This window comes from Leiobunum rupestre, chromosome 11 (genome assembly GCF_980474605.1).
Source record: "Leiobunum rupestre chromosome 11, qqLeiRupe1.1.hap1, whole genome shotgun sequence".
In the NCBI taxonomy this organism is placed as follows: Eukaryota; Metazoa; Arthropoda; class Arachnida; order Opiliones; family Sclerosomatidae; genus Leiobunum; species Leiobunum rupestre.
In genome coordinates this window covers 3,457,009-3,529,097 of record NC_143394.1, presented here as the reverse complement: position 1 = coordinate 3,529,097, position 72,089 = coordinate 3,457,009, and the positions used below count along the sequence as shown (strand labels likewise).

Below are 72,089 nucleotides of genomic sequence, written 5' to 3'. Positions count from 1 at the left end.
ATACTCCGGCTTTCTCCTGGGCATGGGCGTAGCTTTCAACTCCTTTCTGTACCAACGCGTGGCCAAGTACCAGTTCAGCACCGCCATGAAACTGTTCGCCGCCGTAGCTTGCATTGCCATCTCTAAGGCTTCCGAAAGAATCGACTTACCAAAATCGAACACTGCCGTCTTTTACGGCTTGGCGTTTATCGAAAACGCTGTCCTTCCGTACCTCTTCATTTGCGTAGTGCCCTACTTAACAGCCAAGATCTGGTCAGCTCGCGACTACACGGAAAAGAAAGTTAATTGAAGACTTTACACGGGTAAAGACTTTCGGAACTATTAAAACGTCCCAACCCCGACTCAGATTGCGGGGACTCGTATAGCTGCGATCGCTTTTCACAGGGTTGCCATATACCGGGCTGGCTAATATAGCCAAGACAGTCACTGAACCTCGCCAGGGTAACACCCGAGCCGCCAATTTTATATATTTATGTATATATTGTAAAAACAAATAGTCAACGCTAGTCTCAATTATTTATTAATATTCTGAAGCATAATGTTGTATAAAGTTTATTGCCATATTGACTAAATAAATACTATTATTTCGTCAAATATATCTGTCTTTCAAAGTTGATTTATTTAAGCCTATACATTCGAATTTGGAAATAATTTCAATGGCTTAGTAGAAATGGAGAATCAGGAAATTACAAAACTTGAAATATCTAATGAAGACCGGGATGGCAGTGATGATTCCCAGAGAAACGGGTGGAGCTTATAACCAAGATTTTAGCCTTGGCTGGAATAAGAGTTCCCATATTTCAATATGAGCGTCTTCCATTTTTTCACGTCACTTCTGGAATTTGATAATACATGGTGTTCCTGGTTGAATCAACTAAGGCCTCCTGTTTCAATTTCATTTCAGTTGGCGTTTATGTCAAGGTCACAGAAAGATCAATACAATTTACAATTCGCGACCGAAAACTATCGCTACGCCCCATTTGGTTCGCCATTGAAACATAGATAGGTAGCGGCTAAAACAGACGATATTAGTTTCTCCTCATCGTTATTGCTAAATTTTACTTTATAAATAATTATACTTGGAATTTAATATAATTTTTGCATCGTTTGCTTATATTTTTATAAGTTTATTTAAGAAAAAAGTTTCTTATGACTTTTTAATTTCTCTGTAGCAGACGCTGGATCTAAGGCGCTACCATAGATACAGGGTGTTACGGATAAGAGTACCGAAACTTTTATAATGTGTTCTATGGGTCAATACGAGTTGAAAATGTCTCATGAACCATGGTCCTAAAATGTACTGTTTCGGAGATACAAGCTTTCAAAATTTTACCTAAAAAACACCGAAATTCACGCAAATGTGAAATCCTTATTATGCCTTGATCACAATTGTTGTCTTAAAATGATCGGTTGTTTTTTAGAGATAAAGTGATAAAAGGATCGCCGAATATCAAAAGATCAGTACAAAATCGTCCGGAAGTATGCACCTCCAGATTGTGAATTTACGAAGAAGCTTTAAAAACAAGACTTGTAATAATTTTCAACGTTTAACTGTAACCTAGTCGTGTTTCATAGTACAAAAACCAGCAGCACATAATTAATGGTATGTTTTTATTTATCAAAACAGAACTATTATTGACATCGTTACACGCACCGTTCACATTATTTACAAGAGTTGTTCGAAATGCCCACCTTGAACTCTAATGCACAAACGACAACGTCGTACAAATGATTGACGAACGTTTTCCCAGATGTCTGGTGTGTTTCGAATTGTCTCACATGCATCGATAATACGCTGGCGCAAGTCGTCGACATCTCGGACCTCTGTTTTATAATCTACGTCTTTCAGATGTCCCCAAAGATAGAAGTCACAATTAGCGTTCAAATCGGGAGATCGTGCTGGCCATGGAATAGTTCCTCCTCGTCCTATCCACCTTAAAGGAAATGTCGCATCGAGGTGGTCTCTCACGGCACGGCTGAAATGTGGTGGCGCCCCATCGTGCAAGAACCACATCCGCTGTCTAGTCGCTAACGGAACATCTTCCAGAAGCTCTGGTAGGGCTCGTTGCAGAAATTCCAGGTACCACTCTCCATTCAATCTTGGCGGAAGGAAATAGGGTCCTACTAAGTTGTCTCCAACAATGCCACACCAGACGTTTAGGCTGAATTTTTCTTGGTGAGCTGCGACCACAGTTCCGTGAGGGTTGTTTTGGCTCCACTGATGGGTATTGTGTAAGTTGAGAATACCATCTCGCGAGAAATTGGCCTCATCGCATGCTAAGATGACACTTGGGAACTGCGGATCTTCTTGCACTCTGTCCACAATCCACTGACAGAAGTTGCGGCGGTGTGGATAGTTGGCTTCGCTTAAGGCTTGAACTTTCTGTAGGTGGTAAGGGTGATAACGATGAGCATGCAGAATTCTCCAGACCATCACGTGATTTACACCCAGCTGTCGTCCAACTTGACGGGTACTTGTGCTGGGGTCATCATCGAAAATTGTCAGTACCTGAAACATTCCAGATGGTTTTTTCAATGAAAACACTATGTTATAAACTACATCGCGCAAACAGAGATTTCAAATAATTACCTGTTCTTCTACGTCGAGTGGAACGTTTCGTACTCCTTCTCGAGAGGGTTGAAGTTGACCAGTGTCTCGTAAACGCCGGTCCACACTTTCGAAAGTTCGTCTATTCGGTAGTCTTCTGTTAGGGAAATTTCTTGGTACAATCGTCGGGCTTCATCTCCTCTTCCTTCGGCTCGACCGTACATCAAGTGCATGTCGGCGTATTCCGCGTTGGTAAAATGCGCCATCATTATAGAAAGTCCGGTGTCGAAGTAAGTACATTTCCAAATTAACACGTCGTTTTATACCGAAAATTGCAAGAGCAAAAAATTCGCAGTACCTGAAGCCAGAAATAACTCGGAAGGGTTATCAGTGGGATGGAAGGGGCGGTGGTGGAAAATTCGTACAGTCAAAGCTACGCCAAGAAAGAGGGTTTTGTGAATACATCTACAAATTATTTTTTAATCAACACGTTCAATCGTAAATGATGCTCTAGTGATGATGCAATTTTCGGTATAAAACGACGTGTTAATTTGGAAATGTACTTACTTCGACACCGGACTTTCGATAAAGATGGCGCATTTTACCAACTTCTGTCAGTGGATTGTGGACAGAGTGCAAGAAGATCCGCAGTTCCCAAGTGTCATCTTAGCATGCGATGAGGCCAATTTCTCGCGAGATGGTATTCTCAACTTACGCAATACCCATCAGTGGAGTCAAAACAACCCTCACGGAACTGTGGTCGCAGCTCACCAAGAAAAATTCAGCCTAAACGTCTGGTGTGGCATTGTTGGAGACAACTTAGTAGGACCCTATTTCCTTCCGCCAAGATTGAATGGAGAGTCGTACCTGGAATTTCTGCAACGAGCCCTACCAGAGCTTCTGGAAGATGTTCCGTTAGCGACTAGACAGCGGATGTGGTTCTTGCACGATGCGGCGCCACCACATTTCAGCCGTGCCGTGAGAGACCACCTCGATGCGACATTTCCTTTAAGGTGGATAGGACGAGGAGGAACTATTCCATGGCCAGCACGATCTCCCGATTTGAACGCTTGTGACTTCTATCTTTGGGGACATCTGAAAGACGTAGTTTATAAAACAGAGGTCCGAGATATCGACGACTTGCGCCAGCGTATTATCGATGCATGTGAGAAAATTCGAAACACACCAGACATCTGGGAAAACGTTCGTCAATTATTTTTACGACGTTGTCGTTTGTGCATTAGAGTTCAAGGTGGGCATTTCGAACAACTCTTGTAAATAATGTGAACGGTGCGTGTAACGATGTCAATAATTGTTCTGTTTTGATAAATAAAAACATACCATTAATTATGTGCTGCTGGTTTTTGTACTATCAAACACGACTAGGTTACAGTTAAACGTCGAAAATTATTACAAATCTTGTTTTTAAAGCTTCTTCGTAAATTCACAATCTGGAGATACATACTTCCGGACGATATTGTACTGATATCTTGATATTCGGCGATCCTTTTATCACTTTATCTCTAAAAAACCACCGATCATTTTAAGACCACAATTGTGATCAAGGCATAATGAGGATTTCACATTTTCGTGAATTTCGGTGTTTTTTAGATCAAATTTTGAAAGCTTTTATCTCCTAAACGGTACACTTTAGGACCATGGTTCATTAGACATTTTCAACTCGTATTGACCCATAGAACACATTATAAAAGTTTCGGTACTCTTATCCGTAACACCCTGTATAATAAATGTATATAAAGGTCTAGATAAATTTCGGGGCGTCTAAGCCTAACATAAAATACGGAATTGACACCTAGCACTAGCAGACACCGAGAAAGGCACGTGACCAAGAGCGCGAGCTCTATTAGAATTTTAGTACTAAGTGCTTGACCTTTCCGCAGGCCGTAGTCTTTAGACACCATCTGCTGGTGACTTTTAGTATCATTTTTAAGCAGGAGACAATTATGGCTCTCGCGACGATAGCACGAGCTTTCTTACCGATAGCAAGGCTCCTATAACATATAGGATCCTTGTGCCACCTCCGTATTCACTCCCTTTGAAATATTTTATCTAAACCTTTATATACGTTTCCTATATCTATGGGCGCTACCTCGGAGAAGCTAGTTTCGGTCGCGAATAGAACATAGACATTTAAAGAAATAGACACAAGATTCTACGGGTGGTTAATACGGAAGCGACGGCGAGCAGACAACCGGCAGTGGTTCCGAATTCCTGGGGTACTTCGTTTAAGCGACGCCAGTCGAGTAGGTGATAAAATAAAAAATCATCACTAGTTCGTGTTTGTATTCTTTTAGGTACTCTGACGTGATTCGCGAATATTTTGGCTGTGAGAATTGAAAACAAAGTTAATTTTAATTCTAAGTTGTAAATAAGTCAATTCATTCTTTCTAAACCCATATAAAAAGCAGCAGATAATCTTTTAATTAAAAATAAAAAAATTATAATTGGGAGAAATGGTATATTGTCAAAGGCTTAAATAACTCGTGGACTATACAATTGTTGTGGACTTGTGGTTATAGCTTGTTAAGGGAATATTCTGAGATTCTAAATTGTAAACAAAATTAAATAGAATATTGATGAAATGGATGTTTCTGCAAAAGGTATGAAGGTATTGTCCTTGAAATAAAATGAACTTTGACAATTTATGTCTGATGGCTTGACCCTTCATTTCTAGATTTTTATCCTTAGCTAATTTGTTAAATATAAATTAATGACTTTCTTAATCAAACTGATGCTATGGCTGATATACACACTCAACTGCAAAACTCCGCCCAACCATCTAACCTCGATCTGTACATCCGCGAAGCTGTTATGTCCTTACACAAAAACTTTGATACGCAAATAATGAAAAAGTACAGGACTCGGTTTCCGCTGTCTCCAAAGATAGAGGCAATGATCAAGATAGGCTTTTTAACGCTATGCTTTTCAACCTCAAAGATGACAATGACAGAGTGCACGACACCACTGCTCTCCAAGAACTACTCCATGCGATTGGTTTTGATGACGACCTGATGAACCAAGTCAAACATACACGCTTACGTTCCTATCAACCTCAACAGGCAGATACTGGCTACTGTCGTGCCATTAAACTTGTCTTTCCTTCTCTTGACTCCAAACATAAGTTCCTGAAAGGGAATAAAGATCTTAAATTCCACGATACCACATTAAAAATCTCCTGCTCAATAGACCGCTCTCCCACCCAACGCTTGGCACACAGAATTGCTAAGACCGAACTATTACGTCGCCTTAAAGGAGGCGAGAGGGACTTATGCATTCGTAATGGAAAGGTGATCCCCCGGGCTGAACTTGCCAAACCCACAACCACCGACTCCTCTACTCCAAAAAACTAGTTTCTCACCAGGGTAATCTCTATCCTGGTCTTCATGTACGTAGTGATATCACTTCTGTAAACAGCTCTATAAACAATGTAAATAGTTATATAACCTCGGCAAACAATGTAAATAGTGATGTCACTTGTGATGAAACTTCTCGTTGTACCCGTTTCTATGGCTACCAGCTATCTATATCCCCAATTAATGAACCCTATCGACATTCCACCTCCAATACTTCCTATCTCCCGTAACGATGTCGCCTTTCACACCAGTGCATTGAACCCTCTGGCCATTCCGTTCACGGGCAACCCATCAGTCTCCACCATGCACAGGAATACGAAATCACATGCACTCAACGTCCTTTACACCAATGCCTGTACGTTGACGGCATACAAGTTGGCAGAGTTCTCATCGATCATAACCACTAACAAGACGAATATCGTGGCGTTAACAGAAACTGGTTTCACATCTGAAATCCTCAACAATGAATTGCAGCTCCCCAACTTTAACATATGGATCGGAGTGGACCTCATAAAGGCGGTGGCGTAGCTCTCCTTTTTCCCTCAAACATTAACGTCCACCAAGTGGACATACTTCCGCCAGCTACGCTCTTCATGTTTTCTGAATTATCTGGACTGGATATATTGACAACTCGCTGCCACCTGCCCTCTATGGTTTTGATCTTTTGCCTTATATACCGCTCTCCTTCGTTCAATAATAACGCAGAACTATTACAAGTCATAACAGCAGTAATCAACTACTGTGCACCGCTGGACTTTGTGCCCCTTTTCCTGGGAGACTTTAACTACCGCAAAATCTCATGGCCCCTAGCCCGACCTTTCCCATCGGCCAATCAAGCCACTAAGTCCTTCATTGACGCAGTTCATTAGCATCGCCTCATCTTCGAATCTTCTGATGGCTACCAATGACTGGACTCGATGGCTTGATTCTGGATCCCCAGTAGATGTCATCTACTTGGACCTCAGCAAGGCTTTTGACACTATCGCCCACTCAGGCCTAATTGCGTCACTCGAAGAAGATGGTGTGCAGGGCAATGCCTTCAAATGTCTGTGCGGTTTCATCTCAGGTCACCAACATGCTGTTGTCCTTAAGGGCTGTACTTCCGCACCGCTTACACCGACAAGTGGTGTCCCACAAGGATGTGTACTTGGACCCATTCTCTTTTCCATTTTCATAAACTCATTGTCCACAGTCGTATCTCTTTGCTGACGATACCAAACTCGCCCACCCTGTATCTACGTCACAAGACCAACTATCCCTCCAAGAGGATCTTGACGCTGTGAGTGCATGGGCAAGGGACCACGGTATGACCTACAATGTCAATGAAAAGCGGAGTAAACCACCTAGGTAGCAAAAATCTGCGCTTCAACTATACCATGAATGGCATGTCCCTTTCCAAACTCGATTCACCCATCCGCGACCTTGGAGTATGGGTCGATTCATCTCTCACCTTCTCCCATCACACGACAAAGGTTGTCAAGAAAATAAATTCTTTGACGGGCCTAACCAGGCGCTCCTTCTATTTTCGGTCCCCGCGCCTGATACGTACCCTATAACATTCACTAGTGCTTCCTCAAATAAATTTTGCCTCGGAGGTTTGGAGCCCGCAGGTGGCTGGAAATAGAGACCAACTGACCAAAGCCCACAACCGATTCACCAAGCTAACAAAAGGGCTCGAAACTGATACGCCTGAGATGCGGAACTCCAAACTTGCCATTGACGCGCCACTATTGCGACATACTATCAACGACCATCTCCAACTCTGGAATATCTGGACTGGTAGCTCTGCCTTAAAGGCAGATACTTTCTTCGACTTCGCCACTCTTCGAAAAACGAGAGGTCATAATGCCAAGATAGTCAAACCACATGTCCGTACTACCACCCATCAATGGCACTTCTCCGTCCGTACAATTACCTTGTGGAATAAATTACCCAGCGATGTACTCCACTGCACCTCACGCCCGATGGCCCGACGCAACATTAGAAACCATCTCATAGACTCTCAGTAACCCCGCCTTGTTCCCATTTATCCCCTGTTTGTACTATTGCCTTCACATTTTTTACCTCTCCGAGGGGACTTTGTACCCTGGAGGGGTATTACAATCACCGTGTCTGTCTGTGGGTCTGTCTGTCCTGCGAACGCGTTCGCATTTTCCGTGCAAAGGTTAATCATTGCGTACGCAGTTTCTCGAAATCTCTGCGTTCGCAGTTTCTCGAAGGGTTGGCAAAACCACCGTGTGACGGTGAGCGTTAACGGATTCATTGCGGTTTGGTTTGGATGGTGTTTTTCCGCTCACCGTCGTGACGGTTTGGTGTATTACGTTTTTGTAATGTTTATGCGTAGGTTGTGAATGTTGAGTTCGTGTTATGACGGTTGTGAGTGTTGAGTTTGCGTTTTGATGGTTGTGCATGTTGAGTATGTTGTGTTTGTACGGGCGTTTTCTCTCCAGCTTCTACTTAATGACTTTGGGACGGACCGAGTGCTGAGTGTTATGCAACCTCTCAACGTCCAATGGCAGGGTTTCCACAAATTGTTCACGGTATTCGTCTTAGTATCAATTTACGATTTATTGGCGCCGGCCGGGAATCGAACCCGGGTCTGCCTCGTGCAAGAGATTTAAGCTTGTTAAGTTACGGTGTTTTTCTAAAAAACAGCTTTGGCGAATGTCATTTACAAAGTTATAACGTTAGGTACTATAATTTATTCTACATCATTTTATATTAATCTTATATTTAATGAAATATTTATAAATTATATTAATCTTTTATTTAATTAAATATTTATAAATTATATTAATCTTATATTTAATTAAATATTAATAAATTATATTAATCTTACATTTAATTAAATATTTATAAATTATATTAATATTATATTTAATTAAATATCTGAGTATTTTAATTTATTTGATCGTGTTCAAGAATTGAACTCGTGTCGCATCGTTACAATGCAGATAGTTTACCGCCGAGCCATTAACTTCCTTTAGGAAAATAAAAAGTAAAGAAACCATTATGATAAGGCGGGTTTTTTACCTTTTAATAACGCTTAGAAATAGGATAATTATTCAAAACTCCCGCGGAAACTATATAAAGGTAATAATATAGCGCCACCGTGTGGAGAACTATCAATCAAACCGGGTAAAAAATATAATCTCTTAAATTTTTCGAACTTTAGTCAAATCTTGACGGGTCTAAAAAACACGAAATAAACGTATATAAAGCCGTTGCCGTCAATATGGAAGATTTAGTCTTTCTTAGTTCTTGGCTGTCAGACGAACTACTACAGGACGGGGTCCTGGTGTCGGTCAAAAGTTATGAGGTAACTTTGCGGTTTTAATTAGTATGTTCGGTCTTCGGTCAAGGAAAGAGTTAAATTGTGTTTCGCGTTTGGAACGTGAGTGAATGGACTTAAGTGTACGAACAGTGCGTGTTTAAGACTGAAAGTGTTAAAGTAATTGTGAACTAACTCAAGTCAGCTGTAAGATAAAATTGATTGTTTTAATTTTTTGAATTGGAATAACCTAATTATACCCTTGAAATTATCAACTCAACCTGTGAGGCTAATTAAGTAGATTGGAAGTAATTAGTAGCGAACAGCTCTCGGCTGTTAATTAAGACAAGATTTTATAGTAAGGTAGTTTGAATTTAGTTAAAATTACTCAGTATAATTTATGATATTTACTTAAGTGTAAGTGTAAGTGTGTTTTGGTTTTTTTTTCAATCATGATGAACTAAGACAAATCTAGTCTTGGACACTGTTGCGAAAGCGTATTACAAATAAAGCGCTTTCCTTTAAAATCTATTTAAACTTAATTATAAATTTAAGCTTCTTGTAATTTTCATTTGGGCCTTAAATAATGTATAGCTTAACTCTAAAAATATAACTACCTGTTTTCGCGCCAAAAATAACCAGTGTACTTTCTATTTCATTGCATTATTGTATTCCAAGCTTTTAAAGGTATTTTCTCTCAACTTTCCTCGTGAAATAAAATGTCAAACTTTGGGAGCCGTTACCGATGATCCATTGCCAATAAAGTGTAGGGCAGGGGGAACGGTCGAATTTCCAAGAAACTCGCCAATTTGCGAAAAGGGATAGTTTCTCTGATTGTCCGCCGTACCATCGCCGCCATCCCCGAGAGTCATAAAAAGCACTTCTCAAGCAATTTGACTTCTTTGGGATGCCGCGTGCCAAAGGATGGCTGTAAGGGGGATCTACCTGGGGGTTTAAGAAGGGGGAGAACAAAGCTTTCGACGGTTCCCAGGGTCCTACACTGAGCAGATCTCTTAAGCCCGCTAACCAGAGAAGGTCTCCTTCCAAAATTTAAACTTTGATTTTTTCGTGTAAATAAATGCAGTTTTATATTTTCTAATTCCAACTCATTATTTAACCTACTGACACGTTACCAATCAGCAATTACCATCACCTAACTTCAAGACCGTTTCCTCAACTTCACGACCGTTTCCTTCACTTCAAGACCGCAACACCTACCTATATATACCCACTGTTTCAGTCCGGTGGATATATATATATTTTCTCAAAGACAATTAGCTCTCCCAAACCTCCACATGGTGCCGAAACCCGGGACACAGAGATCGAGATGAATGACCCAACCTTTGAAGGAAATCAAGACCACCAAGTCCACCAACCTCCTGAAGTTATTCAGAACGACCAACCCACTACTAACCAAACCAAGACCAAACGAACGACGCAAACAGCGCTGAAGGCAGCTCAATCAGATTCAAACATGACCAACCCATCCGGAACGGTGGAGCCGGCGAAAGAACTGAAACTCGCACGCGCCAACCAAAAGAGTGCTCGGAAGGCGGCCACCAGGAAGAAAAACGTTATCGAGAGTCTTCTAAATGAAACTGTCTTAAGAATAGAAGATATAGAGGACGCACTCGCTATTCTTATTCAGAAGGAGGACGATCTCGTGACAGCAGACGCTAATGTCCAAAAATTCATTACGGATGAAAACGAGATGGAAAAGGAGACAGATGAAGCCATCACCTTTCGGGAAGAAATCTCCGAGCTGAAACTCAAGACGGAAAGAGCCATCCGAAAAGCCCAACAACTCAACGGAAACTCCAGCTGCGGGGGATCGACGCGAGTCGTCAACGGCGCCAATGGCCAACAAATTGCCGTACCAGTGAACGCGCCCAGAACACATCCGAAGCTTCCCGAAATCAGCATTCCGTCGTTCTCGGGAGAACACACCAAGTGGAACAGTTTCTGGGCACGATTCCACGCGGTAATAGAAAAACAGAACTTTTCAAAGGTAGAGAAATTTATATATCTTGTCGGGTACTTAAAAGGTGACGCCCTTAAGGCCGTATCGGGCTACGACGAGGTAGACGATTCGTATGATCAAGTAGTGGCGGTACTTAAAAAACGGTATGAAAAAAATGATTTTGCAGTGCACATACACTATCGCAAACTGCAAGAAATTCAGCCGGTAGCCTATTCAAGCAATATAAAGGCCCTAAGAGATCTTTTAGACACCTGCGAAAGCAGTATAAGAACGCTAAAGGGTTTGGGGGTAGATACGAGGGTAAAAGCCGAAGGATTTTGTCCAAAAATTTTTGAATGTTTACCTAGGGATATTCGAACCGCATACTGCGCCCAAAGAAAGCCAACTACTAATGGCATTGTTTGGGATCCAGATGAATTGATAGAATTCCTAAGGGGACAAGTCAAAAGTAGAGAGATGGCGGAGTTATTGGTAGGCGGCCAAAGTAAATCAGAAATTTCATCTTATCAAGATAGGCCTAAAAATTCAAACAGTAGGTACGATAGTAGCAGACATAATTATAGATCGTCAGCTTCGCAACTAGCCTTAGGAGTAACTCAGCCAAACGCTCAATATCCAGATAAAATATTTTGTTTATTTTGCAAAAACAATACCCATAAAACCATTAATTGCCCAAATTATACCCTAGAAGAGAAACGTACTGTAATTATAGATGGCGGGCGATGTCTACTCTGTTTCCGATTAAATCATGACTCAAGAGCGTGTAAATCAAAATTTAAAGGTTGTTTAAAATGCACCAAAAAACACAACTATTCTATATGCGAACAAAACTCTGCGCATAAAAACCCTACCAATCAAGTCCAAACGCAATTAGTAACGCAAGTCCATAAACAAAATAATAATCAAGTCCAAAACCCTACCGAAAATATTACAATGGCGATTGCGCCAATGAAATCCAAACCAACCCAAAAACTCCCTTATTGCAAAATGCTTCTTAGATGGGGGAAGTCAGGGAAGCTTCATAAATGAGAAACTTGCCCTAAGATTGAATTTACCTATTGTAGGGGACCACGAGATTTAGTTTCGGGAATAAAAACCCCCACCAACAAAAGAATAAAATGGTTAGACTCACATTAGAAAATAAAGAAAATCCGGCAGAAACAGTAGAAATAACTGCCATTGTACAAAAATTTATCACCTATGATTTTTCCGAATCTACCGATACCAAACTTCAAGAAATTCTAATTAAAAGAGGAATAAAGTTATCTTGCGAGTCGGCCATTGATAGTGATTTGAAGAACCCAGAAATAGATATCCTAATAGGAGCCGATTATTATTGGGAAATTGTTGACGGGAAACTTGAAAGATTAGGACCCCGCACCGTCGCTATACAGACCAAAATGGGCTGGTGTTTGAGTGGGCCAGAAATGAGTCCAAACTTAATGAACCGAAATAATTCCGTAACATCAATGCTAATTAGCTTGGGAGAAAAACGCGTTAACCAAACTTTAAAATCGTTTTTTGACTTAGAAAGTTTAGGAATTGATAGCGCCGAGATCAAAGAGAATCCCAATGACCAGGCCCTCACTACCTTTTTCGAGGATATTAGATTCGATAAAGACCAGGGATGTTACGTTGTCAAATTTCCATGGAAATTTAGCAAAAATAATTTACCAGGCAACTATTCCGTAGCTTTGAAAAGAGCCCAAAGTCAGGAAAAAAGGTTCGAAAGGGACCCCCTGTATTATAATAGGTACGAAGAAGTTATAGAGGACCAAATCAAAGAGGGAATAGCGGAAGTAGTCCCCACAGACGAGCTAGACGTATCTAAGCCTGGAACCTATTATATGTCTCACCAGGGGGTGGAGAGGGAAAATGTCAAAACCACCAAAACTCGCGTAGTGTTAGACGCCTCTTCGCACGCCTATGGAAAACCCTCCTTGAACGACTGTCTCTTGCCGGGGCCAAATTTAAACCCTAACCTGCTACTGCTGTTACTCAGATTTCGAAACGGTAGAGTGGCAGTAGTGGCAGACATCGAAAAGGCATTTTTGCAAATCGCCATAGATGAATTAGACAGGGACTCTGTTAGGTTTATTTGGTACCGGGAAGAAAATGGGATCATAAAAAAGGGCGAGTACATAGTCCTTCGAATGACGAGAGTACCTTTCGGGGTCACTTCAAGCCCTTTCTTGCTGAGTTGTACCATTAAATTCCATCTCATGCAAACTAAAGATATTCCGGAACAACTAAGGAAGATATTAGATAATGATCTTTATGTAGATGACCTCACCACTTCAGTAGATAATCCAAAACAAGCCTACGAAGTTTCTCTTGGAGCCGGGAAAATAATAAGGGAAGCGGGAATGAGATTTAGAAATGGGGTACAAATTCCTTAGAATTAAAAAACCTATGGTCTAGCCACGAAGAACAAGGCGTATTCGAGCAGGAAACTGATACCGCGAATAACAAAGTACTAGGTGTTAATTGGGATCCCGAATCCGATACCTTCGCTTTGGATCTTTCGAATTTAGTTATAATTAGTAAAAACATTAAAATAACGAAAAGACAAGTTTTAAGTTTTATAGCCCAAATTTACGACCCTTTAGGCCTAATCAGCCCATTCACAATTAGAGCCAAAATTCTATTACAAGTCCTCTGGGAAACTAAAGAAAATTGGGATTCTGAATTACCAAAAGAAACCAAAGAAAATTTCCAAACATGGCTTATCGAACTTCCTGACCTAAGCCATGTAAAATTCCAAAGATACTATTATTTCAAATCAGACGAGGAAGTAACCGATTTAGAATTCCACTGCTTTAGTGATGCGAGTCAAAAGGCTTACGCCACATGCGTTTATGTTAGATACCGAACCGTAGCCAATACAATAGGGGTATACTTAATTACCGCAAAATCACGAGTAGCACCTCTTAAAAACCAAGATATCAAATTACCTAAGCTAGAACTAATGGGATGCTTGATTGGGGCGAGATTGACCAACAATATTAAATCGATACTTAAGGATAGGTTAGTAGGAACCTATTATTGGACCGACTCTATGATAGCCCTGGCGTGGGTGACGGGAAATTCTAGTCATTGGAAACCGTTTGTATCAAATAGAGTATCTGAAATACAGAATTTGTCGCAAAGGGAAGAATGGTTCCACTGCCCCGGGAGGGATAACCCGGCAGACTTGCCAACCCGAGGTATACAAGCGAGGGAGTTGCAAAACAATAGTAAATGGGTGGAGGGCCCCGCTTGGTTAAGGGAATCTAAAACCCAATGGCCAAATACCCATAAGCCGTCCGAAATAGATTTAGAACCTGTAGCCAATGAGAGAAGAAAAATAATCCTAGCCATTACCATGACCGAGAAATTCGGCATCCAAAATATAATTGATCTCTCCAAACATTACCAACTGAATAAGGTATTAAGAATCACAGCCCAGTTGTTTAGGTTCATCAACAATAGTAAGGATTTGGAAAAAATGACCGGTCCAATTAGTGCGGAGGAAATGCAAAGGGCTGAAATTATATGGATAAAATCTGTACAATCCAAAGAGTACGAATCAGAAATTAGACAATTAAAAAATAAGGAAAGTGTTCACCCCAAATCAAACATAGCCTCTTTAAATCCGTTCTTAAATGACCTTGGAATACTGTGCGTTGGTGGGCGTTTGGAAGAATCCTGCCTGTCATACGTAGAAAAACACCCCATAATAATGTCAAAGGGTCAAAGATTGGCCAAATTATTAGTAATTAGGAGCCACGGTCAAGTTCACCACGGGGGTATAAGTGACACTGTAACTCAATTGAGGGAGAGGTATTGGGTCCCTTCAGCGAGACAGTTAGCACGCACAGTCGTCAAAGACTGTATATTATGCAAGAGATTGAAGGCGAAGTTAGGAGAGGTTTCAACCGCACCATTACCTAAAGACAGAGTGGACCAATCCCCGCCATTTTCAATTATTGGTATTGATTTTGCCGGCCCCTTAATTGCCAAAATTAACAACCAAAAGCAAAAAACGTATATATGCCTGGCCACTTGCGCGGTAACTCGTGCCATCCACTTGGAACTTGTCCCCTCTCTAAACACCGACGATTTCCTTTTGGCGTTTAGAAGAATCATATCTAGGAGGGGCGTGCCAGATATTGTTTATACAGACAATGCCAAAACATTCAAGAAGGCTAAAACGGATCTAAAGATCTGAGAGGGGATAAAACTAGATCGATTAAGGGAATATTTCGGAAACCAAGGTATAAATTGGAGGTTCATAATAGAAAGAGCAGCTTGGTACGGGGGGTGGTGGGAACGCTTAGTGAGGTCCACCAAGACGTGTCTTAAAAAATGTATTGGTAGAGCCTTATTGTCCTACACGGAATTAGAAACCACCCTGATAGAAGCGGAAGCTTTAATAAATAGCCGACCAATTACCTACAGTTACAACGACATAAATGAACCGATTCCCCTCACGCCGGCTGAATTTCTGGTGGGGCGCAGAATTAATTCGCTGCCACCCCTAGCGTTCAAAATTAACCAAAGAATACCAATGTCGCGAAAAGAAATGACGAAGAGATTAAAATATCGCGAATCCATACTAAATAAAATTTGGAAAAGGTGGAGAAATGAATATTTAAAGGAACTTCGTTCCGCTCACCAATCTAAACTTGTTAAAAATGAAACCGAATATAAAGTCGGAGATGTTGTACTAATCCACGACGACAATCTACCGCGACACATGTGGAACCTCGGATTGGTACAGCAAGTGAAGATTAGTCGCGATAAAAAGAACAGATGGTGTGTAGTGAAAACCAAGAACAATACTCTCATCCGACGCACCTCGAAATTAACGAAAGCGCGTAATTTGTACCTTGTTAATACTGCGTATTACCGGGGGGAGTGTTGCGAAAGCGTATTACAATAAAGCGCTTTCCTTTAAAATCTATTTAAACTTAATTATAAATTTAAGCTTCTTGTAATTTTCATTTGGCCCTTAAATAATGTATAGCTTAACTCTAAAAAATATAACTACCTGTTTTCGTTCCAAAAATAACCAGTGTACTTTCTATTTCATTGTATTATTGTATTCCAAGCTTTTAAAGGTATTTTCTCTCAACTTTCCTCGTGAAATAAAATGTCAAACTTTGGGAGCCGTTACCGATGATCCATTGCCAATACAGTGTAGGGCAGGGGGAACGGTCGAATTTCCAAGAAACTCGCCAATTTGCGAAAAGGGATAGTTTCTCTGATTGTCCGCCGTACCATCGCCGCCATCCCCGAGAGTCATAAAAAGCACTTCTCAAGCAATTTGACTTCTTCGGGATGCCGCGTGCCAAAGGATGGCTGTAAGGGGGATCTACCTGGGGGCGTAAGAAGGGGGAGAACAAAGCTTTCGACGGTTCCCAGGGTCCTACACTGAGCAGATCTCTTAAGCCCGCTAACCAGAGAAGGTCTCCTTCCAAAATTTAAACTTTGATTTTTTCGTGTAAATAAATGCAGTTTTTATATTTTCTAATTCCAACTCATTATTTAACCTACTGACACGTTACCAATCAGCAATTACCATCACCTAACTTCACGACCGTTTCCTCAACTTCAAGACCATTTCCTTCACTTCAAGACCGCAACACCTACCTATATATATACCCACTGTTTCAGTCCGGTGGATGTATATATATTTTCTCAAAGACAATTAGCTCTCCCAAACCGCAACAGACACTTGAGTACCAGTTCTGTACAATTACGTAGGAGGGATATATATTCTTGGGTTATTGATGAAAGTTAAATCTAGAACGTTACATAGACTGTTCTGAATAAAAATAAACATTTATAATTTTGCATAATTCTGGTTGCCATTTTATTTTCTAATCACTCGCCCACAACATTAAAGTTCTGGCAATCCCGAATCCACTAAATTTTCGATATAACGGCGACGGGAAATTATTATCGTAAATTTATCGCGCGGCCTTAGGAAATATTCTTCGTTTAATTAAAATCGGCCGATTCCGTTAAAATTGTAAACCAAAAAGCGAACGGTCGTTATAATACCCTCTGTAGATATTTCTTTCATTAAAATTTGCTTTGTATTATATTCAACTGACAAACTTGTACTGTAAAAAGGGTTTAATTCAATTGTATATTGTTATAGTACGTCTAACTCACTGTTGTAACTACTTAACTTATGATATTCTGAATAAATTAAAATTGGTCGTTTCGTCTCATATATTTTAATTATAATTAAATTTTATACCGGGTGGGATAGAACTGGGATAACATTTTTAACAAATAATTATAAATTGCGGAGATATATCTTTAAGGGTTATCTCGAGAAATTAATACCACTAGGGACAATTCTTCCGAGGAGAGGTATATTTTGGCTTGCCAACTTGTTCTTTTTTTCTCATGTTTAACGTATTTTTTTATTCTTTTAATTTGTTTTTTTCTTATTCTTCTATATCATAATACCTTTTCTGGTATTTTCTTTCTTGTTGAAAAGTTATTGCAATGCGTAAAAGCACAAATTTTAATCATTTTTACCAAATAAAAATAGATTTTAAGTATAAAACACTTTTACAACTTCTTTTTAAATAAAAAAATCACAAAAACTTGTTTATTTAATTATAAAACATGTTAGCTAACGTAAACGTACTACCCGTTTTTCAAATTCACCGCTAAAGTTTTTGCGTCTGATTTTAAACCCGATAAATATTCTTAAGCGTTAGGTACTAAGGCCGCGTTCACACTAGATACTTTGGAAACGTTTTGAAACGGTTTTGAAAGATCAAATTGAAAATTTCGGCGTCAACTGTATTAAAAGGCATACGATAAATACATTCGACACCAAAATATTACAATTTGATATTTCGAAACCGTTTTAAAACTTTTCCAAAGCGTTTAGTGTGAACGTGGCTTTAGTGTAAGGCCATGCACTCAGTGCTCTTCGTAACGTCTCCGCCTACCTTTCACAAGCCTATGCTTCGTAACGGAGACAATACCTTGTGGAAGGCAGGACGGATACGAAATGAAGAGCCAGTGGGTGCGTAGCCTAAAACGCCACCTAATTTAAGTGGAATTCGGAACAACTGCCGGTTGTCTGCTAGTTATCGCTCCCGTATATATTTGGAAAATCAAACTCCGCGTAAGGTGTCTATTTCTTTATTATGTCTATGGAATAGAATCCCGTTTGGCACGGCCAACTTCGATAGAGCGTACCGAGCTTTAGTGGCCCCGTCAATCGCCTCGTATCTAATATTAATTTGCGTGTGTGACCAAAAACCTACTATCGCCAAAGTCGGCGAATACAAGCGAAATCGCGGAAAAAGGTTTTTTTCTTCAGTTTTGCACTTTCCTTTATAGAAAAAAACCAGGTTTAGTACGTTGAACTATCTTAAAAAAATATTACCTAATAAATATTAAATGAAGAAAAAGAGACGGCGCCATTTTCGAACACAGTTTTGAAGGCTGTAGAGGTGTTTAGAACGTTTTTATGTGAAAATAATATATCTCTTAAACTTTATAAATTTTTATTATTAATATATACGAGCTATTTGTAAGTTTTTAAATTTCTTCAAATTTGTTTTGGGTTTAGCTTTTTTATCCCTTCCATAATGGCCTAATCTACTTATTAGCTAAATTTGTCATCCTTTGCAATGCAGTCCATAGGTGGTTCCTTTTAACTGAATATTACTTTATGTAGAAGCCACCAAAGGGAATAAATGCAGAACTATTTAATAAGTCGTCACCCATTTGCAATATGCTGAATTTCCACCAACCTCTTTTAATTATATTTATCTAAATATCAACTTTTGATAAACGCACCGAAGACCACTGAATAATCGATTAACCCGACAAAAACCTAGAACCTTTGATATACGTGCCAAAAAAACCCCTATTTGTGATGAACGTGCCCAAAACATTTGTATCTGAACATGCTTGCCTAACACTCCCCAAGCTGTGATAAGCTTGCTTAAATGAAATCGCCAGGCTGGTTTTACGGTCGTAGCTTGTGTTAGTGAGATGGGCGCTAGCAATCAGGGTTTGTGGAGATCATTAGGAATTTCAATAAATATAAAAATTTACTGAAAATCCATCAAACACTGATTTGAAAATATTTTTCTTTTCCGACACTCCCCATCTTTTGAAACTAATACGCAATTTGTTTATCGATTCCGTTTTTATGCACGATGAGTGTGTTATAGATAAGAAACCAGTTGTTGGACACTTCCCAAGATTACACCACTCTATTTGGATTGCCACAAATCAAATCGTTCGACTTGCAGCCGAATTATTGTCGCACAGCGTTGCGACCGAGGGGCAGATCACTTTGTTACATGGTGCCCTAATAATCATGATTAAAAAGCTAGTCATGATTTAATCATTTTTAATCTTTGTACAGCCAAAGCTACAAATTTTATTTTAATCTAATCTAATCATGATTTAATCATACGAGGGGTGTCCTAATAATCATTGGAGTGAACTGCCCCTCGGTTGCGACTGCTGTAAAAGAAAGAACAAGCTAGAATTTTGAAAGATATGATTGGTTTCATGAAGTCCACGACTGAAATTGGCAAAAGAAAGTATTCAACAATTCCAAAAAGGTGTCATAGTTACTTCCGAGTCAATGATAGGTCTATATTTTTAACTTAGGGATCACTTCGGCATAAAATATATACTAACTCACTATAGCGTAGCCAGAAATCCTCCAAGGGAGAAGTTCAAACTATGTAAAGTACCTGAGAGGGGTCGAGAAGTGAAATTTTAGTACTGCTAACCATCAAGATGGTTTAGAAAACTTCTTCACTTAAGAAGTCGTGGTGGCTTAGATGACAGAGAGGGGGGTGTCTATCTGGTGATTGAGAATTTCATTCTCAATCACCAAATAGACACAAAGCTGTAGCTTGGCTCCCGCCGTTCACCCGCGCCTATCCCGTTCCTCCCCCACCCGCGCCTCTCTCTCAATCACCAGAATTTCTAATCACCAGAATTTCTAATCACCAGAATTTCTATTCACCAGATTCTCCCGTTCACGGGTTGCTTTCCCCCCAACCCCCATTCACTGGATACTTTATCTCTCGTTCACCAGCTCCTTTCCCCCATTGCTTTCACCCCTTCTAATCACCAGTTGCTTTCCCCCATCTCTAGGCAATAAAAACAACCATAATTGTTATCTCTCATACTATCGATCCCAATCGCTAGAAATTGGCTTTTTCCCCATTCGCTATAAATCGCAGCAGTTTGCCAGAATTAGTTTTATCTCTCCGAAATAATTAATGTACCCAAAATTGGACCGCCAGTTTATTATTCTTTTTAGGGGAATCTCTATGGGAGTTTAACATTACAATAAAGCTAAAAGGTCCAGTTTGGGGTACATTTGGTCCGAAATGGGGTACATAGGGCCGAAAATGGTGACTTTGGTCGTTTTTGGGGTACATTTGGTCCATTTTTGGGTACATCCCTGCTTTCCCCCATCCCCATTCTCCAAAATTAGTTTTCCTCGCGCAGATATCTGGAGATTAGATTTTTACCCGTTTGCTTATCGCTTTCGAACCCCTTAATTTCTAATCTCTAGGCAATAAAAACAAGTTATTTACATTTAATTTTTTATTTTAGAACTTTGTTTTACATGTTAGTAGGTACTATCAGATATTCCATTAGATGGTTATCTTGTACATTACACAATTAAAACAAATTAAAGTAGTTAAGTTTACAGGCATTTAAATGGGGTGAAACGATCTCCTGCAACTTAATTTAATTAAAAGTTCTAACTCACGTATTTGTAGTGTTTAGCAACAGTATCGTCTGACATCCGAGGGACAGTCACAAACGTCTTCTTCTGGTACAGGTGAGAAGCTTTTGTCAGAGACCGTAGTTGCTTTTGGCGTCGGGGGAATGTCCCATTCTAGCGAAAGGTACTTTTTTTCCGATGGTGAATTATCCCTAGCCGGACAGTTTGGAAAGAATCTAGCATGTTCAAGTTCTGGTACGTCTCCTGATTCCCATCCTTCTAATACGCCATGGCACTTGTAACATCGTACTTCATCGCCCCGCTGAATATAGTAGAATCCAGCCTTCGCTAGTTGCTCCTTAGTGACGTGCGGATTTTTCCAGTGACGAAACGTTTCAAGTCGATACACTTCAATATCCATAGCTGATCTAGACCAAATACGTTCTATAGTTTCAAATGATACATTCTCTAAGCCTACATTTACCCATAAGTCTACTAAACCTAATTTTATCAATATGGTTAAATTTCTACGCTAAAATTCTCAATATAAACGCTTTTTTCAATATGCAAATTGTTTTAAATATGTCTAAAAATATAGTCTATTACAAAGAAAAAAATAGTTACTTACTTTATGGGTAGAAATCCTTTGTCGAGCTGTAGAAAAGACAGCGATCCGTCAGCAGGTCTTTACTCGTCAATGCACCGTAGAGAAATGACGCATGGAAGATTAATTTATTCCTATCTTGTTGAGAATAATTCATCACGTGATCTAAACTTCAAATAACCCTCAAATTCTATTGGCTGTCTCTCTCTCTGACAGTTTAAACTGCCTCTAATGATTGACGGCACATATTAACCCACTTGAGTATTTGGAAAAAACCCTTTGCTACTCAAAGGAGAGTTTTGGAAATACCACGTTGACGATATCAAAATCGAGCTCTCACTAGAAAATGTTTTGACGTCACCCAGATGAGATCCTATTGAACGAGATATTTCCGAACTAATAATTATCACGTGATCAAATCTGCAACTAATGATACTCATTGACGTCACATAATTTTACCCACTTGAAAAAAAAAACCATTGTAGATTCCTCTCGGGAGCTTTTGATGGAATCATATCCTAGAAAACAATACAATTAATAGAAATTTACATTAAATTAGTATACTATTAATACCATTTTGCGAACTACAGTGAAAAAAGTTACAATTTTACGGTAGAAACGTTTTCAAAATACCATTCTCATTTTAAACGCTTTTTCAATAACTTAATTGTCTAAAATGTATACTCTACAACAAAAACAAAATAGTAAATAACTTTCTACGCTAATCTTGGCCTAAAAAAAAAAGCAAAATACTAAAATTCATTTTTAACTCTAATTCAGATTCCTACCTGGTAAGCCTAAATTTAATATACTAAGTATAATATGCCTTAAAGTTCAAATACTGTCTAATACAATAAATATTCATGAAAAATTCTTACTTTGTATGTACAATGAACGCTCCAAAAGGCTGAAAATGTAACATGGGACAAGACAGAATTTCTACCCAAACCTTTCCGATTGTATCGTCAAATAAAACAAAGATCTCGCTAAGTCAAAGTTCAGCTATCTTATCAATGGTACGAGCGCACGCGCTCGGAAAAATGAACGAGTCACGTGAGAATCGGTACGTCACGAGCCCCTATGCATAAATGTTAGGGCGTCTTACTACCATTAGATCTAATCGCACTAGCACATTCTCGAAAAATAAACCAGTTCTTGGGAATAAGAGACGGTTTTTTTATCAAAGATAAGCCAATTTATAGTTTATTGTATGAAAATATTAATTAATTCGGAAATATATTCCATGCTTACTGTTTTTTTTTTATAATAATACGCTGAAATACATTTTCCAATACGTAAAAAATTAAAGCTAGACCTAAAAAACCTGTAAAGTGTAAATAGTTAAGACTATTTTTTATCAAAGTAAGCCAAGTTTAAAGCTTATTGTCATTGGTTCCATAACAAAAACCACATTGTAACGTGATAATGGCTGCTCACTAATCCCAATTCCATGTGAAACTCTTTCAGTTTCTTTAAGTTCCTTTTGAGTTACAAAATAGGGTTTTAGAAATAGATTTTTCCTATTTCATTAAATATAAGTATTTAAATTAGAATTGCTTCATTAAATTATGCATTTGTACTGTTGTACTGTACTGTACACAATACCTGCATTTGAAATTGTATAACATAAAAACACAGTTTTTTAAACAGTTTCTTTAAGTTCCTTTTGAGTTACAAAATAGGGTTTTAGAAATAGATTTTTCCTATTTCATTAAATATAAGTATTTAAATTAGAATTGCTTCATTAAATTATGCATTTGTACTGTTGTACTGTACTGTACACAATACCTGCATTTGAAATTGTATAACATAAAAACACAGTTTTTTAAAAAAATATATCAAGGTTTTCAATTCAGTTAAAGGTTCCATAACAAAAACCACATTCGGATCAAAATAAATTTATTTATTTTATTTTTATACAGAATTTTTTTCATTTTTTTTTTGCCTTAATTTCAATTTTGGGAGTCGGTACCCGTTTCACCGAAGATGAAGATGCTTCGTTTTATTCAGCGTAGGGTAAATCGCCGTGTAAAAAAACATCTAGCATTGCATTAACTTTTTCCTCGTCCTCGTCCGAGACCCCTACAATACGTCTCTCGATCTATAAAGTAAAGAAATCAAAATAATAAGCTAAACGATAATCCATACCTTCTATTCACTAGTTCAATTTATCACTGTCTCATATATCCACTATCGTACATACATACATACATACACTAACTTACTAACGCTTTAGTCTCCGCAAGTTTTTATGTTGTATAATCAAAGTTTTGAATCGAATAATAATAATAATAATAATAATAATTAGATCAAAACAAATTTCAAGCTTACGTTAATGTATTCCCTTGAGTGAGGGCCCAATCTTTGAAAAATCTTATCAATGACGACATGGGTAGCTAGATGGACGTCGATGTAACCTTCGTCCTCTTGCAGGTTCAATTCACGTAAATACCAGTTTTTATATTTTCTTAACATTATTTCTAACGTTCTAAACGAAAATTGTTTTTCGTTTGGCATATCAGGCTTAAAAGAAAACCTAAGAACTGCTTTAGTTACACGCATATCCACGTTATTTTCCATAGCTAATATTTAGCCCTTAAACTTGCTCGTAATTACGAAGAATGTAAAAATGTAGAATGCTCGCTCCTATATTTATGCCAAATCAGAAATCACTTGAAATAATAACTTCATTTGGTACTTAAAAACGGTGAGAGGTGGGAGGAGGGGTTTGGTAATTTATAAATTTTTATAATCAAATGTACCATAGCAAAAGTATATAAATAATACAAGAAGTGCACTAATTATTATTTTCGCTCGTCAGGTAATTTCATTTGATTTCCGTTTCGCACGGACGCAGATAACATGGTAACGCGACTACAGCGAACCGATAAAGCTAATTAATAAAATATTGTCAACCATTTGATATTAGAAATGTTAAAATAAAACTTTTACAGATAAATCTAATTTATAAAATATTGCCAATTGAGGGTTTGCAAGTTAGTTTGATTATAGGTTTTGAGTGTTAGAAAAAACTGCGTTTCGCTACATTACACGGTGCGTTTAAGAGGTTAGAGGGAGAGCAAAGACTATTTATACGCTTCGCTTCGCTTCGCTTAGATACGCATATGCTTTGTTGACCTCTACAAGAGTTACAGACCTAGACCAATCAACATTTTCTGTAGACTTTCGGTTTAAAGTTCGGTTAAAGGCTGAAAATAAGATAGAAGACTTAATCAATATGTTTGGTGAAATATATTTTTCTCTGGAAGTTTGTGTAAATATGACTCAATTTTCATGATGACTATCAATTAGTTTCAACTTCCACATTAACAACAACCAAGGCTTCAACTTCTTTATAGATATTACTTAGAAATAACGCTAAATACAGGGTTAAATTCAATTCAAAATAAAAGACCATGACAATAAAAAATAACCTTTAAAATATAAATCGCGAAGAAAATGAAGTAACGCGACTTTTAAAATTAGTATAAAATGTTTAATCCCTCTGAAAACGTGAAAATTCATATAGGACAAATCCCAAATACATGTTTACTGAGCTTAGCACTCTACTTTTTCAATCCTCTATTCTCAATGGTGGCCTCTATTTTTACCATCGTCTGCTTCGTAAACTTTATGGATGCATTGGAAGGGCTCAAATTAAGCTAAGTGGGTACACTTCTTGTTTAATTTATATACTTCTAACCATATTAAAGTATCAATTTTAATAAAAGGAATTCAACTTAAGTGTTGTTTTGCTATCTGAAATTCGAAAACAAAGAAGGTAGTACAGGGGTACTTAAGTTGATTTTAATATTTTTTTAGAAATAACTTAAGTATACAGCGAAATAATCATTAGTGGTATCTAATTTTTTTAAGTGCCCCACATACTTCTCATCTCGTATAAAAGGGGGTCATTTTTGTACTATAAAACCATTCCATTCCTGAAATCCGCTACAGGAAAATCTGCAAAGGGATAAAAAACAAACATATATATATATATAATAATCTATGAAGTATTCTTGTAAACTGATCTTGTTATAGTGAAGATAAGTTGATTAAGCTAAGCAATTTATGAGCGACGTCCTAGCGTACTTGTAATTAAGAAAGTAAGTACTTAGTTTTACGATTTTGCTTAAAACTATGATTTTAAATCGATAAAGTGAAACACGTAAAGTGTCCCTGACCAAAATTGTTTCACAAACATCTGTACCGTTTAATAAAATACGAGTATGATGACGATTTCTAGAGCCCTATGTTCAATAATGATTCATTAGGAAAATTTGAATATAGTTTAAATTTTTAATTACTTATTTTTGGGTTGACTACCAATTTGGAGGACTACTGTTTTGATTTTGATATAACTAAATTTGATTGGTTTTCGAAAAGTTTTCTCTTCTACCCCCGCCCCCAGTTTATAATTATGATGTCAGTTGTAAATTGTTTTTTTCGAGTATAAAAAGGGTAAACAGAAAAATTGAGAGATAGTATTAAGAAAACAGCCAATTCGAATTGTTTCGGAATCGGCTCGAGGGACAAAGTACGTAGATATACGTCAATTGTAAATTCTAAACTTTGTATATATATTATATTCAATCATTCATTCTTACTAATTTTATAGTAATGGATCCTATTTCCATAACTTTGGCCTCGGGAAATGAGTACGTCGGTACGACAACCGAATCTATGATTTGCTTTCACTGCGGCGAATGTACGGAAGAATTGGCTGTAAGAGGTGGAGCACTCTTCTTTTGCTGGGGTCGAGAGTGCGCGCATTATCAAATGGGTGTAATTTTTCGACATGGTAATGTCTATACCAAACACATCCCCGGGCATCTTATAAAGGAGTTCCCTCCCCATCTCCGTTGTACGTACTGTGGAAGAAGAGGGTCGAAGAGAAGCCGTCGACAGGAGGAGTGCTCAGCGTTCGATTTCATGGGATGCTGTCATTACCCTAAGCCTCCCAGAGACCGAACTGTAGTTCGTTTTATAAATAAATAAATTAATAAAATTGCGAATAATTTACAAATAAATGTCTATTGACTTTTCTTCATCCTATAATATAAGTTTATTCCTAAATTTTTAAGCTTATTACAATAAGATTTCTTTAAGAGACTGATGGTGCCCCAGCCGTGTACTTAACAAACGGTGTCAATAGTATCGTTGTCTCAATTCAATCTTGGGATTGTCTTACTGAAAAATGGTCCTATGTCATTGACGCTCTGGGGTCACAAACAGGAATACGAATTACTCTACCAACGCCTACTATTGAGCAGTATTCGGATTGCTGTTACAACCATTACTTTCGCGTAACGTCGACAGGCGGATCCTAGCGTACTTGTAATTAAGAAAGTAAGTACTTAGTTTTTACGATTTTGCTTAAAACTATGATTTTAAATCGATAAAGTGAAACACGTAAAGTGTCCCTGACCAAAATTGTTTCGCAAACATCTGTACCGTTTAATAAGATACGAGTATGATAACGATTTCTAGAGCCCTTTAAATTTTTAATTACTTATTTTTGGGCTGACTACCAATTTGGAGGACTACTGTTTTGATTTTGATATAACTAAATTTGATTGGTTTTCGAAAAGTTTTCTCTTCTACCCCCACCCCCAGTTTATAATTATGATGTCAGTTGTAAATTGTTTTTTTCGAGTATAAAAAGGGTAAACAGAAAAATTGAGAGATAGTATTAAGAAAACAGCCAATTCGTTCGGAATCGGCTCGAGGGACTAAGTACGTAGATATACGTCAATTGTAAATTCTAAACTTTGTATATATATTATATTCAATCATTCATTCTTACTAATTTTATAGTAATGGATCCTATTTCCATAACTTTGGCCTCGGGAAATGAGTACGTCGGTACGACAACCGAATCTATGATTTGCTTTCACTGCGGCGAATGTACGGAAGAATTGGCTGTAAGAGGTGGAGGACTCTTCTTTTGCTGGGGTCGAGAGTGCGTGCATTATCAAATGGGAGTAATTTTTCGACATGGTAATGTCTATACCAAACACATCCCCGGGCATCTTATAAAGGAGTTCCCGCCCCATCTCCGCTGTACGTACTGTGGAAGAAGAGGGTCGAAGAGAAGCCGTCGACAGGAGGAGTGCTCAGCGTTCGATTTCATGGGATGCTGTCATTACCCTAAGCCTCCCAGAGACCGAACTGTAGTTCGTTTTATAAATAAATAAATAAATAAAATTGCGAATAATTTACAAATAAATGTCTATTGACTTTTCTTCATCCTATAATATAAGTTTATTCCTAAATTTTTAAGCTTATTACAATAAGATTTCTTTAAGAGAGAGAGAGAGAAAAGAATTGCTTAAATTATTAAGTTAGGGTTATAAGTCAACATGATAACTTATATCCTGGGTATAATTTACTAAACTTTGACTTGATAAAATAGGTAATATATGATTCCATCTAAGTATACAAAAAAAATGCTTCAATCTTTCAATAACTTTATTTAAATTACATTGATTGTGGAAAGGCTTAATTTAAGTATGCGAAGGATATAATTTACTAAACTTCAATAACTTTTCGAAAACCAATCAAATTTAGTTATATCAAAATCAAAACAGTAGTCCTCCAAATTGGTAGTCAACCCAAAAATAAGTAATTAAAAATTTAAAGGGTTCTAGAAATCGTTATCATACTCGTATCTTATTAAACGGTACAGATGTTTGCGAAACAATTTTGGTCAGGGACACTTTACGTGTTTCACTTTATCGATTTAAAATCATAGTTTTAAGCAAAATCGTAAAAACTAAGTACTTACTTTTTTAATTACAAGTACGCTAGGACGTCGCTCGTAAATTGCTTAGCTTAATCAACTAATCTTCACTATAACAAGATCTGTTTATCTTAAGTAGCGTATCTAAAGAATTTTAAATCGAGTTAAACGCTATAAAAGGAATTTTTTCGTAAAACTTGTCATTTGTGTTTGAAACTTCTTTACTCGTTAGAATATTTTTTTAATATTTGTCTTTAATATTTGTCTTTAATATTTATCCATAATGGAAATTCCTCAGCAAATTCTGAAATTCGTAAGATTAACGAAATATGCATGCGCGCCTACTCGAGAAACACCTGGCTCTGCAGGTCTTGATTTATGTAGTGCATATAACTATGTTGTAGCCCCCATGGCAAGAGAGCTAATAAATACTGATTTAAGTGTAGTTATACCTGATTTCTGCTACGGCCGTATTGGTAATATTATATATATATATATATTTATTTAACGAATACCATGTTTTATTTTTATTTATTTATTTCTAGCCCCTCGTTCGGGTCTTTCCGTAAAACATGGTATTGATGTTTTAGCAGGTGTGATAGATAAAGATTACACTGGTACAATAGGGGTTGTCTTGATTAATCACGGGAAAAACGCATTTAAAATTTTCAGAGGCGATCGAATAGCTCAACTTATCTACGAATGTATTTCGATGCCAGTTCCTATGGAATGCCTTGTGAGTTAAATTGATATGTTCCACCCTCCAAAATTATTATTATTATTTCAATTTTCCTGTTTTGGTTTGTATTAGCAAATTGAAGAAGATACAGAAAGAGGTTCGAGAGGCTTCGGTTCTACAGATATTTGAAATAAATATTTAATGTGTGTTTTTTTTCATCCATATTCCTAATAATAATAAAACATGAAAATGGTTCGTATTTTTGTTTATTGTTTAGAAAATTACAGTATGTCTCCCAACAGTAATTGTAAATGTTTTATATCGTTCAAACAATAATTCATTAGAGAATATATTTCAAAGGGGCAATTCCCACAGAATTTTTCTAAAAAGAGGTTTTCCAAAGGCTTAGAATAGTCGTTTGAGAGACGGAATCCACTGTATAGTTCTAAAAAGCCACAGGGATTCTCTCTCCTCTCCAAAGGTTTGAAAACACTATAGAAAGTTCTGAATTTTTGTTCGAGAACTTCATACATTGTGGTGATGGATGATTGATTTTGCCGAAGTACGGAAAGTTGCTCATCAATTCTGGGTTTACACTGATCGAACGCAATTACCTGGGGTACGCTAAGCGTCAAACTCCCAGTTAAACACATTTCATCTAGCAAATACTTTTGACTAAATGGTTGCAGAATCCAATTAAACTCTCCGCCTGTCGACGTTACGCGAAAGTAATGGTTGTAACAGCAATCCGAATACTGCTCAATAGTAGGCGTTGGTAGAGTAATTCGTATTCCTGTTTGTGACCCCAGAGCGTCAATGACATAGGACCATTTTTCAGTAAGACAATCCCAAGATTGAATTGAGACAACGATACTATTGACACCGTTTGTTAAGTACACGGCTGGGGCACCATCAAAAATTGAAGCTGTAACTCCAAAACCAGAGTGTGACTTCAGAGTAAGACATACTTTTTTAAAAATAAAAAATCATTAAATAATGATACGAAATGTAAGAAATTAAATATAATACACACCTTTCGCGAACTTATAATCCATAAAGAATATATTTATTTATTTATTTATTTGATTTAAGCTATATATATTGTTTTTTATCCCTTTGCAGATTTTCCTGTAGCGGATTTCAGGAATGGAATGGTTTTATAGTACAAAAATGACCCCCTTTTATACGAGATGAGAAGTATGTGGGGCACTTAAAAAAATTAGATACCACTAATGATTATTTCGCTGTATACTTAAGTTATTTCTAAAAAAATATTAAAATCAACTTAAGTACCCCTGTACTACCTTCTTTGTTTTCGAATTTCAGATAGCAAAACAACACTTAAGTTGAATTCCTTTAATTAAAATTGATACTTTAATATGGTTAGAAGTATATAAATTAAACAAGAAGTGTACCCACTTAGCTTAATTTGAGCCCTTCCAATGCATCCATAAAGTTTACGAAGCAGACGATGGTAAAAATAGAGGCCACCATTGAGAATAGAGGATTGAAAAAGTAGAGTGCTAAGCCCAGTAAACATGTATTTGGGTTTTGTCCTATATGAATTTTCACGTTTTCAGAGGGATTAAACATTTTATACTAATTTTAAAAGTCGCGTTACTTCATTTTCTTCGCGATTTATATTTTAAAGGTTATTTTTTATTGTCATGGTCTTTTATTTTGAATTGAATATAACCCTGTATTTAGCGTTATTTCTAAGTAATATCTATAAAGAAGTTGAAGCCTTGGTTGTTGTTAATGCGGAAGTTGAAACTAATTGATAGTCATCATGAAAATTGAGTCATATTTACACAAACTTCCAGAGAAAAATATATTTCACCAAACATATTGATTAAGTCTTCTATCTTATTTTCAGCCTTTAACCGAACTTTAAACCGAAAGTCTACAGAAAATGTTGATTGGTCTAGGTCTGTAACTCTTGTAGAGGTCAACAAAGCATATGCGTATCTAAGCGAAGCGAAGCGAAGCGTATAAATAGTCTTTGCTCTCCCTCTAACCTCTTAAACGCACCGTGTAATGTAGCGAAACGCAGTTTTTTCTAACACTCAAAACCTATAATCAAACTAACTTGCAAACCCTCAATTCTGTATAAAAATAAAATAAATAAATTTATTTTGATCCGAATGTGGTTTTTGTTATGGAACCTTTAACTGAATTGAAAACCTTGATATATTTTTTTAAAAAACTGTGTTTTTATGTTATACAATTTCAAATGCAGGTATTGTGTACAGTACAGTACAACAGTACAAATGCATAATTTAATGAAGCAATTCTAATTTAAATACTTATATTTAATGAAATAGGAAAAATCTATTTCTAAAACCCTATTTTGTAACTCAAAAGGAACTTAAAGAAACTGAAAGAGTTTCACATGGAATTGGGATTAGTGAGCAGCCATTATCACGTTACAATGTGGTTTTTGTTATGGAACCAATGACAATAAGCTTTAAACTTGGCTTACTTTGATAAAAAATAGTCTTAACTATTTACACTTTACAGGTTTTTTAGGTCTAGCTTTAATTTTTTACGTATTGGAAAATGTATTTCAGCGTATTATTATAAAAAAAAAACAGTAAGCATGGAATATATTTCCGAATTAATTAATATTTTCATACAATAAACTATAAATTGGCTTATCTTTGATAAAAAAACCGTCTCTTATTCCCAAGAACTGGTTTATTTTTCGAGAATGTGCTAGTGCGATTAGATCTAATGGTAGTAAGACGCCCTAACATTTATGCATAGGGGCTCGTGACGTACCGATTCTCACGTGACTCGTTCATTTTTCCGAGCGCGTGCGCTCGTACCATTGATAAGATAGCTGAACTTTGACTTAGCGAGATCTTTGTTTTATTTGACGATACAATCGGAAAGGTTTGGGTAGAAATTCTGTCTTGTCCCATGTTACATTTTCAGCCTTTTGGAGCGTTCATTGTACATACAAAGTAAGAATTTTTCATGAATATTTATTGTATTAGACAGTATTTGAACTTTAAGGCATATTATACTTAGTATATTAAATTTAGGCTTACCAGGTAGGAATCTGAATTAGAGTTAAAAATGAATTTTAGTATTTTGCTTTTTTTTTTTAGGCCAAGATTAGCGTAGAAAGTTATTTACTATTTTGTTTTTGTTGTAGAGTATACATTTTAGACAATTAAGTTATTGAAAAAGCGTTTAAAATGAGAATGGTATTTTGAAAACGTTTCTACCGTAAAATTGTAACTTTTTTCACTGTAGTTCGCAAAATGGTATTAATAGTATACTAATTTAATGTAAATTTCTATTAATTGTATTGTTTTCTAGGATATGATTCCATCAAAAGCTCCCGAGAGGAATCTACAATGGTTTTTTTTTCAAGTGGGTAAAATTATGTGACGTCAATGAGTATCATTAGTTGCAGATTTGATCACGTGATAATTATTAGTTCGGAAATATCTCGTTCAATAGGATCTCATCTGGGTGACGTCAAAACATTTTCTAGTGAGAGCTCGATTTTGATATCGTCCACGTGGTATTTCCAAAACTCTCCTTTGAGTAGCAAAGGGTTTTTTCCAAATACTCAAGTGGGTTAATATGTGCCGTCAATCATTAGAGGCAGTTTAAACTGTCAGAGAGAGAGACAGCCAATAGAATTTGAGGGTTCTTTGAAGTTTAGATCACGTGATGAATTATTCTCAACAAGATAGGAATAAATTAATCTTCCATGCGTCATTTCTCTACGGTGCATTGACGAGTAAAGACCTGCTGACGGATCGCTGTCTTTTCTACAGCTCGACAAAGGATTTCTACCCATAAAGTAAGTAACTATTTTTTTCTTTGTAATAGACTATATTTTTAGACATATTTAAAACAATTTGCATATTGAAAAAAGCGTTTATATTGAGAATTTTAGCGTAGAAATTTAACCATATTGATAAAATTAGGTTTAGTAGACTTATGGGTAAATGTAGGCTTAGAGAATGTATCATTTGAAACTATAGAACGTATTTGGTCTAGATCAGCTATGGATATTGAAGTGTATCGACTTGAAACGTTTCGTCACTGGAAAAATCCGCACGTCACTAAGGAGCAACTAGCGAAGGCTGGATTCTACTATATTCAGCGGGGCGATGAAGTACGATGTTACAAGTGCCATGGCGTATTAGAAGGATGGGAATCAGGAGACGTACCAGAACTTGAACATGCTAGATTCTTTCCAAACTGTCCGGCTAGGGATAATTCACCATCGGAAAAAAAGTACCTTTCGCTAGAATGGGACATTCCCCCGACGCCAAAAGCAACTACGGTCTCTGACAAAAGCTTCTCACCTGTACCAGAAGAAGACGTTTGTGACTGTCCCTCGGATGTCAGACGATACTGTTGCTAAACACTACAAATACGTGAGTTAGAACTTTTAATTAAATTAAGTTGCAGGAGATCGTTTCACCCCATTTAAATGCCTGTAAACTTAACTACTTTAATTTGTTTTAATTGTGTAATGTACAAGATAACCATCTAATGGAATATCTGATAGTACCTACTAACATGTAAAACAAAGTTCTAAAATAAAAAATTAAATGTAAATAACTTGTTTTTATTGCCTAGAGATTAGAAATTAAGGGGTTCGAAAGCGATAAGCAAACGGGTAAAAATCTAATCTCCAGATATCTGCGCGAGGAAAACTAATTTTGGAGAATGGGGATGGGGGAAAGCAGGGATGTACCCAAAAATGGACCAAATGTACCCCAAAAACGACCAAAGTCACCATTTTCGGCCCTATGTACCCCATTTCGGACCAAATGTACCCCAAACTGGACCTTTTAGCTTTATTGTAATGTTAAACTCCCATAGAGATTCCCCTAAAAAGAATAATAAACTGGCGGTCCAATTTTGGGTACATTAATTATTTCGGAGAGATAAAACTAATTCTGGCAAACTGCTGCGATTTATAGCGAATGGGGAAAAAGCCAATTTCTAGCGATTGGGATCGATAGTATGAGAGATAACAATTATGGTTGTTTTTATTGCCTAGAGATGGGGGAAAGCAACTGGTGATTAGAAGGGGTGAAAGCAATGGGGGAAAGGAGCTGGTGAACGAGAGAATCTGGTGAATAGAAATTCTGGTGATTAGAAATTCTGGTGATTAGAAATTCTGGTGATTGAGAGAGAGGCGCGGGTGGGGGAGGAACGGGATAGGCGCGGGTGAACGGCGGGAGCCAAGCTACAGCTTTGTGTCTATTTGGTGATTGAGAATGAAATTCTCAATCACCAGATAGACACCCCCCTCTCTGATGACCATCGAACCCCCCTTAACGAGATCTTCAGAATACGGATGATAATACTTGGGAAAAACCCTGGGGTTGTTAAGTCCAATACAAACACAGTATTTCAATCGGATAATGAGTACTTAAAAACAAATGTTTTAAGGCAGGCTGACATTTCCCTAGACGTCGTTGATATTGATCAAATAGATACAGGGTTAGAATTCTTTGCTATTGTTTCTTTAAAAGATCAGACACAATCGCCGGTCACAGGATGGAATGTAGTACCTCACAGGATGGGTAGCGAAAAAGTTCGATGAAAAATGCCCTGAATTGAATTTAAAATCCAATCAAACTAACGGCCGCAATTATACGGTACCATCATGGGTCGAACACCTAAGCTATGGTGGTATCGTAGTTCCTTCCAATTCCTTCTTAAAAGACACAAAATTAATGGAATTAGAATTCCAAAAATTCCATCAAATTAAAACTTCAATAAGATGTTTCTTTAAGCAAAGAAAGAGATATTTGTAAAAAAATCACAAACGCAATAGAAGCTTCAATAAAACATCTTCAAGGAAATTGCCAAGAAGTAATGTTTCCGAGAACCAGGACCTGCAAAAACTGTTTATATAGTGCTTGTTGAAATAATGGCAACTTTTCACTTGTACGGTATACAATAAGTATTTCCTTTTAACCAGGTAGCTTTGTTTGACATATTGAGGGTTAGCAATAACACGACGTTCTGTTTACAGGTGAAAAGTTTAAATTATTTACTGGAAGTCAAAAGTCGAAAAACGCGCAATTGCGCAGTTTTTATTATTCCTTGGACCCAATTGCTTCCTTTCACTAAGCATTTGTTTTCGATAAAAAACAAAACTAGTATCAAAAGTGCGTTATTAAAATGAAAGAATAAAGCTACGTGTAGAAATACGTTTTAACAATAACTAAGTGTTTCTAAGTGACTACGCCTATTAAAAAAAGGGAATGATTGAATTTCATTTTTTTTATTCTTCTAATGCCATACGTAAGTACAAATTTAACACCTTGCGAAGCATTTTGGAACGTATCTAACTCATGTGAGCTTATAGTATAGTACACCGCATGTCGTTGGCTTGTGCAATTAATTGTCTCATTAAATTGTCACCCACAAAAAAAATGTTTTAGTCTACAACACATGTTATAATAGTTTTTTGGACGGGTACGAGGCTCGAATTTGCAATAAACTGAGGGCCCTCAATAATTAAATTCAAATTTCGTATCTTAAACCGGCTATGGTATGGCGTACTTCACGAATGCATAATATACCGATATGCATCTTATGTATGGACTCGGTCAGGGAAAAGCGGTGGAGGGGAGGCACTTGTATCAGGAGCACTTTCCTTAAAGACAGCTTGCAAATCGACAAACGTTAACGGCGGTTGACAGACGCTTAAGAGAAACTGGGAAAATACATCCCAAGGGACCTGCTACTGAAGGAGACGTTCCAGAAGACGTGGAGGAACAAGTACTTACTATCTTCGAGGATGATCCTACGACAAGTACGAGGCAAGTCAATTGCGAGTCGACTTTGTACTAATTGTCTGGCGTATCTGTCGAGGACACCAGTACCACCCATTCCATTTAGAAAAGGTTCACTCTTTAAATGAAGCTGATTATCCAAGACGGGTCGAATTTTGTCAATGGTTTCAGTAGCAGACTAACGACTTCAATTGGTTAAGAACGCTCCTAGTTTCTGACAAGGCTTATTTTTCCCGTGACCGAATCTTCAATTTACATAATAGTCATGAGTGGCAGCAAGAAAACCCGGACCCGACTACCATTAACAGGGCCGGCTCAAGTAATTTTTTTCACCCGGGCAAGGGGGATTTTTGGCGCCCCTGTTATTTTGAAACTAAATTAAACTACCCCCCTCCACCCCGTAAAAAAACATTACCATGTCCTTGTTATAAATTTACGGTTTTCATAACAATAAATAATCCCTTTTATCACTTTCTAAATAATTTGTGTAAACATATTTATAGCACAGTCAAAATGTATTGGAACCCGGAAAAAAATGGGTACAAGCAACTCTCAACGGTTTTGGGTTCAAAATGGTTTCCTTATCATTTAAAAAAATTATACCACTTTATGCGAAGGGGAACATGTCTAAAAATGGCTGCCATTTTGTCTATTTTTAGTTTTTTGAGTTCTTGCGTGAACGATACCACATAGGCCTATAGTTCCTTTGGCAAAGTTGTTCAGACCATAATTGTCTATCGTGTCATATCTCATTTCTTAACATAGCATGAGCGCAACCTGGTGGGCATAGATTGAACATGTGTAACATAACCGAAATCTACCCCTTTTTAGTTTTTTTTTGACATCCTTGCGTGAACGATACTATATTGGCCAATACCTCCTATAGAAAAGTTATCAAGAAACACATTTGCTATCGTTTGATATATTATTTGTTAAAATAGCGTAAGCGCCTCCTGGTGGGAAAAGATGGAGGCAAGGTCCCTATCAACCATTCACAGCTTTTCAATCGTATTATTTGTACTAACACAACTACAGAAGATTTAAAGGAATGTTTCAAATACGAACTGGCTTCATTCCCTCCCTAAATTTTGTTGATGGGTACTTGAAAAAAACCACCAAGTCTAATCTTTTAAAGGAACTAGATAAACTTGAAACTCCAACTAATTCGGTCATACACAATATTAATAACATCTATGTGATTAATGGAGGGCATTTACTATACAAAGTTGTTTGGCACCGACCTTCAACTTACTCCAATATTGTAGAACAGTACATTCACTACTTAAAATATCACCACGGATCAAATAATTCGAATATTACAGTAGTATTTGACGGCTATGATTTAGAACACAGAAGTACGAAGTCGAAAGAACACCTAAAGAGAGCAAAAAATATTCCAGATATAGTTATTAAACCAGAACTGTTTTGCTCAGTACCTCAAAGTGATTTTCTCTCAAACTTGAACAACAAAAGGGCACTCGTAAAAGAACTCACTACGGAATTGGTGAAGGCTAAAATTAATGTCACTCACGCCGACTTGTTATTGTTGCTGACGACACGGATATAATGGTTTTGCTAATATATTATTGTAAAACAAGTTGGCCCAGGCCGTAATATTAGTTCCACATCAGTGTATTCGAATGGGCAAAGCCATACACCCTTAGTAGACACAGGTAGGCAAACTAATACAAAGCTTTTGAGGCTTTGTGATTTCTTATCGTTGGATATATAAATTGCCACCCTAAGTGAAAGGGTGGATGCCGCCCACCACCAGGAGACCCGGGTGGGCAAACTAATATAAAAACTGTTGAGCCCATGTGATTTCCTATAGTTAGATATACTATTTACCATCCTATGTTAAAGAGAGGCCACCGCCCACCCTCAGGATACATGGGTGGGCAAACCAATTCATAAGCTGTTGAGGTCATTTATTGACTTAACTTGCAAGGTAATTTGACAAAAAGCTATATTTTAAATTTCGATCTATTTGTGGTAGAGCTATAAACGGGTAGTCTTTACGGGAACTTGTAAGTTAATATACCTAAGTTTTGCGAATGGTATACGGCAAAGCTTATCGTAATAAAAATTTACCTTCATAGATATAAAACTACATATGCCCGAATGCCCCTAGTTTTTGGATGAGTATGGGAGTCCAATAATTAATAATGGCGGTACGTAAGTGTGTGAAGGGAAATAGAGTCTTCAATGCTTTAACTTTTTAAGCGTACGCGTGTTCTTAATAATATAATACCTTCTCCCGATAGTGACTTCAATTTATAATTGTTTCTCTATGGTTCTATTGCTTTTATTACCCAAAAGGAAGTTCGTCAGTGTGGATTGAATTCGTAGTTTGTCTTGAACCTTTTGTTTGGTGAAGTTTTTTAATGTCTCTTGTTGATTTATTTAAATAAGAAAATAAGTATCTCATTGTGGGGCTTTTAGAGCATTTATAAGTACATATGGGGAAGAGGGCATTTAAAATTTTCGAGCTCGTTTATTCGAGTACTCACTTTCGAGCGAGGCATCTTAAGCGAGTATGCCCACCTACCACTGCTCACCACCCGAACATTTAAAATTTTCGAGCTCGTTTATTCGAGTACTCACTTTCGAGCGAGGCATCTTTAGCGAGTGTGCCCACCTACCACTGCTCACCACCCGAACATTTAAAATTTTCTAGCTCGTTTATTCGAGTACTCACTTTCAAGCGAGGCATCTTAAGCGAGTGTGCCCACCTACCACTGCTCACCACCCGAACATTTAAAATTTTCGAGCTCGTTTATTCGAGTACTCACTTTCGAGCGAGGCATCTTAAGCGAGTATGCCCACCTACCACTGCTCACCACCCGAACATTTAAAATTTTCGAGCTCGTTTATTCGAGTACTCACTTTCGAGCGAGGCATCTTTAGCGAGTGTGCCCACCTACCACTGCTCACCACCCGAACATTTAAAATTTTCTAGCTCGTTTATTCGAGTACTCACTTTCGAGCGAGGCATCTTAAGCGAGTATGCCCACCACCCACCACCCACCACCCGACGCGAAGTTTGAGGTTCACTTGACCTTAAATTCCGAAAATATACGTAAAATAAGGCATAAAAACGGACGAGAATTTCGACAACTTAACTAGCCAACTCCCCCCGCGCCGCTAAAACTGACGAGAAAAGAGTAGAAGTTCCGAACAAATTTTAGGAAGCTTCCAGTGGCCGAGAGCGTAAAGGCGTCATTACTCGGAGTTTTTGACTGTGAGTTCGAATCCCGGTTTCGCCAAAACTGCAAAATATTTTCGCAGCGTCATCTGCTGTGTCGTTGCTTTCCACACCAAACAAACAAACAAACACACAACACTTAACGACAATCCGTCCATAGCAATAGTCCCACTTCGATATATATATATCTCGATGTGGAACTAGAAAGGATTTTTTATGATAAGACCTGGAAAAAATTCCAAACCTGACAAAATTCCAGATATCCACAGTTTGAAGACGAAACTAAAAGATAGAGCTGAAATTCTGCCTTTTATCCATGCCTTTTCGGTTTGCGATACTACGTCTTCTTTTTATAAGAAAGGAAAGAATAAAGTCCTTAAACTTTTCGTGGATAATCCAAGTTTAATTAAAATGCCAAATTATTCAACATAAGAAACTCAGATCGTCAAGAGCTTATGAAAGCTGGAGAGGAAATTATTTTAAAACTTTACGGTGCAAATGCTAGAACTAAAACTCTTCACGAACATAGATTTCTTACGTACAACAACTTCGCTTCGAAGCAACTTTTGAAAAGTTCTTTTGAATTAGCCTCGCTTCCTCCCACGACGCAAGCTGCAAAAAACATATCGAAAGGGTATACTACCAAACCCAAGAATGGCTAGGGGAAAGTTTGGAACCCGAATTATGGGGTTGGAAAATAAATAATAACGTTTTGGAACCTATTCGTTCCGAAGTAGCTCCAGCTCCAGAAAGGATTTTACATCTTATATTTTGTGGATGTAAAGTTAGTAACTGTAAAGCTTGTTCTGGTCGAAAATATGGCATAAACTGTTCGGCCATGTGCGGTGAATGCAACGGAATTGCCTGTCTCAACTCTTATAAAGAAAATGGGGAATCAGTGTTTAAAATTAAAAAAAAATCGATTGACCCATGGTGACATGATTGGTCGAAATCATATGGAATGACCCAAAGAGCTCTACCGTGTTAATCGGGTGTCCCGGATCCACAACGAACGGACGAGCGACATCACGATCAGGTATGCAGAAGCTGGCGCCGTATTTTAAGGTAACTTTTGGTGCGAGGCAAAAAAAACAAACGGCCGCGTTGATAGCCGCTACTGTGGCACATTTGTCCGCCATCTCGTTCCCTGGGATACCGGCATGAGCCGGACACCACAATAGTTGGACACGCCCGGGGTAACCGTGACAGAGGCTCCGGAAACGTAGCACTTGAGGGTCGGGGTGGTCCCCCAAAGTCATAGCCAGGGCCGATTGTGAGTCGGAGCATAAGACAATGTTCCCGAGACCTTCACTGCGAGCGAAGGCCACCACCTGATTGACCCATGGTGACATGATTGGTCGGAATCATATGGAATGACCCAAAGAGCTCTACCGTGTTAATCGGGTGTCCCGGTTCCACAACGAACGGACGAGCGACATCGCGATCAGGTATGCAGAAGCTGGCGCCGGCACAGCTGGAGACGTCCTGGAGGGAGCCGTCGGTATATATGACCACGTAATCGCCAGCCATTGCATGGAATTCGAAAAAGAAGAGCTGGCACAGCTCGACATCCGAGAACTCGGACTTTGAGGAGCGTAGCCAGCGACAGTTGACGTCCGCCTGGACAGGGGTCCAAGAAGGAGGGGAAAGCAGGCTGGGAGAAGGGACCAAATCATGAAGCCAGTCAAGATTAAGATTGACAAGTTGACGCCAGTATTTGAGGATCGTTGGAGCAGATAAATTGTTACAGAAGACTGAAGTCCGCAACATTGACGACTTAAGACAACGCATTATTGTCAAACTATTTGCGATCGAAACGGGTCTAGATGACGCAACGGTGCCGAACCGTATAAGGGGTCTAATTACGTCAAGCGTCTGCTTAAGTTTCTAACTTGCTAGCTTCCACAGTGCATGAAATTTGCTTAAGTTTCTAACTTGCTATCTTCCACAGTACATGAAATTTGACCTCCGACGAGTTAGGGAGCGCAACCATAGTTTTCGGTCGCGATTTTGTAACACGCCTCGAATCTTCGAACGGGTTCAAAAATGATTTGCGTGTGCCCCACGTGATAATTTTGTACATTTTTTGTTCTTCAGTTAAATTTGTACTTACGACATTTGAAGAACAAAAAACGAAATTCAATAAGTAACTTTCTTTCAATTGACGTGGTCCCTATGAAACACCCATAGAAATCGGATAACAAACTAGAACGCTTAATCGAATGGCTGACAAGGTACCGATTAGATTCTTGGCTAAACCGACAGTAACGCCATCTGCGCTGCCTCTAGAGGCGCGCTCGCGCGTTACTTGGTTAAAAGTTTCCCCCGCCCCATTGAAATTAATGTAAAGTTGGCGATAATTAAACGTTAATTAACCTACCAAATAATATAAGAAATATTCAACATACAAATTTTCCCGTTTATATGAACTTAAATGTAATATAAAATCGTCTTGAAAAATCGTTTATTGCCTAGTCGGTCTATTGGTTAATCCGGCCCTGGAAAGAGTGCTTTCGGCGTGCGAGACGGAAACCCGGAAGCACCACTGAGGCCGTGTGATTTCCACGTGGTCGGCGGAACCAATGGGAGGCTGTCGGCGGGGGGTCCAGGCTTGGTTATTTGGACAGAGGGTATGGATAATCGGGGATAAAGGGGAAATACCGCGAAAAAGAGTGTATATTTGACTAGTATAAATATTTTATAAAAACAGCTATTCGAATAACGCGCATTAATTTCTTTTCGTGGTGATGCATTTTCAGCCATCTATGAGAGCTTTCCTGAGTTAGGTTATGTAGGAAATGAAACCTAGATGTCAGGTAGTCCACCCTTCACTGATATTTGTGTGTTTGTCAGCGTTGCCAGACGTACGATAATTATCGCACAGTGCGATAATTTAATCAAAATTTTTAGGGCGTACTATAATTTTCATGGCGTACGATATCGTACCATTATTTCGATAATTCTGCCTCAACGTACTATCATGAACGATAATCTTTAGATTTTTTTTAAAAACCTACGAACGATTTATATTTTATTATTAATTTATATAACTTTTCTACTTAAAAACGAATGATATACATTTTCTGTACGCATAATCCAGAGTGTGAGTTTATTACTCCTAGCTATTACCACATTTTTTAAAACATTTTTAAACATTTTAAGTTCAGTTAATAATGATAATAGACATTTTGGTTATTTCCCTGAAATAAAACTCCTGTAGTGCTTAAAAAAAATCATCTAAATTCAACGCATTTATGTATGAATTAAAATTTACGCCAAAAAGAAATGTACGATAATTTTCCAGGAAAATCGATAATTTTTTGGCCTAGATATGATAATTTCAGATTTTCGACCTGGCAAGGCTGGTGTTTGTTTTAACGAGAAGGCTTTGCTGTATTTTACTCTTTTATCTAATCGCTTATTCACTTCGTAAGCCTTAAGTACACAATTTTATTAAAATGCCAATGCAAGGATTAACTATTCAAAGCTTGAAAAGGCACAGAGCGGTAATAAATTTCACGATTTTTATTATTTTAGTTAAGCTTTAAGTACCAGGCCTTGGAGTGCGAGGCCTATAATGATTACTGTTAATCTGTAAATGCTAGAACCTCAACCTATATACCTTTACCCAGAATGACTTTTGCATAATATGGTTTCAAGTGCTTAACTTCATTTTTTACCAAACATGTTCGGTATGGGTATAGCGATCTTCAATAAAAAATGTTGCTGTTAGGATCTTAAGGACTAATATGTTATATACCACAGCAGTTCCAGCTTTAAAAATAACCTATTAAACTCTTTGTTTTACTATTTTAGCACTATAGAGCTACTCTAAATACCTAATTCTAGTCGTTTAATAATTCTAAATTTTGAGATTTCCTTTCTAAAATACCCAGCTTCAAGCGTAACGTAAGCAACGCTTCAAGCTCTCCAATTTTGAAAGTGCATGTGAATCAACCTGAAGGCCAGAGACAATTTTTTTAGATTATTTTATAAATTAAGCATCTACCACCACTGTTTTAGAGTATATAGAAAACTGACAACCTAATAATTTCTAATTTAAAAAAAACTTTATATTTTAGCTAATTCCATTGTTTGCAATTGTCGGCGGGGGAGTTGTATTCTCATGTGTATATTTGGGGAGACTTGCAGTTAGATGCCCTGATGCAACGTAAGTTTACAGGTTCTCAATATTTTATCCCGAAGATGTGTTAGGTGAAAAAGAAAGAAGCACTGTTGCACAGTTTCAAACTTTATTTGAAACGTGATGTACATTTTGATTCAATTGTGAGTAGTTGTGCCACTGAGTTGAAACATTTAAAATTTAATTTCAACAGCGCGCACAACAATGGTTTTTTTTTCTTCGTCTAACATATATGTGCAATTCTTTTCCAGCTGCCTATAGTCCAGTGATGTTAATGAATAAATTTTTTTTATAAATTCCAGTTGGGCCAGGGAAACAAATCCAGAACCATGGCAAAAGTATGAAAAGAAACAATACAAATTCTATTCTCCAACTATCGATTACTCCAAGCTTGACAACAGTGAAAGACCAAAATTTTAAATGGCAGCAGTAACATATTTCCGTGAAAACTCAAGAATATCTAAAATTTGTATTCCAGAAACAGCGGGCCAATATATTTTATTCTAATATCTTTGTAAAGAAAAATATAACCTTTTATAAGTGAAAATAGTTTTGTAATGTATATTCTTGATAAATAAAATTTATTGGAAGAGAAACAACATTTCTTGTAAAGCTGGACACATTGTATGAACTATTTTTGTGTATATTTCTACTTACCTATTTACCAAACTTGTGAAGGTGAATGGATTTGGAAATATTTATCTTGGTTATCTGTCAGGTGTGGCTCCAGAGAAATATTTATAGACTGGTGCTCCAAGCACATCATGATGGCTAACTACACTGGTAGTTTCATCATTATGCCTTATGCTAGCGTCCACAAGCCTAGACAGGTGACAAAACAGCCATGGGCAGTAGAACCCTACTACTGACGGTCTCCGCCTCTACACATGCCACTCATCAATGGGGCTTCCACTTCACACACAGCAGTGGAATAGAGAGTGGATGCTTTAGCACCTCCAGCTGACATATTCTACCTATGTAGGTAGAGAGCCGAGCCCTTCAGAGAAGTTCCTAAAGGTTAATGATGGGCCCACTTTGACCCAGCGCTGGAGATCCTGGTATGACCCAATAGGCCGAGAAACAGGGCCACATATAGACCCACCGTCCCACAGCCTGGCCCAACCCCAAAACTGCTGAAGATGTACAAGAAGAAAGCTCCGGAAGCTTCACTCACTCAGCCAATATTAAAGTTATCCCCCCCCCCCCCCCCCCCCAATTGTGTCTGGAGCTGCGCCTGTCATCCGGGAAATTGTTTGCCATAAAAAGGTGCATAAGCAAGAGACGTGTCATATGCTATAAGGAATACACGTCTCCCATTTACATCAGCTTTCTTGTGAAAATTTACGAGCCACCCTTATTGGGAGGAACTGTACCATATTTCTTCACTGTCAGTTTTTCCAGACAGTGGACAATTCTAAAATTGGACTGTTTATGTAGGATTTTACTTAATGAAAAATGACTTAGTTTTATTGGGGTGTTTGTTCTTCCTAGTCTGTACTGAGATTCTAACAGCAGGAATTCTAGCTATCTCAGAGATTTCAAAAGCTAATTGCTGTTAGTAAGAGCACAAATGTAAATAGAACTTGTGACAAAGCCATATTTTCTGATACACTGGAGCATGAGGCTATCCTCAAAAAGCAGGATGAGTGCACTAATTGTGGCAGAAAGTGCCCTAAATCATGACACCTTATATACTGAGCCAACATTGTCTCAACCTGAGATCATCTTAATTTTTTTGTAAGTTAAAAACTTATTTAGACGCAAAAGAATTTATTAAATTAAATATGCATTCACAAATAATTATACACAGTTATCAGCTATGTCCGTTAGCTAAATAAACATTTTTTAAAAAATAATTTTATCTCCCCACTGTTTTATTTTGATAAAGCAATAACTTAGAACCTTTAAAAGGTTAGATTAGCGAACGGGAGTTCCCATTGTGAATGGGGACTGCGGCATATCTAGATCTTGATGTGGTTCCATTTGGTTATTTCTCAACTCATGCAGTGTCTGAGAGAATTGCGACCATTCATCGCTTCTAGGTGTTGCAAGTTGCTGAAACGATAATTATACAAACGTTTTTTATTAGATTCTTATTATTAAAGCAATGTTGGTGACTTTGTTGGCCTAAACAAAGAAACTGGGGTCTTAGAAAAGTGTAAAGGCTACTAAGGTTGGTGGAACATGAAGGTTTTCAGATTTAACTGCTGCCTGGAAAAAGTGCGACTTTCTAACTTCAGTAATATATTTCACTCTGATTTAAATAGTTTCATATTGAATCAATAATATGACTCCAAAAATATAAAATCTATGGTAGAATTCTAGAAATTCACATACCTCTCCAACATCATAAACCCAAATTTTTCCCATGTCATCGCCAACTACAATTTGATGACCAGATGGTGTCCAAATTACTCTATTTAAAGCTGGATTGCCATCAATTATGGTACTAACAGTTGGAAGCTAGAAAGAAAAAAAATTATTCCATCGGCCAAAAAAAAAAGGAAATATTTTGAAAAAGATACTGACTGGTACATGTTTATAAAAATGTAAAGAGTTTCAACATACTTCAGTGTCACTATTTAAGTTCCAGAGATCAAGACGTCCCATTCCATCAACACAAGCAAACAATGCAGGGTGTATGGGAGACCACTGAACATCATATATGTAGTCTCCATTGTCTTCAAAGGAATACAATGGCTTCGCTTCCTAACAATGAAATTAACACAAGCACTCATTAATTATTTAAAATTGGGACAATACAGCTGCTGACCTGAATTATCATTTTGCAAAGACTGATCCAACCCTTACACAACCCCTCAATTTTCCCACTATCAACCCCTTTAATTTGCAACAGTGGCCAATTAATAGGTACTTCAATGAAATCCTGATCAAAGTCAGGCAGTTTGTCTATGGTTTCTGAGATGTATTATGTTCATGTATGCTCATGACAGACAAAACAGTTCTGAATGATTTTTTTGGAGTACTTATAATATTGACTTTTATCCCTTCACTCAGAGTATACAAAATTCAAATACGATATTTTTTGTACACCATATAAGCTTTCATAAAATGTTTGGCAAAGAGGTGAGTATGCATGCCATCATTGTTAAATACAGTTAGTGTCATGTTTTTAATTGTATAAATAAAATGGTGTATAAAAAAGGTGAAATTTGATTACAATTTAGTACTTTACACAATAGTTTAAAGCACTGAGATATGACATCCATCCCTCATACTGCAAAACAGTAATATATATAGACGTCTCTTTCAAAAACTCAAACTTCAGTATGTATCACAATAAACCTTTAAGTTTGGGGATCAGTAACTAGCATGGATCATGAATGGCTTTCAAAAATAACATTAAAATAAAATGTAAATAAAGTAGTTTTCACTTGAGACTAATTTTTGTAACTAAATAAGAAACAATGTTTCACTAACTATACACTCGGCCAATAAAACAAATGTGAAATTATGCGAAAAACTTTCAAGCATCTCATCTACAAATCTAATAGTAATCCTTGCTTGTTAGCCCAAATTCTCACAAAAATTAATGAGAATATGAAAATAATAAAGATAAATACCTTCATGCTCCATAATTTCACTGTCCAATCAATTGATGATGTTAAGAATAAATGCGAGAAGTCATAAGAGCCTTGACCTCCAACAGCACAATCTAAACCAGTGATGGGCCCCTGGTGCCCTTCGAACACTTCCATGATACCAGCTCTCGTACCATGACGACAAGCGGAATATAAGGGACCTTCTTCAGACCCAACAATAAAATTGTTGAAATCTCCGTAAGGAAATGACAGAGATGTAACGGCAACTGCCTTAGTTTGCTTTTGCTGATTAAGCTCCATCGTATCCTGACAAATGCATTAGAATCAATGGAATTAAAACAATGATTGGTACCTTTCTTTAGTTGCTGTATGCATAAGTAGTTGCGTGACACAAAATTAATTTTAGGGGCCTGGGCTATAAAAAATTTCTTATGCTATGTATAGGGCTGTAAGATAAATTTCTGAACTGCCGGAAACCTATAATTTTATACTGAGTGTACTGGAGCCCAATCATTACCTTTGAATCCCAAAGATGGGCACACCTCTTTAAAAACCACTCACACTCATGGATAGCAGGGTAAATTTTATCTTACACTCAATCAGCTCACTTTGTAAGTAATAAATAAAAATTGCTCATTCACTCATCTCACTTTCAAAATATAATAATTAAGCTCACTCCTTCACTCACTTTGATTTTAAGGTATATGTATAGCTCATCTCCCACTCATTAAAATTTTAAAAATACTATTTGCTCATTATTCTCATTACATTTACATTTCGCATATCTCCCACTCATTACAATTTTAAAAACACTAATTGCTCATAATTCTACATTTACATGATCTCATTTTGAAATACATTCATTCATCTCACTTAAAATTAACATACTAATTCAAATTTGTAAAAAAATAACAAATATCGCCAATGTCAAAAACCAAGGAGTAAGAACTAAGGAATTCGCGTACACGGTACTACACATTAATGGCCTAGTATAAAAGTAATGAACAACCTAACAGCTAAAACGCTTCCTTTACTTTAAAATTCTTAAAATATATGAAGAAAATATTACAGAAATAATTCACTGAGACCAATGTCAAACCCCAAGGTGGTCAAATTGTTATAGCAACAACAAGGGCTTAATATCAAGGGGAATGAATACTTCGAGACTATAGACGGACACGTTGAGACCCTAACCCCGTAACGCTAAGAGGGGGGAGGGGAGGAAAAAAGGAGGCGGTCTTATTTTTTGCGTCCTCGCAGCAGCGTTAATCGCGTCGAAAAACGTAATTTTTAAGAACCAATGAGATTGCAGTATTATTTGATTTTATTACAGCGGAGTAGCATACCGGGGGCCCCAACGGGTGGAATTGAAGAAACGCTAAAAATAATCTCGACATATTCATTCTCCCTGAGTATAAATAAATACATTCTTGCATTACAAAACCAATAAAATCAAAATCAATTAAAATATGACAAGTCAAATTGCCAAATGCAATTGTATCACACTTTTTTGGTTATTCATCTCTTTAATTCTCACTAAAATCTCTACTATAAGGTTGAAGCATTTAACTCACCTGCGGAGAGGAAAGCATATCGAGACTCCATGTGCAGAATTTTCCATCAGTTGAAATGCTTACTAAATTGTGAGCATTTTGAGTACCAACAACTTTAACGCAGTATATAGGATGCTGAAAATGTAATAACATTTTATTTCAAAAATATTTACACAGTCTACCACAAAGTTTCCTAAGTGGTTGATCTTTATAAAATGTCTTAGAAAATAGTGATCTTTAAAATTGAAAAACTTGGGTACCCTGAAAACGAAGGTAACAAAGTAGGCCATGCACTTACATAACAGTGTACCCAATTACCATACATACCTTTATGAAAAATTATTTGAAGCACTATTATATTTTCTGTAAGCTAGCTAGCTTACAGAAAAATTATAGTGCTTTAAATATTCACTATAAAGAAGCTTCTTTATAGTAAATATGAAGAACTACCATTGTGAAGTAGTTGACAAACTTACAAAATTTTGATTCCTGCCACATTGAAAGAAAACTTTGATTTTTATAACCAGTACTTTCGCTAGCATATTAATGCTTTGAGATTTTCCTCTTTGACGTTTATTGTATTACTATACCTTAATTTACCTCATATCTAATGGTAACTAATGAGTTTAAACCACGGTGGGAAATAAGGATTTTTTTTAAGTGGGCAGGTGACCAGTGACCCCCTTGCCTAGAATAAATAAAGTGGACCATGACTAGTGCATGTTGTCTGCTACATTATAATAGCGTGTTTTAACTTTTAACGGTTTTTAATAGGGTGAATTCTAGGGCTGTGCGAGTCATAGAAATAGAAATGAGACTAGAACCACTGCGCTATCTGGTAATCTCAAGGGAAACGGGCAAGCCAGAAAGCTGCCATGAGGGTGGATTCGCTACTAATCCACCCAGGAGTGCGCCATTTATTAAATAAAATTGAAACTTTAATTTTTTAAAAATAGGTGGCTCCCACAAAGAATACTGGCTATTCCACTCTCATGGCCACCTTCTTACTCTTACATCTCACCACAATCTAATCATGCTTCTAGTCTCATTTCTATTTCTATGGTGCAAGTACTCGAACATCATCGATTACTCGGCATTTCTTAAAATAGAGTACTCGAACTGGACCTGGAATAAGTAATTGGAAAACACTCGTCGATTATCGAGACCAAAAAGTTGAATAGTCGGGTATCTGATTACTCGAATAAGCTGGTGTAAGTTCAAAGACGGGTTTTTGCAAATTCTTTGGGGTGGAAATAATAAAGGGTACCTACAAGACGTACAAACAACAAATACTTTAATGACCTTTGGGATGGATCACTGTCTTTAATACGTAATGCGCCTGCGCGGTTTTTCTTCATGAATTCGGATATCAGCCGGCGTTAGAACTTAGGAGTCTTAACTTCCTAAGCAATATACGGACAGACGGTACATTAATAATTAAAAAGAAGTATATTACATGGTTACTTTACAATTAATTACTATGATTAGGCTATTAGCCTAGTATACTAGTCTTTTTATATCCCACTAGTCACTATAGGGTTACTAAAGTTCTGAAAATTATGGTTCATTTAATTAAAGGAATATTTTTCAGCATTGAAAGCTAGTTCATACTAATTTTGAACTTAATTTCATAATTACTCAAATAAGACCAGCTCCTAATCAAGTACTCGATAACCCTACTCATTAAAAATATGACTCTAGGTTTTTTTTAATTACTTGACTCTAATAAGAAAATTTCCCCTTAATCAAATACTAGATTACTCGACTCGACTTGAATACTCTATGAAAAAAAAATTCGTACTCGATACCCGACTCGATGGCCTAAAACCACTACTCCCACAGTCCTAGTTAATTCGAATTGGAGTGTACAAACATGCCACAGCCGCCGTTACACAGACCTTCAAATCCAAAGACTAATAATATAACATTTGGACCTACAAATTGCAAAATATTCAATCAGAATCACTTAAAAAAGTTAAAGCACTTCGAATTCATTAAGCGGTCCAAACCACTTACCCCCTCCGATTTAATTAATAAACTGCCGCCTTATTTCCCACGCTGGTTTAAACTAACCAATACCCCATCTTTTTAAAATTCATTGAAGCACCTACCGTGTGAGCGGAGGCTGAAAGGGGGCTTCTTTGAACAGGAGTTCGTTTGTTACTTCTGTTATCCCACAGAACTATTTGACCGGAGTAAGTCCCACCAATAATAAGATTTGGATGAAATTTTGCGAAACAGCAGGACATAACAGGAGACTATAAATAGAAAAACCATATTTGTTTTAAATTTGTTTGTCAATAATTCATATGGTAGAGGCTATTACAATTTCGTGGTTAAAATTTTAATAAAATGGTCTATATTTTAGTAGCCTATGGGGATAACCTCAAAAATGTCTTGAAAAAAAATGGGGTTATTAAGTTTCAGTGGTACATGAAGTGGGGTAATTAAAAATTGTTTATTATAATTTGGTGGCTTATGGGGATGATGATCTTGCTTACTTGACAATGGAATACATATTCTGGAGTTGTCTTTTTGAATTTCATATTCCATACCAGACAAACTCCATCTGGATCATGCGGAGAATCTTCATTGTTATTGTATGAGGCGCATAACAATTCAGGAAACTGAAAATACATACAAAACAAATATATAGCAACTAATTCTACTCCTTCACTCAAACGTTTGTTTGAAAGTGACTTGTAAGACTCACTTGAGTTGACCAGTCAAAAGAAGTTACAGTTCTGTTTTTCGACCAGTGGTCATCAAAGAAGTATCGATTCAAGGATACTTTGATTCCACTTTTGTCTTCACTAAAACATTATAGTGTTTATATGGTTTTATGATTTTAGACTGCAATAATTATACGAATTTGTGATTGGAGTGCCTACCTGTCTTGCTCTTCACCTCCACCGGTGTAATCAATACAGATATCAATATCTTCATATAGAGCCCTCTCAATAACTTTAGAAGACCTATCAAGGAAAGTATGAAATTCTTGGCTGAGAATTATCTGCATCTTCTCTTCTTCACTTAATTCTTTTACAACTGAAATTATGAAATTGAATTTTTTTTAAAATAACATTAGTTATCTAGAATTTAGTGGAATCATATGTATTGCATAGAACCATACACCATTTGAACTGCCTAAAATCTACTTTTTTTACGTTTCACTTGGAACCTTCCTCTAATGTCCTCTGTCATTCCCTTACAAAACTTTAACACAACAAACACAACTATTGAGAAACATTGAATATTTGTAGCAACTTAAAGACAACATGGGCTAACTAATTAATGCAATTGCCAGAGGTTATAATGTAAGTTTAGACATTCCAAGTGTATAAATATATAATTTCCTCACTAAACAATATACTTTCCAGATAATTTTACTAATGAGAATTTCATGATATCCACTATAAAATAGACTTAGAAAATAAACATACCTTTTTCTTCCTTCTCTTGAGCATTAGCAGCAGCTGATGCATCGTTGATCTGTGCCACTCCTGGAAGAACCATTTCCACGGCTGGTAATCCAGAAACCTTGTTGGCACCCGCAGCGTCCAGGGAAGGTAGAGAAGATCCTTCTCCGTCTTCGTCCACTGGCACATCACCATAAGTGAGAACTTGAGTATTTCGTTGGGAAAAAAGTGCAAAAAGAGAGAGGACAAAACATAAAAACATGCCAAACAAAGGTATTTTGTTCACAGCAACAAGCATCGCAATTAAGAAATAACTATTTGAGTAAACTGATTTTATATTTTTCGACTACCATATGAAAATATGGAGAGATGTGATGGGGTTTTTTGAGACAGACAGCTGCAGTGTTAAGGTACCAACAGTACAAAAAAAGTTTCCAATGCATTGAAAACATACGCGCAGCATTTCTTTCGTTATACATATTAGATACTAGACCTTAAGTGGGGAAAATTGAAGTAAACTACGTTTCTTTCTACAACTTAAAACTAATGAGGAAAAAAAACTAAAAACATTTTAAGGAGCTCATGGCAGCTGATATCACCAATTACACCATTTATCTATTCGAATTAATGGAGACTAAATAATTGTATGCTTTCATAGGGATTGTACGGGCAACACAACCGAGTAGGTTGAAATTTCTTGGGTTTTCATAATTGGCCCCAAATTAGTAGGGGTTTACCGAATTTTCGTAAATTCATGAAACATTTTTCCATTGAATGAAGCAGTAAAAAATATCATATTTTCTTAATTATCTAGATTGAGGAAAACAGTTTATAGGCCTCCATAGACAGTGTTCTTACACTTGCTCTGCTGAGCTAGACTAAAACAATTTTAAATTTACTCATTTTAAAAAAGACCATGACTACTCTATGATTTTAATGTACTAAAGGTTTACACTGGAACCAAAATAAATATTTATAACAAAAATGTTTGGACAACTTAAATTACTCCATTACTAAAATTAAAATATAATATAATATACGACTGATCACTTTCCAGGACAGAAAAGTAGTATTTCTAAAATTAAAAATTGTGCAAAAAGTACAAGACTGAAAAAAAAACTATTTCTAAAATATCATTAATTAGTGCACTTCAACAGGATACCAAAAATAGTTTTGTAAATGAAAAAACGTTAACACTAAAAAAAATCGTGCTTGAGTGCGTTAGTTTCACTCCATGTGCATCATGCAACATTTAATGGAAAACTCTTAAGATATAAGATTAGCAAAATTTCTAATTTATCAATTGTATTTCGTTAGGGTTTATAGAATCCAAGTAAAGCTTTCTCTCCAGAATAGGTGTCAATAAAATTGGCATCAAAATAAATTAAAGAGACCATAATTGGCCATAGAAGTTTTTTATATTGTAAAGTTGAGTCATTTTTGGAATTGGGTGACTACACGGAATTCAATATTTTAGAGATACATCTATTGAAAAGTTAGGTTTGTCTAACTAAAAATATTTAAAAAATAAAATCCACTGTTGCATTGATTAACCAAGAACATATTCATTGATAATTTGAGAGAATGACTACGTTGAGGCACTATTTAGCATTGCTCCTAATCTTCCTCAGGCTCCAAGGGTAAGCTCCTTTCCCCTTGAGAAAATCATCTCATTGGTTCCTTAGAAATGTCTTCCAACGCTATTGAAGCACACAACAGTGACGTTCCCCCCTTTTAGCAGCAGGGGAAATGTCCTGCTGCATGATGCCTGCAGATCCTCTCAACATAATCATTCTCCCTAAGTATAAATAAATTCTTAGTTTAACACATTAGTAGAATCTATTTTTGACTCAAGCTAAAAATAGGTAGTGTTTCCAATAAATAACTGTGAAACAGTGGTTTTTACTTCAGTGTATTCAACCATTGAGTAACATATTCATATAAATTTTATCAGCTAGCGTTAAAAAATTACTTGCATAAAAATAAATAGTTCTACTTTTTGCCCAGCTAGGGGTAACATATTTTCTCTTAAGAACCTGATCACTTGCTAACCTAAAGTCGAAGTTGAGTCACAGTCACACAATGATCCTGTTAATTTAGCATATTTTGGATAATATATAAGAATTGTATCTACATTATTAACAATAGACACAGTGGCGTACCCAGGCCCCCTCCAGAACATGGATTTAAATGGAATTTTTTACACATCAATTTTCATCCAAGCCACCAGCCCCCCCCCCCATTAATTAATTTCTGGGTGAGCCACTGCAGACTGAATTAATAAAATTTTTATCACAAAATATATTTAGCTAAATACACTGTTTATTAAATAAAACCATTACTGCCATTTTGAAAGGATGTTTCATCTGAATTAGATAACGAGAAACTGAAACTATAATTCCACTACCTTCTATTTCTTCAAACCTCATTTAAAGTATTAAAAGTTCAATCCGTCAATGATTATGATACAATCTTTTCATTGGCAATTTCAGTATATATGTAGACAACACTAATACCAGCTGTAAGGTCAAATTTCATGGATCAGATTCCAAAAATGGTTGAAACATCAATTGGCTTAATCCCTCCAATAACTTTCTATAAGGACATGTAGTAGCAAAAGCAACATAAGACCCAAAAGTGTGTCAATTCTACCTTAGTGCCCTTTAAAATATTTACTGAGAGCTAGTCTCACAATAGACTACGTAACCTACTAGTTGGAATAGTACTAGCAACGTTATATTTAGTCTATGGTCTGGCGTGATTTTATCTCTTCGATTTATTATCCCGTAGACATACGTTCTAAAACGCCTCACTCGGCGGCGCTGAAGTGGAGGAAATTTCAAATTTTGATGACGTATTTTCAACCCCCTCTTCCACTCCCTCTTTTTACTTCGCGACAAGCTCTCGTTAAACATTATACCGTACTGACACACTTTTGGGTCTTATGTCGCTTTTGGTAGTAGCAGTCTGTTTTCTCTGGCACCAGCAGGAGGATTAAATTAGGCACAGTCACTGCACCCTTCAAAACCCCCAACTGACTGAGGCTATATTTGGAGGTTACGAGAAGGACAGTGAGACTAAAACATTTTTTGACAGCAAGGGCAAAATCCAAAAGCTAGACTAATCCCTAAAATAAATCACAAAATTTTCCTTTTTCCAAATTGATGGAAAAACAACAAGTTTGTGAAATTGTTTACATAGTGTTTTAGGAAATGTTTCTGGAAAATATCTCCTCACATTTTCTTTTTGTCAATTTGCTGGACCTAACATTGTTAGTGACACCACCTACCCTTCTACCTGTTTGGCTTCACTACCGAGTACAAGTTTTGATGTAAACAATAGTAATACATTCAACTTTAACATGAACCATGTAAAATTTTAAATAAAATAATTCCAATATAAACAAGGCATTCTCATGTCATATCAGTAGCTTACTAACACAGTGATAACTAGAATTGCTTCAAATATCATACTTTATTTAAACTATCAATTGGCGGTTAAAAAATACACCTTCCAAGGGAAAAACAAACATACATATTAGTTTATAGTGCCCATTTTATAAAAAAAAAAAAACAAACCACAACCCGTTTAAGTTTTTGTCCCAAATTTATATTTTGTAAAACAATTGGTATTAGCCATATAGCTCTAGTTATTTAAGAGATTTTTGAATAAACAGAAAATAAAAAGCATTAGGATGCGAGAAGTAAAGAGATTGATTTGTGTGGCTGGCACTACCTACCTTGAAATTCATCATCCCACTCTATAGTGTTAGGAAAAACAAAGTGACCATCGTCTTTTCAGTCCAAGAGAAATCATGAGAAATGCAAGTTCAAAAGCAAAGGCAAAATATGGGTATTTTATGGAATTTAACCTACAATACCACAGGTTGGCACAGCGAACATGTTTCCAACTCATTATTTCTTTTCGATAAACATGATTGTGTAAAATTTCAATAATTATCTATATATATATATACAATAATATAATATATATATACATCCATTTACTTGGTCAAGTGGCTAAGATTCTAACAAATTAGTTGATATCAGATGTTAATACTATATTTCTAAGAGATAAATATCCACCACCTTATTCCAGAAGTAAATGAAAAAAGTTATTTGAATTGGTTCAAATAGTGGTATGAGTATGTAGAGTAAAATCATTTTCTGAGTTAAATTGCACTACGGAAATTGTGTGTAATTTGCTGCTGTTATATTGGGTAACAAATCTGATAGGTGACTAAAGTTAAGTTTTGCCTTCAAGAAATTACCTAAACCAGTTTTAACTAATAGAGATATCCCAATAAAAAAAGGTCACACTAGGAAAATATTTTCATTTTGTGAAATATAACGCTCTGGTTACTTAGATTTATTCACTTTGTTAACAGCACTCGTTTTTTTTAATCAAAACTCTCAAAATGCTGCAACTGATTTTTCAAAGTGTAATTTGAAAATTAAAATATTGTTGGGGAAATAAATTATAGTAGCTTTCTAAAACTTTTATATTATGAAATATTAAGAAACTATTCTATACTTTGTAATTTTTACCATTTACATATTAAGTAGAGTAATACGTGTTATATTTCGTGTCTTTCATGGTGTATGCTTTCCCAATTTTGAATCTAGCCCTTTGAGAACGGTGCCTTGAATTGGGAAGGTACATATGTTTAAATTTAACGGGCAAGAAGGATATTTCTCTCTTACATGTACTTCTACTTAAATTGAAAATGAGTAAATGAAGCGCCAATTTATTTAATTTTGTGATACTTATCATTGAAGCTATTTCACACATTCTGCTTTTTTTAAATGTGTTCCGATTCTCGAGTTCCATAGTCAACCATTAAAAACATGGTCTTAGTCAGCGGTGTAGTCGGGCCAGGGCATTGCCCCGGTGCTTTTTTCAAAGGCAGGGCCCCGCCCCGGCTTGGTTTTTCCATTTTGCTTCTATTTCGTAAATCATTTTTCTCGAATAAAGGGTGTGAATTAACTATAAATTTTGCCCGCAGGAAAATACCACAACAATTTCAAATCGTTACCTAGGTACGGCCAGCTTCGATCACGCTAAAAATCGAAGTTGGACATACATCTATAGCGGCCGGTACAACTACTGGAACAAGCTAGTAGGTATCATATCACTTTACTAATTATGTAATGGTTACATTAATGATTGTACTTAGGGGAGGCATTGAAGAGCTTTAATGATGCCATTTAATTTTATCCTAAATAGTTTGAAAATATTCAAATTTAACACTTAGTCAAAACTTCAATTTGATCCTAAATTTACAAAAAGAACTATGCTACACAATCCAATGTGCAGAGGAAAGACTATCTTGAAACGTATAGGTGAAAATTAATCGCCACTCGGGAACCGTCCCATGAGTCCTCACCCAAACTATTGGCCGAATAAAATTCTCAAACCATTCTAACACAAACTAATAGCTCGCGGGAGCTGGATCTTGGAGTTTTTGGAACTGTTCATATAGTACCTGCTCGAGAGCAGATACCATCTAGAGAAAAGGCTGAGCTCTTTAAAATTCGTCTGCTTTAATTTTTTAGACCTGCTTTTAGGATGGAATTTCAGACTATTCGTACAAGTTCTGAATGACACAAGACGTTTTAGCGACATCATAGCTCAGTCCGAATCATTTCTTTGGACAGTCCCAGACTTACAAACAGTTTTCATCTTTGGTATTTTGAAAACTTCATAGAATGTTAATGAATTTTAAGCAAAAACTAAATCAGATTGAGACAAAATTTCTTTTTGTTTATAGTAAATCTCGGCCCAAAAAATGATTTTAACAAAATTCCCTTAATTATAAGAAAATCTGTGAACTAATTAATACCTTGAAACGTCAAAATGGACTAACTAACTAACAAAGAGTGGATGTGATTACTAGCGTAAGGCCACAGGATATAACAATAAGAACAGTACATGGCAGATCAAAAGTTATTAGTGAGCCAACTAAAGCAAATTTATTGGGATTTATAGATAATAAGGCATTAGAAAGGGTTAAAGGTTAGATTGGTTATGATTTCTTATGAACTGAAATTCATTGACTATTTATTAAGAAAAAAATGAGCAGGGAATGACACTTGCTTTGTACCTTATATATCATGTGACAATTTATCACAATAACCACATACATGACATTTCTAATGATTAGATTCGCTTTCAAAATGGTGCATTCTAGTAACCCACACTACTAAAAGTATAAATCTTAAATTTAATCAACAGATCTTGTGCAAATGTAACAAACAAAAATGGTAATAAATTGAGACCACGGCTATAAATTTTTTAAATATTTTTAAGATTATTATGAACTTGAGCTACCTCGAGGGCTCAGACATTTGACACTTTAAATATATCAGGCATAAGAGAAAATTACGTTCAATGTGCTACTTGATATATGATAAAATAAAACTTTCTTTATAAATAGGCAAATCTAAGTCCTATTTTATCATAAAATATATAGATACTAAAAATAACCAGTTGACCAATTTTACTCGATAATGGAAATGCATTAATTTGTTTTGTTTGATAACTAGAAAATGTTCGCTGCACTCAAAAAAAAACAACACAATATTTCAGGTTCTTTTAAATATTATCTATTGTAGGAATTCTAAGTAAATTGCACGATTTTTTAGAAGGTGATTACACGAAACTGATTTTAAGCTAGAACAATTGTTAATACCGCTATTATTAACATAGACGAAATGAATGATTATGGAAATATATTTTTGCAAGGGGAAACCTAGAATATATTTCTAGGCATTGATTATATAATGCACTAAGAGTACAATTTCTTATTTCTTCATGGCAAGATCGAGTATCTAACAGGTTTTAGAATGCTCAAGGTTTGAAAAGCAGAAAGCAGGGTGAAAAATGAGCTTACAACAGTAAAAACATTGACCTACCTTCATCCCAATGTATCACTTTGGATAGCATGAACAAAACGAGACTACATTAAAATTTCCATTGTATAGACAAATTCTAAGACAAAGGGTTTTAGAATAGAGCTTTGGAAGGTGCATTTATTGATTAGTTTATCAGTAAAGCTAAACACTAAGAATCATGAGTACTATACACGAATCCCAGTTTAGTTTATCAATAAAATTAAATACCCAGGATCAGTACTATATATGAATCCCAGTTCAGTTTAACAACTAAGCTAAGCACTCAGAATCATAGTTTAATTTATCAGTAAAGATAAAGAACCAGGATCAATATTATATACCAATACCAGTTTAGTATATCAGTAAATCAAAATACCAGGAACAGCACTACTAACAAATCCCAGTACCAGGATCAGTATTAGAAAACAAAATCTCAGTGTACAGTACCAGTAACTTAAATTACGTAAAGAACCAAAGTAGAACAATACGTAGCAAAATTAAAACCGTAACAATAAACATTTTAGTACACTCATTAATTCTTACACAGCATAAAAAAAATTGAAATAGAACCTGTAACAAATTAAACTTTTCATTCAAACCACTTTACGGGAATGGGAAAGTTGTGATCACAAATAAGCACTCCCGGTGTACTTAGGTGGATATAAGCAAAATGGAGGGATAACACTTGTGACAATAGTTGAGAGTATAATTTCAAATTGTGTTGAAAAATAAAAGCTGTGATAAATTTAAACGCATCATTATGGTAGTACTTTAGTGAAAGCCGCGCAAAAGCATTAATGTTTTCATCATAAAACAGCTAAAAAAAAACACTTCAGGTCTACGGACCTAAGCCCGCTTTTGGTTATCCCTTTAAAGTATACAACAATTCGCTTCAAATTTATTGTATTTCTATTACTACAAGGCATTTTATTGTTAATTGGGTAAATATGAAACATTATTGTGTGTTAAACTTACCATAATAATCCAGAGGGTGAGCTTTTATTTACAGAGGCGAGCACAGCACAAAAGAAATAATGACAATGAGATCATTTTAAACTCATTAAATACAAATAATAACGGTATAACTGTAAAATGGGTTGATAAGCATGCACAGTAAAAGCTAAAAAAATAAATATTTCTTAAAAGCTTGAGCGAATCAAATATAGCCTATTGTGTGCATACCACTATCTGTCTTTCACGTCAAAATGATAAAGATTGCCTATGCGAGGACTATATTTCAAAAGCGATCTGCAGTATATTGTTAGTTCTGTCTAAGAAGCACTAAAATACTTTCCAGAATTAATTTAACAATTTCTTATGGAAATTATATACTTCAAATAAATACATGTTCGGAAATACTTAGGGCATATCACATTTCGTAAATTTATTGGCCTACATTATAAAAAAGTAAAAAAAAATTTAAGGTCTATACACAAGAGCCAATATTTTAAAGTGATGCACCGATATGGGTACAGCCGATATATCGGCTATTCGTGACCAATAAAAATTGGCTGATATTAATAAAGTTATCTATCATAACAGTTGTGTTTATGATAAAATCATTGTAAATGACAGTTCAGTGCACTGTCAATACCATTTTATTCTAATTATTTATTATTTATAAGAAGTTAATTGCCAAATGTTTCTTTACATTTTAATTGATACAGATTTTCTATCACAAATCGAATATCATTGTTTTTTATGTTTACACTCGTAACCCCCTGTCTAAAAAAGGTATGTTCTAGCTTCTGAAGTCTGGCGTACATGGGGCGCCAATCAAATAAAAAATTATCATTAGTTAATCGATAATTTTCTTATTATTAGTTATAATATTAGTTTTTCCTGAAAATATTTTTCTAATATCGGTAACGGCCAATATCGGCTTAATTATGCCAATATCGGATTCATTTAAGCCAATATTGGCCGGTATTAGAAAAATATTATCAGGAAAAACCAATTTAAGAACTAAAAATAAGAAAATTATTGATTAACTTATAAATGATAATTTTTTATTTGATTGGCCGCGCCAGGTACGCCAGACTTCAGAAGCTAGATACCTTTTTTCGGCATGCATCCCTAATACGTTGCCAACTTTTTAGATGAACACAGTTTTTGAGTCTAGTTTTTAGATATTTGAATTTATTTGTTTGTTTAGTTAATATTTGTCTAACTTGAAAATATAACAGTGCACCTAATATGGCAATTTTCATTTTAGTTACTTTTAACATTTACTTAACTATGATAGTTTAATAAATGTGTCAATATTATAATTTAATGTGCTATAATCCATAGAATGTGCATCAAAATTATTGGATTTTATGTGTTATAAAATGAGCTGTTCAAAACTTGGCCAATAGCATTGTTAGTTTTTCTCCATTTTCACACCGAGTATTATCTCTGTTTTCCCCATATGGTCACAGTCTTTCCTTTACTAATGCTTCATAATTCTTTTATGGTAAGCTTAACATCTTTTGGGCTTGGTTTAAAGCACAAAAATGAATGCATTGCTGTTTTTGAGCCTTCATGTTTTAGTCACTCACGAAAGAAATCGGCACTGCCTATGTAATTTAAAGGCATTAATAATAATAACCAATTGTTTATTGGAATCCTTTCGATATAGCTATTACAGAATTTTTGTCCAAGTTGTTAGACAAGATTTGGGTAGTTTAAATTTGCAAATGGCAACAAATAAAAGATTAAACTAATTTATTCCGACTTTTGAGCATGCAAATTCATAAATTTATCGAAACCTATTTTTTGTTGGAGATATATTATGGAATCAGGGTTGCTTGATTTAAATCAAAATTATTAATATAATAAAATTCAATTACAATTTAAATCAATTGATTTTGTACTTATGAAACAAGAGTTTTGTAGCAAAACCAATCACAAGTATTAACTTTTTAATTTTAATTATGCTTAATACAATCAATTTAAATCAAATTATCAACCCTGTAAGTAAATCTTGAATGATAAATTACACTATGAACCAAAAACACATGAAAATTCCTGTGAATTCCATTTAAGCATGAGCTTAAGATTGTGCCACATAGCACTAGGTGGTTTCGTTTATAAGTGAAAAGGGTTCTTCAATAACGAGCTCTCATTATTGATAAGAACCTGTAATTCTATGTGGTGACATCAATGTCAGAGTCTTAATTATGATCTCAATTAGTAAAATTAGGTACAAAATCCAATTAATTTGACATCATGAAAAGCACAAACAGCACCAAGTGATATGACAAAGGATAAAATTTGAAGTGATAGAGGGTTGCAAAGCCAATTTGAGAGATTCACATTACAGATAATTATATACAACAGCCAACATTGGTGCAGATACTAATGGCAACCACAACTTATCCGCTTTCATTATTTTAACACAATGTAGCTTATTGCTACGACTAAGTAATTGTTACTATAACAAATCGAATCCCGTAAGATGAGTTTAAGTGCCAAATTTATATTACTACTATTGCAACCCTCGTAAAACTGAGGAAAATGAGAAATTAAGAAATTTAATGAATGAATGAGTTGGTTGGATAGTACAAACCTTTCCTGGTCCTCCAGGCATGTCCGTTGTCCTTCGGAGAAGAAGCCAACGAACCTTGGAAGGGGGCAGGTTAGGTACATAATGATTATTTCATGAAAAGAGATGAAACAGTAAGCAAAGAAAGGATATGCTGTAACCAAAATAACGATCTCTTATTCAAACAGAAGTTTCTATGTTACTTCAAAGCACTGGAGAAGGTAGAGATTTGATAAACCAATACTTAAAAAATTAAGACAACATATGTGTTTGGCTAAATTATACTTAAAAACATTGGGGAATTATCTTTTATGTAATTATAATATCTGTAGCGAGTACAATAGTTTTATTACTGGGATGTAAAACTTTCCTTTCATAAGATTAAATATTACTCTTTCCTGATTAAGCCTTGGAAGAATTCCAGCATTGTTTCTTCACCAGGGTCAGGGATAAAAGCAAAGGATCCATATATAAACACTACTTAAATATGTCAAGGAGTTTAAAATAAAAGAAGAGATCATTACTTTTTATACAAAGGATTTTGTATGGTTTGGTTCGTATGAAAACGTACGAAAAAACTGAGAGAAAAGACTGAAGCAAGACAGGAATTAGAAAAGTGCATATGGTTGTAAAGTAGAATTGCATTGATATCTAAGAGCCACAGGTAGTTAGTGTGTGATCTGATGAAGATGTCATTTGGTTAATTTCAGAGACAAGGCTGGTGATAGGGCACGGCAAGAGGAGACAGCCTAGGCCCTACGCTTTACAACGCTTTCTGGGTGCTCCGTTTTCAGTGTCAAAATATTTTTCCACTCCTATATCCTCACTCACTGCCTAGGGCCCTCCACACTGTATCACCGGCCTGTTCAGAGATTATTATTTAGGGTCACGCAAATTGACAGATTAACAGGGTCCTATTATTGTTAAAAATCAGATAGAACCTTGCATGATATCTCATATTTGCATTGTCTTGTAACAAACTATTCACACACTATAACTACAATATATATTTGTTCATAAATAAGAACTGAACATACCACACTGCAACAAGATGTTGAATAATTAAGTGCTGATATTGGTATGTGATGCATTTTTGGTGACCAATGAAAACATGAGCCCAAACAATGACATGTGAATATGAACACAAACATACTAAAACATATGAAATAATTGCGAAATGATAAATCGAAAACTGCAGTGTTTCAAATATGATATTACATAATTAATTTAATAACCATAAGTATGACAATTGTAACCTTCATATTAATAGACCCATGTTGAAAGTTGGGGGGCCGAAAATTAAAATTTTTACCTGGCAACTCAGCATTTGGACGGAACATCCGTTTCCTTACCTCCGCCTGTATATTTCAATGGGTGGTTCAAAACGTCACAAACAGGATGTTCCGTCCAGAGGTCTCAGTTAAGCCTCGTCTGCGGCCCCTCTTTTGTTATGGGTCTATTGAAATCACAGTAGAAAAAGTTTAAACTAAAAAAATTACTTAATCATACTTTTAGTTATTCTTGACCAATGTCAATGATGATATAAAATAATATAATACCAATAAATAAATGTGATTCAGTTTGTGCTACATCTTTTAAAATAACCATGCCAAAAAATAATGACACTCATCTTCACAAAGTTACACCAGCTTAAAAAAATATAGTTACCAAAAATAAAATGGTATGCACAATCATAAATAGGCTACATATTTAGCTCAAACTCTTAAAAATAACCATTCTTTTATTTTAGAGTTGAAATCCTTAAAAGCGTTACCTAGATTCTCTTTCAGAACTTACAAAAAAATGACTTATTTGTAATATGCCTACAGATTATTGATGATTTTGATTGAACTTGCCGTGACTCACATGAATTCCAATGGTTAAGTTTGTGAAAAATTTAGCTATATGGAATCGGTAGTTTGGTAAAAATTTTCTAAACGTTTTTGCCATAGCAGGGTGACCACAGGAAACACTACAATTTTTTATAGGAAAAATAGGAAATTTAGAGTTATTTCATAGGAAATTATAGGAGTCATTTTCAGATAAATATTTGAATTTATAGGAAGTTATAATAATTTTAATAAAGATAAAACCAATGCTTTTAAATGAACTTCGGTGTAATAGTAATATTACATTTAATATGAAAACATCACAGACCTTGTGACTCGATAAATGTATTAAAGTAATAACTACACTTTCATTTTTTACCACCAGCCAGCCGTAAAAGCCAATGAAATTAGTGCTTTAGTAAAAGGCTGGCTGTTTTTGAGTGCCTTCTAACTTTAAAACTATATTGAAAGTAAAGCGCGAAGTACGAAAATTGACAAATTATAGGAAGACAATCGAAATATAGAAAAAAATGTAAAATATATTAATTGTGGTCACCCAGCCATAGGTAAGCAGTTTTGTAACCTACCCAAGTCAGGATAAGGGCCACATTACCTAAGTTACAATTCACCACAGCGATAGCTTGTCACCCTATTTGATTTAGCAGACTTAATCTTTATGAGTGGCGTAGACAAGGGGTGGGGTGGGGTGGGGGGATATTCCATGACAAAATACCCAGCATTTTGAACCCTAGATTATACTAAAACAATATTGGTAATTTATTATTGACCTTCACACTGGAAATCTGCTGATGATTAATTTAAAGTATAAGGGACAAGTTCGGCAAAAGGGTATAGAGCTGCATGTAAACTAAAAAAATTACCATTTACCAGGGAAATCAGGTAATGATGGGTTAAATGTTTTTCTTTTTAAATCAGTGTTTCTGAAAATAGTAGCAAGATAGTTACACTGAGGAGTTTACTGTAGTTTTCACCTGGCAATCTGTGCTAGTAGTAAGAACATAAATTTGTCAAGGAAAGGGTCAGACTGTGTAAAATTTTGTAGGTTGAGAATGGGTGAAGCTTAAGAACAGTCGAAGCTACGCCCAAGGGAAAGTTTGATATAGTAATCACCTCTTGTCTACTCCACCAGCCTGTGCCAGAATTTTGACTTTTGTATTACCAAAACTGTACTTCAAGCTCCCTAGTCTTTAATTGGCTTCACATGTCCATGCTCAAAATCTGTCAGTCTACTGTAGGTGGAAGATTGGGGATAGGGTTTGTTACATAATTATTCCACAGAATAAATTTATAAATAGTAATTTATGGATGAGAAGGGGAAAACTACGTAATGGTAAAATGTGGGATAGAAATGGTAACGTTTCCGCTTCAAAAACAGCTCTTTAAATGAGTAAGTTTATACCTTATCAAACCCCTCTATTCTGACGCCACTGAAGTAATTACAAGGGAAAATTTGCATAAACTCATAGGACGGGGAAACCAATGTGAAAAATTAGAAATTTTTAATTGCGCAACACCAACAATAATACTAAAAATTTTGAAAAAAATTAGAAAATAAAAATTGTTAAATATACTCAATATATACGTAGAAAATAGAATTTTACAATGAATTAAAATAGTAAAATTATTATAATTATTAAAAAGGCAGGCTGAGTAAAATGCTGGTAAGAAATATGAAAGAAAAGAAATTGTATCTCTTGTACATTACAATAGAGAACATGCCCAAATCATAAAACATTTAACCAATACTAATGGATATGGTTATCGGAGGCTCATAAGATGGAGAGTATGGAATGAATATCTAGCATACCCAAGTTTAAAAACACTAACTCAGTCACGAATATTTTCAAATTAATTTTTTGCTTGATTTTTCCCATAATATGCTTCAATTAATCATACCAAAAATTATCTTGCTATAAAAATGTAGTTTCCTAGATATATTTTATTAAAAGATTTTAGGAACTTGAAAAATAAGTTTAAAAGTCTTTGTTTTTAAAATTGGGTAACAACAAGCTCTTCCCTGACATGATTCGAGTTGCGCAGTTTTAGTCTTACAAGCCCCTGAAAGAAGCTACGCGATCAGAATGAGCAAAACAATCAAACAACACACATATGTACTAATCGTAAATGTCTGATGAAAAAATAATGAAAAAAGTATTAATATTATGATAAATTTCAGTAAGTTTCCTAACTCTGATTGCAAAAAATCATAAAATGGTAAACAAATTTAAATCTAAACCTAAAGTGGTGTGTACTTAAATAATGATAAATTTAATACTGACACTGTCATTCGTTTTTTGTGATAGACTAATCAAATAGCCCTTAACTTAAACTTTGCATGCTTTTTCCCATTCATGATTTAGTACAAGTTAAAATACATTTACCTTCTCTATCGGCATTTGCACCCGCTGTCTGCGTCTGTTTATTGTATGTCACATTTTCTTTCGGTGGTATATTGGTTTGATGTACATTAACCACACTTAACTTCACTTTCCTGAAAAATTACACAAACATTTCATATTGCGGTACTAATGCATTCATTTTAAAATCATAATACTATAAAATTTCTTTCTATGGTTAAATTATAAGCATTATAAAATTTGAAAATCAGGAAATATCCAAGGATTTGAAACCCATCAAGTTTGTTTTCTCTTTTTTAAATTTTACTTTTTTTATGTTATTAAGAGGTTCTTTTTTTAAAAAAAAGACTTATTCTCTCAGCCAAAGGAATACACATCGAGAAGCATGGGGCTATTAAAAATATAAAAAGTCAGGTTTTAATGACACTGGTTCATAAAATTAAATGAACATATTAACTTTATTGTAAATAGAGATTTTTTCTTATTTCATTTCTTGAAAGTTTATCATACAATTTGACTGAAAAATTAGCATAATACGCTAAACTCTGTAAGCAGATATTATACTTGGAGCTACTATCGATTTAATAAAGATTTGGGACGCAAAAGGTTGGAGGGTGGTTTCGTTGATAAAGGGCTCTGATGTCTAAATAGTCACTACATGAAAAATGCACCCAGATGGGAAGGCAGAGTCTAGCTGAAAAGGTACTGCTGAGTTTCAAAAAAAATTGTGATGCAAGTGTCGATTTATTTATCCATTAGATAAATTGGAACATTGCACAATCGCCCATTTAGCTTATTAATTTACTATAATTTAAAACTGTTGGCAATTTACAATTCATCAAAAGCAAGAAAATAAGTCCTAAATTTAATATATCTGTCAAGAAAACCTGCATTTCGTTTAAGGAATTTTTCCATCATTTTTTTTATGTTTAAAAACAATAAAAAAACCCTTGCCAAGCCAAACTCACTTCAAAGCTTTAGAAATTGTAGCTGCGTTTGATACTAAGCTTGTATCGGGTGATAAACTTGTATCTATAGGCGGCGTCCCACTGGACTGATTCAAACTTGAAGGACCTGATAAATTGTGAATGCCAACGGACATAAGCAGGTCATCGGGGTCCATTCTGTCTATTTTAACTTTATAACTTAATCCGCTTGAGCAATCTTCAGCCAACTGGGAAAAGCAAAACATTAAAATTATAATGTTGGATGAATTTATAGGTTTATGAAACTAGTAAATTTACTTTTTTGGCTTCCATTTCTTTTCGCTTCCTTTCCTTTTCTTCCCGGATTTGGGCAAGCTTTTGCTTCTTTCTCTCCAATTCAGCGCGGCGGTCAGCCATTTTGGAAACGGTATAGCTGGTATTAATGTTTAAAGCCAAGGTGAACTGATTTTCTCTAAATGAATAATTCTAAGTTAGAAACCAAAATGGAGGTTCATAAAAACATATAATCAAGAAACCTATACATGTATGAGAAAATGGTTGCATTATGAAATAAATTAAGATTTCTCTAAAAATTGTCTTTTTTCAGATAATGGGATTTTGACAATAAGGTATTGAATAATACCATCCCCAAATTCATTTTTCCACAAAAAACACTACTTCTCTGAGAACGTTGTTGTAATTTCAAGTATCTCTACCTAAAACTGGAGTTTGAAACCATGGAATAATTAACTAATAATCCATGGTTTAACAATGAATTAGTTGGCAATTTTCTATTGCTCATCTTGATATAAATGTCATTCACTATTATCTGAGAGGAATAATAACTACTTAGAACATTAGAGGGTAATTTATGAACTTAACAGATGTACTTTCTGCTCAATCTCGTTGAACTTTCTGCTGCCGCACTCGGGAGTTTCTCCATTCTACGGTTTATTTTTTTTATTTTCTTGCTTTTCCACCTGTGTGTTATATATAAGCTATTCTAGCTTCCTAACTTGTATTTTGCTTAATAATAAATAAATAAATAAACCTTTAAAACTTCCAAGCACACCTTAGTAGTAGAAATTTGTGTAGCGTTTAACATTTATGAATGCCAATTATTGTTTTTTCTTATTAAAATTATGAATACACTATGAGAATGACCTAATTGCGCTCATTGAATAAAAAAAATTAAACATAAATGAAGTTCATTGGAAAAAAATTTTGCCACCAACAAACTGCGATAAATTTTAAAAAGTCAAGAACAAGATTTCTCCATCACCAAGATCAAAGGGACCCTCCCTAATTTACCCACGTAAATAGCATAGCCATCTTGAAACCGTCACACGAAATTTGTGCTCAAGGCTAACCAATGCTATGCCTTTGCTAATCAATTTTATCATACTGCAATAAGTTATCTTTCTACTAATTGGAAAACCATTTTTTGGATAGCAAGGGCACTTACTTGCGATATTCTTCAAAAAAGATGTTTACATAAAAACCAGGTTCGCGAATTACATTTCAAAAAGTTTCGATCAGGTTTGCGTCTGAATAAGTGATCAAAGATAATCTAGACCCAACCAGCCTTGGAAATAACGGTGGTCAGGTGGTCAAAGACCAGTTTATTAATTGCTCAGACCAGTTTATTTATTCAAAATTTTAGGGGTCACTGGTCACCGTGTCCAGTTTATTAATTCGAAATAATTCCAAAAAATAGAAGGTGACCAGTTTAATACTTCGAAATAATATCAAAATAGGAGATGGCAAGTTTATTATTTCAAGGTTTCGATCAATTTTGATTTCCCTATTCCCCGGATTTCTATGTACCGCGACTCCGCATCCCACGAACGATTCGGACAGTCGAACCCCCTCTGGCCTCAAAGTCTCAAACCCTCAATCCTCTGTCTTGCTTTCCCCCGAGTACGCTAGGCTACGCGGTAACGGACCAGGGACTCGGGAGCTACGGGGCCTAGAATAGAGAGAGAGAGAGAATACGGTAAATTACGAGGGTCTTCTTTCTTGTACTATTCTTGTGATACTCATAAAATAAAGTGAACTATTTTGAATACGTGTAAAATTAATTTTACCATGTAGTATATGTTTTTATAGGCTTATAAAATGACATTAGAACATTTTATATGAGACCAGTTTAATAATTCATCAGCTAGGGGTCACTGGTCATAATGACCAGTTTAATAATTCATAATCTTAGGGGTCACTGGTCATAACGACCAGTTAAAAAAAAACCCTTATTTCCAAGGCTGGACCCAACTATAGATATATTAAATAGTATAGATGCAGAATTTTACGGGGGACTGATACGGAAGTGACAGCTAGCAGACAACGCGTATTTTCTGGATGCGCGCCGCTATAGCGCCATCTTTCCACCAAAAGCAAAAATAAATTACATGTGACTTCAAGTTCCCAGGCTGAGAAATAAGGAATTTTTTAAACTGGACCTGTGGCCAGTAGATCCTAGGCAGTTTAATTAAAAAAACTGGCCACTGGCCACTTACCATTTTTAACCTTCAAAATCAGGCTTTCATAATTTATGGTCAAATTATCTATTCTTTACAATATGTGCTAGGGCACAAGCTTAGCAAGGATAGAGTCCTTGTTTTTACTAGTCAAATCAAGAATCCTTGTCCTAATCTAATTCTGTCATCAGGGTATGAATTCGCAAGATGTTGCGAAGTATTCTCGAAATTTTTACGTAGTGGCGCTGCGGTATCGCGATTTGGGATCTTAAATATCGGAGTTGCTCCCCCTCTAAGGTTATTCATCATATAGTCATATAGTACACCCCCCTCCCTCACGTACTCCTATTATACTCTTTGCTCTTACTTTTACCTAGAACCATTAACGCGGTACTCAATGTTATAACGCCGTTTAAGTTTTCTCCACGTGGCAGCACCATCAAGCGGAGTAAAACGGGGAAATTGGTCCTCAGTTGCTCGTTTTTCCCACCCCCCTTTTCTTGGCTGCGAGCGTTTCGTGCTCCTCGCAAATCGTCAAGTTCGTCGCTTTCGCGCCCTGACCGCCGTCTTCAAGATCCCGGGCTTGAGTTTTCACGCGGTGCCTGAGCCTGCCTCCGGAAATTAGGGTATTTTTCACTAGGTCTTCCAATCATGGAACTAATAAGAAGCTTCTTATTAGTTCCATGTTCCAATGTAAATTTTACTACATCTAACACAAGAATATAAATAAAATATTGATATTAATTTAATAAGTAAAAATAAATATTATGTAAACATACCTTCAACACTTTCCCAAAACCTTTTAGATGGAATTTCAATACTGTACGCTATTATCGGTAAGCCTTGGCGCAACGCGCAACTAACGGACGGAGAAAGAACGGAAAATATTCTGCCGAATGCCGACGAGCTTAGCGGTAAAACGCCGCACGATAGGAGAGTGAAGTGAATACGTTTCGTCAGTTCTCGTTTTTACTGAGGACCAATATTTCCGCTTATTGCCAGTGGTGGCGTTGGAGTAGCGGAGGCTAAGTGAAAGCCGCGTCGCCTATCTAGTACCGGGTCCAGGGGTTAATGGTTCTAGCTTTTACAAGTCTATTAGCGCGTGATGGAATCACGAAGAATTTTCTAGCGCGCATGCAAATCGCGCGTGCTACGCTTATAATAATAAAGCTATGTCTTGTGAGGTAAGGAGGTAAGATAAACATTTTGCATTTATATTCCTTGTTCCATTTCTTTTACAGAAACATTTATTCGTTCACCCTTTTTAATTTTTCCGCGATTATTATTCGGTGTTTCTCTATTTATTTTGTTTTCAATTTCGATGATTTTAAGTTTTCTCTTTTATATTATTTTCAGCGATTATTATTTGGTGGTTTTGGAACTTTTTTGTTTTAAAATTATTTTTCGGTTTATTTTGGTTTTAATTTTTCCTCTCGTTTTAAATCACTCATTTTTCCTCAGATTTCTCAAGCAACACTAGGCTTTCTTTGGTGGCACAAGAACAGTAGATACAGGGACGAGAAAGTATATTGGCGGCCTCTGTTGGAATATATCACCCACGGCCAACTTTGATCTCTCGCGCTACAGCGGTCATCTCATTCGTTGACGTTTCTGTGGCGACTTTTGAAGTTAAAACGTCGCCTCTCATTGGGCGTCCGTACAGATGCCGGAATTTTCAAAACACACGGCGATTTCGCGTTGGCGGCGTCTGCTTTTTTCGGCGTAGTTTTTATTTTCTTAAAATTTCAGTTTACATTTTTTCTAATGATTGTAAATGGGAAAAATATGTAGTTTTGGAAGCTGAATAGTTTGAAGGTACGGTATTTTCATTATCCCTTTAACAACGGCCGCGGTTTGTTTACATCTAACTCCCCGTGAATATGAAGACGTTTAAAATCGAATTTTTTTTCCTGCTTTCTCGTCCCTGTATTTACTGTCCTTGGGTAGCATTCGATATAGCTCTAAGCCACGTTAGTACAAAGAACAACCTCACATTCGTAAGTAAACTCAAACACTGTCCACAGTTTGCCAAAAGCCCACATTTAAGCATGTTGACAGGCGATATATTCGAAAATCTGTGCATATTAAAGTTTTTTAAACTTTTAACCGAAAAAACACGGTAAATTCATCTCTTAAGTATTCGTGTCTCTTGAATAAAGTAGTTTGAAAATTTCTAAATTCTATGATGTTAAATTGTACGAGCCATTTCCACCAGAATTGAAGTTCGGCGAGTTGACATGTCGCCATCTATTTAATACCATGTCGTTCTTCAGTACAAATATCTAAATGCTGCATCAATCAATCAGCTAGGCCAGAGTCATCTAGCGACTTTTAATACGTTTAATTCAGGTGGCCGGCCTACAATGCGTAGGAGGGCTATGGCATGTCCTTCATGCTACGCGAGTCAACAGCTCCCTACACTACTCAACAAGTTTATATGGAAAGGGGAAGCCGAAAAACTCGGAGGA

General features: G+C 36.1%; 6 protein-coding genes across 30 annotated transcripts in view; 3 read left to right on the top strand and 3 right to left on the bottom strand.

The window, feature by feature from the left end:
- LOC149921135 (glucose-6-phosphatase catalytic subunit 1-like) overlaps positions 1-596 on the top strand; it is a 2,090-nt gene extending 1,494 nt beyond the window's left edge. The window contains exon 4 of the mRNA XM_090163122.1: positions 1-596. This exon is cut by the window's left edge and continues 229 nt beyond it. Within this exon, the coding sequence (XP_090019248.1) occupies positions 1-289 (289 nt within the window). The 3' untranslated portion in view covers positions 290-596.
- Positions 597-1,666: 1,070 nt separating this feature from the next.
- On the bottom strand, positions 1,667-2,518 carry LOC149921134 (histone-lysine N-methyltransferase SETMAR-like). The gene has a single exon (XM_090162113.1). The coding sequence runs from the start codon at positions 2,516-2,518 to the stop codon at positions 1,667-1,669; it is 852 nt and encodes a 283-aa protein (XP_090018239.1).
- A 17,765-nt stretch (positions 2,519-20,283) lies between these two features.
- On the bottom strand, positions 20,284-21,705 carry LOC149921133 (death-associated inhibitor of apoptosis 2-like). Of its 2 annotated transcripts, none has more exons than XM_090163495.1 (2): positions 21,527-21,705; positions 20,284-21,326 (listed from the first exon to the last, which is right to left on the bottom strand). In XM_090163495.1, exon 2 carries the CDS (start codon positions 21,317-21,319, stop codon positions 20,957-20,959), a length of 363 nt encoding a protein of 120 aa, XP_090019621.1. In that variant the 5' UTR covers positions 21,320-21,326; positions 21,527-21,705; the 3' UTR covers positions 20,284-20,956. The 2 variants fall into 2 exon arrangements, with proteins under 2 accessions (XP_090019621.1, XP_090019622.1); XM_090163496.1 differs by having other exon boundaries at positions 20,284-21,321.
- A 10,967-nt stretch (positions 21,706-32,672) lies between these two features.
- Positions 32,673-33,899, top strand: LOC149921132 (death-associated inhibitor of apoptosis 2-like). 2 transcript variants are annotated; one of them, XM_090163719.1, is made up of 2 exons: positions 32,673-32,743; positions 32,944-33,899. In XM_090163719.1, the coding sequence occupies exon 2, from the start codon at positions 32,951-32,953 to the stop codon at positions 33,311-33,313; it is 363 nt and encodes a 120-aa protein (XP_090019845.1). In that variant the 5' UTR covers positions 32,673-32,743; positions 32,944-32,950; the 3' UTR covers positions 33,314-33,899. The 2 variants fall into 2 exon arrangements, with proteins under 2 accessions (XP_090019845.1, XP_090019846.1); XM_090163720.1 differs by having other exon boundaries at positions 32,676-32,743; positions 32,949-33,899.
- Positions 33,900-42,262: 8,363 nt separating this feature from the next.
- Positions 42,263-43,656, top strand: LOC149921131 (cytochrome c oxidase subunit FA4-like). The gene is made up of 3 exons (XM_090163214.1): positions 42,263-42,419; positions 42,996-43,084; positions 43,360-43,656. Exons 1-3 carry the CDS (start codon positions 42,372-42,374, stop codon positions 43,475-43,477), a joined length of 255 nt encoding a protein of 84 aa, XP_090019340.1. The 5' UTR covers positions 42,263-42,371; the 3' UTR covers positions 43,478-43,656.
- Positions 43,657-44,807: 1,151 nt separating this feature from the next.
- On the bottom strand, positions 44,808-70,417 carry LOC149921130 (cytoplasmic dynein 1 intermediate chain 1-like). Of its 23 annotated transcripts, none has more exons than XM_090163405.1 (18): positions 70,401-70,417; positions 67,463-67,616; positions 67,187-67,392; positions 66,243-66,352; positions 62,036-62,089; positions 59,461-59,481; positions 58,507-58,524; positions 55,332-55,385; positions 51,617-51,796; positions 51,065-51,221; positions 50,887-50,986; positions 50,675-50,800; positions 50,285-50,431; positions 48,195-48,308; positions 46,642-46,926; positions 45,626-45,766; positions 45,395-45,520; positions 44,808-45,112 (listed from the first exon to the last, which is right to left on the bottom strand). In XM_090163405.1, the coding sequence occupies exons 2-18, from the start codon at positions 67,559-67,561 to the stop codon at positions 44,975-44,977; spliced, it is 2,076 nt and encodes a 691-aa protein (XP_090019531.1). In that variant the 5' UTR covers positions 67,562-67,616; positions 70,401-70,417; the 3' UTR covers positions 44,808-44,974. The 23 variants fall into 23 exon arrangements, with proteins under 23 accessions (XP_090019531.1, XP_090019530.1, XP_090019529.1 ...); XM_090163404.1 differs by lacking the exon at positions 70,401-70,417 and adding an exon at positions 68,606-68,720; XM_090163403.1 differs by lacking the exon at positions 70,401-70,417 and adding an exon at positions 68,610-68,720.
- Between the last annotated feature and the right edge of the window lie 1,672 nt (positions 70,418-72,089).

Bases quoted from the DNA above. Each gene is read 5' to 3' on its own strand.
- LOC149921133 (XM_090163495.1), bottom strand. From the start codon at position 21,319: ATGGATATTGAAGTGTATCGACTTGAAACGTTTCGTCACTGGAAAAAT.
- LOC149921130 (XM_090163405.1), bottom strand. From the start codon at position 67,561: ATGGCTGACCGCCGCGCTGAATTGGAGAGAAAGAAGCAAAAGCTTGCC. The intron at 51,222-51,616 runs GTATGTTTATTT...TCATAATTTCAG, and splicing joins TCAAGAGAAGGAAGAAAAAG to TTGTAAAAGAATTAAGTGAA. The intron at 48,309-50,284 runs GTAGGTGCTTCA...TTACATTTTCAG, and splicing joins TTTCAGCCTCCGCTCACACG to CATCCTATATACTGCGTTAA.
- LOC149921131 (XM_090163214.1), top strand. From the start codon at position 42,372: ATGCCAATGCAAGGATTAACTATTCAAAGCTTGAAAAGGCACAGAGCG. The intron at 42,420-42,995 runs GTAATAAATTTC...TTTATATTTTAG, and splicing joins GCTTGAAAAGGCACAGAGCG to CTAATTCCATTGTTTGCAAT. The intron at 43,085-43,359 runs GTAAGTTTACAG...TATAAATTCCAG, and splicing joins GTTAGATGCCCTGATGCAAC to TTGGGCCAGGGAAACAAATC.
- LOC149921134 (XM_090162113.1), bottom strand. From the start codon at position 2,518: ATGTTTCAGGTACTGACAATTTTCGATGATGACCCCAGCACAAGTACC.
- LOC149921132 (XM_090163719.1), top strand. From the start codon at position 32,951: ATGGATATTGAAGTGTATCGACTTGAAACGTTTCGTCACTGGAAAAAT.